The sequence below is a fragment of the Spodoptera frugiperda genome, unplaced genomic scaffold (assembly GCF_023101765.2).
Source record: "Spodoptera frugiperda isolate SF20-4 unplaced genomic scaffold, AGI-APGP_CSIRO_Sfru_2.0 tig00001167_1, whole genome shotgun sequence".
NCBI classification, from domain to species: domain Eukaryota; kingdom Metazoa; phylum Arthropoda; class Insecta; order Lepidoptera; family Noctuidae; genus Spodoptera; species Spodoptera frugiperda.
In genome coordinates this window covers 173,761-245,849 of record NW_026095724.1, presented here as the reverse complement: position 1 = coordinate 245,849, position 72,089 = coordinate 173,761, and the positions used below count along the sequence as shown (strand labels likewise).

The following is a 72,089-nucleotide window of genomic DNA, read 5'->3' as shown; positions in this document are numbered from 1 at the left end:
GCTAACCGCTCAACTTTGGGTGGTTATTGTTTTTAACTAATAGTTATTTGTTTGACTATTGGTCAAGCTAACTATTGATCGAAAAACGCTTTGCTAAGATATTTGACTAATAGTTATTATTTTTAACCATTAGTCCAGTTAACTATGGATCAAAAAACCGGCCCTAAGTCAATGTTAGTGTAATCAATGAGTTAATAGAAGACACAAAGAAAAATTATTTAAGAGAAGAAAAACAATGGGAAAATTAAATAATTGAAATAGGGAAGACAAAATTAATCCCTATATTTGATGTTCCGCATTTAATAAAAGGAATGAGAAATAATTTGCTCACCAAAGATTAGAAATATTATGATTTTGAAGAGGAGGTAAAAAATTTGTTAAATGGGACTATTACAAGTTAACGTAGAAGCTGACAAATCCTATGGAGAGTTAAAATGCCTGCCAAAAATAACAGACGAGCATATTTATGTGGAAAAAATGAGGAAAATGAAAGTGAAATCAGCAGCCCAAATTTTAGCCACACAAAGGCTGCGACTGCGGGACATCTTGTGGCAAGAGGAGAAATTCCAGCAGAATGCCAAAATCTGGTAAAATTTACCAAATTAATAGATAATCTTTTTTATTCCCTAAATTGTAATACATTCCATGTACCTGATGGTCAAAATGTATAAAGTGTGTGTACGAAGAAATAGTTTGCACCATGGTTTGTGGAAGACTGCTATAAAAGTTTTAAATTCAGTAAAATTTGTTAAAAAAAAATTTAAGATAATAACAAAATCCGTTTAATTGAAACAAAAGCACCATCTGTTAAAACTTAATACGCACAATTGAGGGAATACAACAAATATGGATATTATTGTCTCAAACGTATTCATTTGATGCTATGCTAACTCGTAATTTTAACTTGGACCCACTAGATAATTTCTTTGGGAATATCAGAAGTTATGGGGCGAGAAATACGGTACCAGACACAGTGGCATTTGAAGGGGCCTTTAAGTCCCTATTAATAAATAATTTTAACTAGAAAAGACGAAGACAATTGCTTGCGAAATCTAGATTTTTTTTTAAAGAAATGTCGGTTTTGCGCAGTCAACTTCTGATATTCCCAGCCGAATTGATGAGGAGGAGCCACAATTTTCTGAAAACACAGAAGATGAAATTGTGGTACTTTTTATTAATTTAGATACGTCTGTGAATGATGTTGCTCAGGGCAATTATTATGTGTGTGGGTGGGTCCTGAACAGATGTATTAAAAATATTTGCAAAAGCTGCAAAGATTGTAAAAAAAATATGTATGGCGACCCTGAGAGCACATCAAATAAATATACAGGGTGTCCAGTGGCAGATTTCAAACTTTGAACACACATAATTTCTGAACGCAATACGTTAGAGGGCTGCAGAAGACGTGTTTAGAAACGCAAACATTGCGGATTTTTTTGTAACTATGGAAAAGTGGAATGGAGGGCACCGCGCTTTCGCCTTCGAGGCGTACATTTCAAGTGGATTTTCGCTGACTGAAGCTCGCCGTCGATTTAATAATCGTTACGGTATTCGTCGATTACGTGAAGGACCATCGGTTAATCTCATTCAGTCATGGGTAGCAAAGTTCAGGACTACAGGATCAACATTAAATAGACCCAGTTTAGGACCTACACCATCGGTAGCCACGGAAGAAAATATCGAGCGTGTTATGATTTCTGTAATTGAAAATCCCCGATTATCACTGCGTGTTTGTTCATCGATATTGGGAATTCCAAAATCAACTTTACAGATTATAATGCGTAAAAAACTCAAGTTTCATCCTTATAAAATACAAATCGTGCAAGATTTACAAGATTCTGACTTTGAATTAAGAAAAACTTACGCAGAGGTAATGTTGTTAAGATTTCCTACTGCTACGCGAATGAGCAACATATTCTTTAGTGACGAAGTCCACTTTTACATCGGAGGATATGCAAATAAGCAGAATTTCCGTTACTGGGATGTCCACTCTCTCTCTAGTCGTTTCCCTCACTGCTGAGGATTGTGACTCCGTTTGATTTTTTCGACCAGCTGCCACCATCGGTTGCGTTCCGTTGCTTGGTGAAGAGCAGCGCTGATAGGCATCTCAAGCTGTTTGGAGATTTGGTCTGACCACCGATTGGGGCTTCTTCCTCTAGGCCTTTTTCCCTTCACCTTCCTTGTTACTATCAGACGCTCTAGATTGTTACCATCCCTGCGTGCAACGTGGCCAAAGTATTGCATTATGCGTCGCAGGCAGATCGCAGACAGACGCTGTGTCTTCTCCAGCTTCAGCTGTTTCAGTATCGAGACGTTTGTACGGTGGGCTGTCCATGGTATTCTCAGCATGCGGCGCCAACACCACATTTCAAAGGCGTCGATTCTCTTTCTGTCAGCCGCCTTGATTGTCCACGTCTCAACACCGTAGAGGGCAATGGGAAAGACAAGAGTGCGAACGAGGTGTACTTTGATTCGATTTGTGATGTTTCTAATGATGGGATGGGATGGGGGATGTCCACAACCCAAGACAAATGCATCAAGAGCCTTTACATAAGCCTAAAGTAACAGTCTGGTGTGCCATGTCTGCATCTGCAATCGTAGGGCCTTATTTTTTTGAAAATGAACATGGCCAAACTGTAACTGTGAATTCGGACAGATATGCCCAGATGTTAACTGATTTTTTCAGACTAGAACTTCAAAATAGTCCTTCTGTTAACCGAAACACATGGTTTCAGCAGGATGGGGCCACAGCTCATACTGCTAACGTGTCCATGAATGCAGTGCAGCAGTTATTCCCTGAAAAAAACATATCCCGAAACGGTACCATACCGTGGCCACCTAGGTCACCCGATTTAAGCCCATGTGATTTTTTCTTATGGGGATACTTAAAATCCGTGGTTTACAAAACAAATCCGAGCACTGTGACACAACTTAAAGAAAATATTCGAGCCGAAGTAAGCAGAATTCCCCAGTCGCTCTGTAAACGCGTTTTTGAAAACATGCGTGCTAGACTCGAAGAGTGTGTAAGACTCGAAGGTCGACATTTGGAGAACGTAATTTTTAAAAAATGAAATCCGCATTAATAATTTATAAATTAAAATAAACGTGGGTTGTATTAGAGCTTTAGTTTTTTTGTAACAATTTTTCAAACATTGAAATCTGCCACTGGACACCCAGTATAAGGGCCAAAGAGTATAAAAAAAATAAAAAATCTTTAATATATCCATCAAAAGCTATGGAAAAATGTTTTGTTCAAATTCAAAATTTTGTAATAGATATTTTGAAGAAAGATGTTCCTAAAAAGGATTAAAACAAAAAATTAAAATGTTTACCGACATATTTGTGGATTATCCCTTTAATTGTGATAAACACAATATACAGTTTTAGGGAACAGAGAGTAAAGTTCCCTAAGAAAAGGAGGATCCTCCGACCAGGCGAGGTGATCGTGCCTGGCGGGCTTTCTGCCCTACTGTTGTTCGTTGGGATTTTCTATCCGTGTTAATTCGCATGTAAACTTCGTATGTGCGATGCAGGATATTTGTGACGTCATCCGTTGATTTGCTTGTCGATAGTCTATGTGCGACTACTGTCATCTGTCACTTGTCAGAGTGTCGCCACAACACTTCCCCCAAGACCGGAGGTCGAACCTGTTGAGACGGCTGTCGATGCTTAAGATAAGCGGTGCCAGAACCAGTGTAGAATGTCCCTAGTTCCAGTGAGTCTGAACTGTGCCGCTGGATACCCAGTGAGTCGGGTGAGCGGTGCAGGGTGATACTCCGGTGAGTCGGAGTAGTGAGGCTCGCAGTGTCCCACGGTGAGTCGGGGAATAGATGCTGCGAGGGTAGGTGCGTAGTGGCTGGCGTCTGCGTTGACGGGAGGAAGGCGTCCTCAGACCGTGTGCAGAGAGTGCTGTGCCTAGACGCTGATGAGGCCGTAGGGAAGAACCAGGCTGCATATCTTCGATGTAGCGTGTGGTGGTCCCTGATGAGGCCGAGGATGCTGGTTGGCTGCGACTTGATTACCGCTCAGCGGAGAAGTGATGGGTGAGGGAGATGGCGATGAGGATGACGGTGCTGATCTGCTCCGTGAAGGTTGCTTTCAATCACGTCGGGGTCACCACTTTAGGGAACAGAGAGTAAAGTTCCCTAAGAAAAGGAGGATCCTCCGACCAGGCGAGGTGATCGTGCCTGGCGGGCTTTCTGCCCTACTGTTGTTCGTTGGGATTTTCTATCCGTGTTAATTCGCATGTAAACTTCGTATGTGCGATGCAGGATATTTGTGACGTCATCCGTTGATTTGCTTGTCGATAGTCTATGTGCGACTACTGTCATCTGTCACTTGTTAGAGTGTCGCCACACCGTTAAAAAATTATTTTGAAAATACAGTAATTCATGTACTTGTATACAGTTGGTGCCGTTCAATTAACCGTATTTTGTCTGGCAAAATAACATATCATGGTGAGGACGAAATAAAAACAGCGATACAAGCGTATAAAAATAAACACAAATATGGAATAAATAAATAATAATATTAATATTGAAATAATAATATAATAATATAATATAATAATCTACCTCACTCTTGCCTTAATCGGCTGGTTTGAGTGGAGATTCGCAAGAGTGGAGTTGCCTTCAGCTCCACTTGGGGGAAGGACGTATCCCAGTAAGATGCTGGTAGGGGTCTTGACCGTACTTCCGGGATTGCTCTGATAGCCGTGGGATGCCTCCCCTTCCTCAAGCAGCTCAACGGATGTTGCTTCCCTTGTCGCTACATGCTAGCGGCCGTTTTCGGGGGCCCACTATTGAGTTTGCGAGTCACCCCCTGCCTGTTTATCCGTATTTTTCAATATTGGTCAGGGGCAGGGGCCATAGTCCCCATAGTTAACCGGTTAACTATTCCACAGCCACCCACACCCATATCCCTATCATTTCCTTTTACCATATCTCACAATAGTCCTGCATCAACCGGGGATTGTCCTTTGGTGTACTTCCATATTGCAGACAGGGATAATCGCCGGCTGATGTCCCCTTACATTTAGATTAAAATTGTTCAACGGGCCTCTGCGAGTTGGCTTCGGCCCCTCGTACGCCTTCCAAAGGTCCGGGACCCTGTGGTCCCGTGATTATGTAAAGAACATACATAATAATATAATTATTGAACATCAAAGAAACTACATACATTAAATTACAAAAAGCGGCTATACTAAATACGTGTCGTATTGTTAGGAAATTCATGCAGATAGATGAAAATGAAATTTCAGCAGCACCACCACCACCACCGCCCCAAACCACAGAACCCATAGATAACCACAGACCACCAGCAACTACAGAAACCGAATAATATCCTTTATATGTATGTCCTTTACTTGGCGCGCGCCCGTAAAGGACATTAAAACCGGCCTCAGAGCCGAGAGCAAATAAGATTGCCAAAAAAAATAATAATATGTCCGCAAGGCAGCTTGTGGCGAGCTGTTGGGCAGTGGCGACCCCACGGACCTGACTCCCGGGAGAGGCCCTACTTTTTAACTCCGGTTAGTATTCGTGACTATCCGGAGTGGCCTCTCCTACCTCACTCTTGCCTTAATCGGCTGGTTTGAGTGGAGATTCGCAAGAGTGGAGTTGCCTTCAGCTCCACTTGGGGGAAGGACGTATCCCAGTAAGATGCTGGTAGGGGTCTTGACCGTACTTCCGGGATTGCTCTGATAGCCGTGGGATGCCCTCCCTTCCTCAAGCAGCTCAACGTATGTTGCTTCCCTTGTCGCTACATGCTAGCGGCCGTTTCCGGGGGCCCACTATTGAGTTTGCGAGTCACCCCCTGCCTGTTTATCCGTATTTTTCAATATTGGTCAGGGGCAGGGGCCATAGTCCCCATAGTTAACCGGTTAACTATTCCACAGCCACCCACACCCATATCCCTATCATTTCCTTTTACCATATCTCACAATAGTCCTGCATCAACCGGGGATTGTCCTTTGGTGTACTTCCATAGTGCATACAGGGATAATCGCCGGCTGATGTCCCCTTACATTTAGATTAAAATTGTTCAACGGGCCTCTGCGAGTTGGCTTCGGCCCCTCGTACGCCTTCCAAAGGTCCGGGACCCTGTGGTCCCGTGATGAATAAAGAACAAACATAATAATAATAATATCGTTCCGGCTAGCTGTGTGCTTACGGTTGGGTGCTCCCTGTGTCTCTCCGCATTGTTGCCACTGTGGAGAAAGAGTCGATGGCTCGGGACACCATGGTCTTTCATGTCGTAGAAGTGCAGGCCGCATAAGTCGTCATGCCAGCATCAACGACATTATTCGTCGTGCTCTCGCCTCAGCCGGCGTACCAGCCGTATTAGAACCTAATGGTTTGGTACGTGATGATGGCAAGAGACCAGATGGTATGTCGTTGCTGCCTTGGAAGATGGGTAGGCCTTTGGTGTGGGACGCTACGTGTGTAGACATCCTTGCGCCATCTCACCTTCTAAGTACTGCTGCATGCGCTGGTGCGGCTGCTTCGGCGGCAGAGGACCTCAAGCGGCGCAAATATTCTAACTTAGTTGGCAATTATTGTTTTGAGCCGTTTGGGGTCGAAACACTTGGGCCATGGGGTCCTGGTGCACATTCTCTATATAAAGAAATTGCACATAAGCTGTTCGACTCTACGCGTGACTAGAAGGCTGGCTATTTCTTCGGTCAAAAGATAAGCATTGCCATACAACGTGGCAATGCGGCCAGTCTTCTGGGAACGTTCCCCAATGACAGCGATGCGGACGAGTACTTCGACGCCTAACCACACCTAACCACGCCTATTGCCTTTATTTTAGTTTTAAGTTAGTTTTTATTCCTTATTTTTTTGGTATTTTTAAGTTGTAAATAATGTGTTAGTTTAGATTAATAATTATTCCTAGCTACTTAATTTTATGTACATACATTGTGGAAAGCAAAGAAAATATCTTACTTTTATGATCAAACGAAAGATAAACTAAGGTAGGTACTACTTTGTCTATCTGTCTTAATATTGAAATAATATTGTACAGTACAAAATAATTGTCTCTGATTATTACAAAACAATCAAAATCAATTATCTTCTAAAATCCCGTACCATTGTCAAAATTTACAATTCAATGTTAAATAATGTAAGTTTTAACTACATAAATAAATTGTAAAATAAAATTTGTTTTTGTTTTTGTATTCACTCACTTTCTGAAAGTTATGCTTAGATTTCAGCTTCTTACTATTTTACTGTATTTAAGTTGATAAGATTTTACTTAACTTTCTTTCTTAAAATAGTAAGAAGTGTATAATAGTAAGAAGTGCCTGTAGCTATAGGCGCTATATAGCTATGCATATCGTAAGTTTGTGGAGGACGATAATAGATGGCGCTGTTTTTCAGACCAATTGACATTAGCGGTCTTCAAAAGATTCCGCGAGCGGGCCCTCTATACCCGATATATTATTTTACTCTATGGGGTAGACTATGTTGTTACCACAACAGAAAACGAACCTCAGCAGGAGCAGACAGCGGAAGCAGATCTTTTAATAACATGCACAAATGCAAATGGCGAAAAGCTTAAAAGAACTGCTATTGGTCCACATGCAAGATTTAATAGATGGAAAGCAATTACAATAGAAGAATTAAAAGTCTTTATTGGTTTGATTCTACTGATGGGAGTCATTAAATTAAATAGACTGGCTGATTACTGGAGCAAACATTATTTATTAAATTTAAATTTTGGCAAGTACATGTCAAGAAACAGGTTTCTTTTTATTTTAAGAACATTCAATGTGCAAACATTACCAGGGCACCAAAGCATAAACAAAATATTTCCATTAAGTGTCGTGCGTGCATATTATAACGTCAACATTTGACTAAAGTGAACTAGTTCTTTCTCCACACACGAGAAAGAAAATGGAATACGCATTATTCGAATTTGTAGAATCCGACAATATGGAAGCTAATATTTCAAGAAAGCGGTGTCGTATGGAGCTACGTGCTGGATGTAACCCTTTTGATTTAGACGATACGGAGTTTGTTAAAAGGTACCGTCTCACAAAACAGCTGACACATAATATGAGTGATGATTTGAGGCCTTTGATGAAAACTCCTAAAAAATCTACAGACTTATCAGTTGAAACAAAGGTATGTTTTATGACTTAGTCTTATGGTCAACAAATCAGTTACAGTTACTGCTCAAATTCAATAGGTACCTTGACTCATGTTTAAATACACTTTTTTCCGGGTATTGATTGCGTTAGTATTTTATGCCACAAGATCGTACCAACGCCCTACAGGCAGTAGTCTGTGCTATAGCTTAGAACAAAAGTAAGGGAATCATAACTGAACATTTTAAGTAGGCTTCTGCTTTTGAAGACACACTATGCAGTTCAATAGATTTTTAATTTACTCGTATAGTAATTTAAAGAGTTTGATTTACATATTGATAGATGGCGCTGGTCTCAAAATATTCTTTGGTTTGGTTTAAACATAAGTTCCATTTTACTCAGATTTAGTTAAATTGACAACTTCTTTTTTTGCATGTTTAAATATTTAAGGAGTTGAGACAGCTTTTAAATAAACCATTATATTATACGACCTAAGTTTTCATGAATAAGATTATTCAATAAAATAACTATAATGTTTTTTAATGTTTTAAATTTAAATAAAAGGGGAAAAAGGAACGCAACTCGCGTAAGTTTCAAAATAATCTAATGTCAAAATTAGTCCGTTTTTTCTCTTTCCGAGTGAATGGATGCGCTTCGATTTATTTGTGGATTGTTCTTAACGATTTGGCTTGTATGGACACTGACGATTCTGCTTCTGAACATTGACCTGGAAAAGTATTGGATACCGACGACACCGCTTCATCTGATTGACCTTTTGTAAGGCGGGAGGGAGTGTCAGACTCTTACTGACTAAAAACCACCCCGTTCCTTTTCCTGCTTTGAGCCGGAGCCCTAGGGACCTAGAGCAGTGTAGTGTATTGCCTTCACCACTCACCAGGATAATATCACGGGCTTCACTGCACCCAGGAATCAATGAAAACTTATTTAAAGAGTTAGAAAAGAAAGTGAAAAAAATTAAAGCATCAGAAAAGTTATGCATATTACTTTTTGATGAAGTTGCACTTACCCCACACTTTGACTATAATAAAAGGACCGATTATGTGAGTGGTTTTGTTAATAATGACACTACAACGTTGGAAAAAATTACTCAGTAAAGTATTTGAAAAACTGATACTTACTCAGATGCTGCGTCACTTTAACATGAATTCTATCTTTCATGATCAACAATACGGGTTTACCAAAGGACGCTCTACTACTGACGCGGGGGTAGCTCTGATTAAACGGATTTTCGCCTCGTGGGAAGAAGCACAGGACGCTATCGGAATATTTTGTGACCTTTCGAAGGCATTTGACTGTGTTGAGCATGGGACTTTGTTGCTGAAGCTAGAACACTACGGCATTCGAGGGGTATCGCTAAATCTATTGAAGTCATACCTTCAGGATAGGCAACTTAAAGTTCAAATAAACAAAGTAAACTCACATGGGGCTAGCGTATCTATGGGTGTACCTCAGGGATCAATACTAGATCCATTCCTATTTTCGGCATATATAAATGACTTGCCCCATTTATTCAAAAATGAACCTCAAATGGTATTATTTGCTGATGACACATCACTAGTTTTTAAAATAAACAGACGAACAAATAATTATGACGACGTAAATGATGCTCTAATGAAGGTTCAAAATTGGTTTACAGTCAATAACTTAGTCTTAAACGATAAAAAGACAAAATGTATTAGATTTGTTTTGCCAAATGTTAAAAGTAATAAATGTGACATATTATTGAATCGTGAAAAATTAGAATTTGTAAAAGAGACTACTTTCCTGGGAATCACCGTAGACGACAAATTGCAATGGGGTCCTCACATTACATCTCTAGCGGGACGATTAAGCTCTGCAGCTTATGCTGTCTGGAAAATCCGACAATTTACCGACATAGACACGGCAAGACTAGTGTACTACAGTTGCTTCCATAGCATCATGTCGTACGGCATTTTGCTGTGGGGACAGGCTGCTGACATTGAGTCTATTTTTATTTTACAAAAGCGCGCCGTCAGAGCTATCTACAATCTTGGTCGTCGCGAATCTCTCAGGGAAAAGTTTAAGGAGATCAATATTATGACCGTTCCATGTCAATTTATCTATGAAAACATTATGTATGTTAGGAAAAATCTAAACTTGTTTGACAAAGTGTCTGACAGACACAATTATGAAACTAGACATAAGGATAGATTGAGCCAGCCATTCTTTAGATTGTCAAAAATAAGTAAGTCGTTCATGGGATTCGGTGTTAAATGTTATAACAAAATTCCAGAGGAAATAAAACACCTAAATGAAAGACAATTTAAATAATGTATTAAAAAAACGATGTGTAGATTAGCATACTACAAATTGAATGATTATATAGAGGATAAAAATGCTTGGAGGCAGGCTGGTCCAGCTCCACAGGGTAACGAAAAAATAAAGTAATTCCAATAATGTAATAATAAAACCATGTTATTTCAATTTGTTCTGTTAAATTAGATACAATCATTGTAAATGTGAGAGCCCTACTGTAATTAGCTAAAACTGTATAAGACTAGTAGAATGCACTTGTGTCAGCTTGGAGTTGTCATGCTCACTCAAAGGTCTCATTGGCGGTGGCACGGGCATTGGATCGCTCGATTCCCTGCAACATGGTTGAGTTGGGCGGTGCTGGTGTACGTGTCATGTTCGTGAACGGGCGCTGTCAACTGGGACTGGTCAGCTCCAGACTGCATTAAGATTGTTGTCCTCAGGGTTATTTTCTTTTTCTATCACTTTGACTAAATATTAGTTTTACATTGTTCTCACATAGTTGAAGCAATTGTAACAATGTAACCATGAATTGTATTGTGAATCTGATTGGAAAAGAGTAACCTATGGAGTTTCTTGCTCGTTCTTCTCCATAGGAATCTACACTTTGGAACGAGCAAATAGCTTCACTAGAGGACTGACCGACAGACTGACGTTATTAATATTATTATATTTGCTTTGACGTTCAAAAGTGCCTTCCTGGTCTAATTGAAATAAATAATTTTGACTTTGACTTTTGACTTTGAAAATTGCAGACCACGCCCTGGTGTTCATGGTGAGAGGTGTGCAAAAGAACTACAAGCAAACAATTTCATACACATTTTGTGCTAGCACCACACCATCTTTAGAATTGGCTTCACAGATAAAACTTATAGTAAGAACATTGCATGCAATTACAGTTGCAGCAGGGCTAAAAGTTATAGAAACAGTATGTGATCAAGGTGCTACAAATGTAAGTGCAATTAACTGGCTTATTAGAGACACCTTGGAAAAATACCTCCGACAAGAAAAAGTGCAGAAAAATAAAATATTTGAGGTAGACGGAGAAGAAATAATACCACTATATGATCCTCCTCACCTTATTAAAGGAATAAGGAACAATCTTATTAATAAAAAAATAAAATTTAAAGTAGATGGTCAAGAAAATACTGGTAAATAGGATTACATTATAGAACTATATAACCAAAATCCTGCTTACAAAGAGATAAGACTGATGCCTAAACTAACCGACAGACATGTTGTCCCCAATAAAATTGCAAAAATGAAAGTGAAATGTGCCACACAGGTTTTCAGTCGCTCTGTTGCAGCAAATATGGGATATCTTGCAAGTAAGCAACATATTAAAATTAACCAATAATACATATCTTTGACTGGCCTGTTGGTCTAGTGTTTAGTGACCCTGACTGCTACGCCAGAGGGTGTCGATTCCTACCCAGGACAAACTTTGTGTGATGTTTGGGTGTAATTTAAATACAATGTGATAGGCGTGGGACTTCTAACCCGTTAAGGCTGAGTACTACATCTAATTTTATCGACAAAAAAAAAATATGGGTGGTTGAACCCCTAATTGAAAATATTGGAAAATAGTGATTTTTTCGGTAAAAATAATTCACAAATGATTTTTTTTCTCACCAAAACATTATCAAACATATGAAAAAGTAATGAATAAAAAAATAAGAGAGGATTACGAAGAATAAATATCAATATAAATAAAAAACTTGTTTTTATTGATTCTTATGAACATACCCAATATATAATATATATTCCATACGCATTCAAGGAATTTTGTATACTTATTTATCTGAAAAGTTCGCAAGTATTTATAAAATCCCAGAATTCTATTATAGTCCTATTGCTTCAATACCTAAAACAATGTAATAGGTATACCTAAGTTAAGGCCAAAGAGTATTTACACCTTTTACAAGGCATTGCATACTAAAATAATTGGGTAACGAAAATAATAATGCACTATTGCCCTTTTAACTTCATCATATTGAAATTACCGTAGACATAACCTATAAAACTTCATGACTGAATTTCTATTAATTCCGACTTTTTTGAATAAAAATTCTTGCACTGGCGAATTCAGAAGTTGACGCCGAGTTTAATAAGATATTTTTCATTTAAAGACGCAAGAATTTAATCTCAGCTAAATTAATGTATGGGGAGCTGCCATTGTACCTTTTATTATTTTGTTACTTTTTTGTGTGAAATCGGTTTTGTTTTATTAAAAAAATATGTTATATTTCCATAATTTATAATTTATATATATAAAAATTCGTTAGTCTCGCTAAAACTCGAGAACGGCTGAACGGATTTATCTTATCTTGGTCTTGAATTATTCGTGGAGGTCTAGGGAAGGTTTAAAAGGTGAGAAAAATTCGAATAATTGCCGGGAAAATCCTCAAAACAGCATTTTTCTATTTCCCATACAAACGTTTTCTAAATAAAATGGAGAGTCAATTTGTAATTTATTACCGCTGCATAAAGTTCAAATTCGCGTGCACGCGTTGGAGGATCTAATATCGCGTTTTGAAACTCAACAAATATTCGGCGCTGTCACGTTTTGCCTTTCGTTACGATCGTTACTTAATCCTCTAAGTGTACCCCACGATAAACCTATTGTGAAATGCAAACCGATTCCAGTGGTGATGATCTTAGTGATTCAGAAATACTGGATAACTGTGAAAAACATTTAAGTCAGATGACTAACATGGAAATTGTAGCAAGCGGAGGTGATAACGGAAAAGTTGTAAGAAGGGCAGAGAAGAGAAAAGAACGAGATGATACACAGAGTGAAGATGATTTTATTACTGTGTTACGAGGTAAACCAATACATTTATTAAGAAGTAATTCATTGAAAAAAATAATGTCAATAATGACACATCCGAAATAACGTCAAATCATGAAGTTTGTGTTACCTCCAAGGAGAATTTACCGAAACCAATAGCGTTTGCTAAAATACTTCGTAGTGAAAATATTAAAGATATTCTTAGGATAAAATATAAAAGCGCCAATAAAGTACTTATTCAATGCCAGCGAAAAGAGGATGCTCTAAAACTGATTGACTGTAAACAATTCAAAGACATTTCTTTGAATCGGTTTACGATGTCAATTAATATAAGAAATGTCTGTATCGTATGGAATAGTAAAAGGAATCGACCTTGAACTAAGTGAAGAAGAACTTATGAGCATTTTTAAGTCAGGTGTTGATGTTTTATCGGTAAGGAGATTAAAACGATTACCAGAAGGGAAATGGGTCGATTGTGAGTCTGTCAGAATGTTTTAAAAGTAATGTGCTTCCGCAATATATTTATGCCTACGATTGCAGATTTAAAGTTGAAAAATATGTATTTCCTGTAACGCAATGCTCAGGCTGTTGGCGATTTGGCCATATCATTAAATTTTGCCCCACGAAAAAAGTCATATGCCCAAAATGTGGAGGAAGTCATGAAAATTGTGATATAAAAGACTTTCTATGTTTAAACTGCAAGAGAAATCACTTCGTTCTGGATAAAAGTGTCCCATTTATCTAAAAGAAAAATCCATCAGGAATATTATGAGTGAAGAGCAAGTTACATACAGAAGAGCCTTACAAATTTTAAAAGAGAAAAAAGGAGAACAAATATCAAATGAGATCTCACAGGAAACTAATGACAATCAATTTGCAATCGTCACTAACAACGAGAAAGAAACCTATAGTGGTGTACTGACAAGGGCGTTAATACATCAAGAACCAATAACAAATAGAGAAGAAGAACAGAGAGATGATATGAGCATAGACAAACAGCAAAATATCAAAAGTTCAAAACAAAAATCAAATAAACAGAATAAGTATCAAAACCAAAATAAATCACCATTAGAACAACCAATGATTGAAGAAATAGACGATAAGCAGGAAGGAAAAAGAAGTAATAAGCATAGTTCACAATGGTTATATAAACTTGATTGGGCAAAGATATGGATGAAAATAAAGAATATCTGCAAATCTAAACTGAAACTCGAAGAAAAAGCAATGTCATTGTTAAAAAATATTGGAGAAGAACTAAAGAATTTTTTGATCAATATAATATTTGGAGAAGACATTTTAGGACGTTTAAACTTTTTCAATAATGGATAGTTTTCAAAAAGTTTAATAATTTTTATATATGATTAGCTGAGTGTAAATTAGATAATAAGGTACGATGGGGTTGACGTATCCATTTGGATAAAAACCCCTTAAATAATAAAGAAAAAAAAAAGAAACTCAACAAAAGTGAAAGTGAATCGCGAACGCGACAAAATTGCATAGTCTCAAAATACATAGTACATAAATAGTGGTCGGCTTCGAGAAACTCAATTTTAGCTAACTTCAGTTGTTAATCTGTCCGATTATTTTTTTTAATAAGACTATATATAAATCGAAAGATAAATCTTAAGTTTTGCCACAAAATAATTTATATTATAAATATTTGACAACCAACTAATATGTCAATTGTGTCGTCAAATAATAGAGCCAAATCGTCTATCAGGCTGTATTTGCCACCAGAACTCAACATTGTAAAACTCTGGAAAATGTATCAAGAGCAAGTGCAAGACATGCCACAGCTTAAAGTTAAACAATCCTTTTTCCGTGACATTTTTAACAAGAAGTATAATGTTGGATTTGGATCGCCATTAAAGGATACTTGCTCTCGATGTTTTGAGTTGACTAGAAAAATAGAAACTGCTTCTACAAGCCAAGAAAAGGTAACATTTATGACACAAAAACGAATACATACCTTAAAAGCTAAAGCGTTTTATGAATTATTAAAGGTTGAGCCAGAACATACAATTTCGCTCTCCTTCGATTGCCAAAAAAACAATCCACTTCCCAAATTGCCCGATCAAGCGGCTTACTTCAGTAGGCAATTTAATATGTACAACTTTACAGTTGTTATCGGCACCTCCAAATCAGCATTAGATAATGTACGTACATACTATTGGTGTGAAAACGAACACTCAAAATCATCGAACGAAATTGCAAGTGCAGTCTTCCATACACTGACCAATCTAGAAATTCCTGAAAATATTCATAAAATAAGACTATTCGCGGACGGCTGTGGAGGCCAGAATAAGAATACAACTCTTTTGGGCATGTGTTCCAGTTGGTTATTTTCTCATGCACCATCACATGTAAATCAACTTGAAATTATATTTCCCATGGTAGGCCACTCGTTTTTGCCACCGGATCGCATATTTGCAAAGATTGAAAAGGAAACCAAGAAAAAATCCATCATATGCGATCCACTAATTTATGTGAATTTATTCAAGGAACATGCTACTGTTTATCATTTAGGCGATGACGACGTCGAAGTGCGTGACTGGAAGAAAGAAGTTAATAAAACACTAAAAATCCCAGGATCTTGGCATTTCAAGTTCAACCCCTCAAAACGTTTTATGCTGCACAGGGGTCGACAGAATGTTAGCGTGCAAGGAGAAGAAAACTATCGGAGTGAAATTGGACAACCCAAATATGTAACGAAAAGAGGCAAAAAAATCTCTGAAATTACACCAGCAATTTTACAAAGAGGCAATAAAGTAAACCCTAAGAAAATACTTGATGTTGCTAACCTTTTGAAAAAGCACTTCGGTGAAGACTGGAGGACTATCGACAGTTTGAAATATTTTAAAGAAATAGAAGAATATAATGACAATTTTGTAGAACATGAGGATCTGCAGTGTGTCGCTCTGGAAGAAAGCGAAAATTTTATATAATAACATTAGTTCTGTTTTTCTTTTGCATTAAAGTACCTATGTCCTTGTTCTGCCAATCTTGGTGGTTTGTGTCTTTATCCGTTGTGTTTATTAATAAAAAAATATATGTTTGAATAATACGTAAATAGTTTTGTTTATTAATGTATAATCGATAATTTCTCATATCACTATTCATTTCCCTTTTCGAGTTTAAAATACTCAAGCCAGGGTCACTAGCGCCATTTTTTAATACATCCTGTATATTAAGAAAGTGATTGTCAAAATCCGCTACATCCAATGAGCTGAGTAACAAAATCCGTCAGATCCATAATTCAATATCAATATCCGCTACATCCATTTTTTTACCTTTAATTTAGTTGTTTAATTAAAAATCTGAAAATAATTTAGCTTTGACTAGTCATAAAAGCGAATTAAGTAATTTTACTTAAAATGTATAAAATGGTATGTCATTTGTAACTGTAATAGAGAAAAAAAGTCATTTATTGTAAAATTGACCTTTTTGGATCTGGCGGGTTTTGATACTAGACGACACAATTAATCCTGTCGCATTTCAGAGCACGGAAAAAAGTATTATGATATTATATCTATCTTTATGGCTACGTGCGCGAGAACTTTCTTTACTTTGGTGATCCTTTGTGATAGTGACATTCCAAGTAATGTGCTCTTTTTTGTGATAGTGACACTTTACTGCTAAATAAGCGGGAATTTTTTTCACGTTGTTTAATTACAATTTACGATGCCGAGGAGAAGACGACCTGACTTAGGTCGTCTAGTCAATCAAATGTGCAAAGCTACCTCACGTGCTAACCGCACTGATGACCAGAGACAGACAGATCAAGAAAATAGTCGTATTGCTATGTCAGAATTGCGTTCGTTAGTGAGTGAAAATGTAGGAGATAGGCTTAGAATGTAACGAGTTCGTGCACATCAAACACAACAACAGCAAGCTAGACATAATGAAATTGAGCGAATCCGCAGACGCAGTGCTCCTGTGATTCTTGAACGAGCTGCATTCCACTATGATCCGGCAATTGATTAGTGTGCCGACAAATCGGTAACAATTGGGGAAATGAAATAATTTGTAAATATTGTAAGGCGTTTAAATACACTAGTGAATCTACTGGATTATGTTGTGCTGAAGGCAAAGTAAAATTGCCACAATTGGTCCCACCACCAGATCCTTTACGCTCTTTAGTTTCTGGGATTGGAAATGATTCTAAGCACTTCTTGATCAACATTCAGAAATATAACAACTGTTTCCAGATGACATCATTTGGTGCTACACATATTATACAAGACAATTTCATGCCCACTTTCAAGGTATATATCTATACTAATATTATAAAGCTGAAGAGTTTGTTTGTTTGTTTGTTTGAACGCGCTAATCTCCGGAACTACTGGTCCGATTTGAATAATTCTTTTTGTGTTGGGTAGTGCATTTATCGAGGAAGGCTATAGGCTATAAAACATCACGCTATGGCCAATAGGAGCCGAGCAGAGCGAGTGAAACCGCGCGGAAGTAGCTAGTAAGAATATATTTTTATATTATTCAAGTTTGTACTAAAATATATATATCGGAAATAATTAATTGACAAAGTTTTAAAAATTACAGATACAAGGACAAATTTATCACTTACTGGGAACTCTGTTACCACTACCTGATGCAGATTATCAATTTTTACAAAGGAGAATGCTCAAAACAAACCCTTCACGGCGCAAACTATACGTATCTCAGTTTATCAGTATAAATGAGGAATGAAATGCTATATAGGTACCATCATCGAAAACGATGGCTAAATGTTGGAAATTGATATTTATTTTTTAGCATGGATTAATTTTTATCATTGTTTTGATTTATGAAACTTATTACTAAGTTATAAAGAGATATTACTATCTCTTTATTTTATTGAGTTAATACGCTTCGTATACGCCGTGAGCATCCATCACAGATCACCCCCTCATCAATACAGCGTGATATAAGACTTCCAAGTGCGAGCGAGCGAGCGAGCGATATTAACAATGGGTACCTGTACGAGTACAAATGAATCAGCGTTAGCGCTCGAATTGAGCGGATCGCACGAGAGACATTTGCAAACACATTCTGTCTCGCTCACTCTTGTAAGTGCTACGTATCCGCGTCTCATTTTATGCGCGCCAGGGGTTATATTATTTGGGTCACAAAACGTTAGGATCATGCGCAATCCTTCGTTGTACTTCGTTGTGATCTGTGTTTTTTTCTCGTTTACCGTATTTTGACACTCTGATAAGACATTGGCATTATTCTGGACTTCGACTTTGCATGTGATTGGTAGTTGATCAAAATAGACCATTGTTGTTACGTGTGATCGTTCATTGCAACGCGGACGAGTTTGATTTCATGTTTTATCTCAGCGTTTTTTTTAATCTCGCCGAGAATTCGCCGAATATATTCTACGAAACATCGAACCGCCACTAGAGGTATGTACATTTTTATTTAAAAGGATCAGTTAGTATCAGTTTGTCGTATGAAGATAACAATATATACCACCTTTGCACTAAAACTGTCACACTTAACTGTAATACTTTGAAACCGATTGAAATGTGATAATTATTAATGTTTTTTTTGGAATAAGGTCGCCTCTGTCGCTACTTTTGTTTGTACTTATTTTTATTTTTGTATTTATTCGTGTTTTAATTATAAAGCAATTGGTTTAGTTGATTCAGTGTAGAATTGTGTGGTCTTGAAGGTCTCTGTTTATTATTATTGCATCAATGATGGTGCGTTTGTTTTGATGGTTATCAACCTTGCCTGCAACGCCAGCAGTTGCGAATTCGAATCCTGCTAGAAGCATATTTTTATTTTTATGTACATGTCTGTTACAGGTGGCATTTGACGGATCAAGGTCGATTTGCCACGCCTGTTGGCACAGGATCAACGAGGCATTACGTCGTGATTTACTAGTTCCAAGCGACCCTCAAAATGAATTCCCTGTTCCCGGTTTCACTCGTGTGGCTAATACATCACGGCGTTGCATGGTAGACGACTGCAATAACGGTCAGCTCCGTGCCGTTCCGAATAGCATCAAGGTTTTTCTTTTAAGCTACTACCAATTGCACATACCGCAGCTATGTAGAAATACATCAATATGCAAAAACGATAAGAAATAGTTTTACTATACGTATAATATATATATTTTTTCTTTTTTGACTTATTTGTTATAGATACGTAATTTATTGATTCGAATTTTATAATTATTTTTACAGAATGTCCCGTAGAGTGACAGATAAAGACATTGAACAACTTCTGGCGGCTTTAGAAGATGGAAATATTCTGAGGATGACAGTGAAGATGAAGAAACCTTTTTTGAGAATGCAAGAGAAATGATTCGAGAATTGAAGGAGGAGGAGGCAGAGGATCATTAAGATCCTACCTATAGTGATCCACCACTAGTTCATGATCTGCCTGGCCCATCGAGTAAAGTTATTTTTTCATTACCCATGCAAGAAGGTCACGTAGAAGAAGTTAGAAGTTATGTAGAATTTGATAAAAGGAAATCATTTGGAAAAAAGACAGTTTGATGTATGACGAATCAAAATTAATTCACCAACCAAGCACAACAGACTCTGCTATAACAGAACTCGATACACCATATAAATGTTATTTGCACTACTTCACCAGAGTTTCTTCAAAATATTGTTGATGAAACTAATTTATATGCAGTACAAAAAAAAACCCTTCAATATCTTTCAGTATTAGTGTTGGGGAACTAAAAAAATTCAAAGGAATCAATGATATTCTAGTAAACAGATATGTTATGAGCGTGCAATCGTGAAGACTCGAAAACGTCCTAATTGGGACGTATTGCCTTTAGTCTGCGTCACGCATGGCGACGAGTGATACGCTGCGCGCTGCTACAAAATGCCATCGTGTGTATTCAGAAAGTGTACCAATTATGATACCAAAGTTAATAAAACACAAGGCATCTATACCACATGTAAGTACGCAACATACTTCGATTTTTGTTCGATTTATTAATAAATTTCAATTATTTTCCTAATATTTTGATATTTGGAGGTTAGAAAAAAGAAAGAGATAGGAAATACATTTTTTGTCGTGAGGATGACAAGGACGCGTACACTTCGAACATAGAATAAAAAGTGCAGGGGCCGTATTATGAACTTTTAAACATCCATGCAAGTTCCAGGCAATTCACTTCACGCCCGTAAACTGCCTGGCTAAAATTCGTATTATGACATACATTTATTAAGCCGCCTTCTGAATTGTTCACTATGGCTGGTTTGTAATGTTTGCCGGCAGCGTTCGGAAGTATACATATTTTTTTATCGGTAAGTTACGGTTTTCTTTTAGTATTAAAAAATAATAAAATATATTCCCAAAATAGAATATTTCATAAAACAATACGTACAAAACATAGTGAAATATAAATAAAATTATATTGACCTTGGATTACAATTAAAAACGTACTTGTACATTATAATATGAAGTTTTCGAACGCAGCTTAAGCACTTTGCAAATTAATTTAGCGAGAAGCGGGAAAAATTACATTGTATGTGCTGTTTAAATTCTTTAAATCGCGAAAATATGTCGTAAGTACTTTTTAAAATGAATTATTATAATTTCATAGGTAAAATTTACTAATATAATCGTATTAAACGGCTTTTTTAATTCTTATCTACTTATTTAGCTCGACTTCGGAAAGTTTACCAGCAAATCGTCGTCGACGGGTAACATATACCCAGCTAGAAGTGTTGTGGGACTTCCTAAACACTAATAAGGAGGTGGCGTTGGGATATAATAAAAGCGCTCATGCTCGGGAACATTCAAGGAGGATGTGGGAAAATGTTTCCGAGCATTTGAACGCGCAAGGTGAAGGCGCTGTGAAAAGCGGCAAGGAATGGTGTACTGTGAGTAATTATTATTATATTTTCATTTAATTCTAAAGGGTTTTTCAACAAGAACTTTGTTTTTAATTAGAGGAACACCAAGAACGTGGCAGTTTTTAACATTTAACTTTTGGCGGTAATTGTAGTAGGTGCTTTGGCAATTGCTACAATGAATTCAATTACGCTCAAAAATTGCATTAAAATAATTCAAATTCACTATGAAAATGGTCGTTCTGTTAAAGTTACATTTCGTAAAATTCGTAATATTTTCGGGTAACATAATCGTCCTTCTGAAACCGCTATCAAGATTTTGGTCGCGAAATTTGAGTCGACAGGCTCGGTACAAAATGTGCCAACACCAACACGTGTTCGACCGGGTCGTTCAACAGAAAACATCGCTGCCGTGAGCCACAGTGTTGAAGAAGATCAAAAGTTATCAATTTCACGACATTCTCAATAATTGGGGTTATCCAATAGCACAACATCATCAGCATCAACACAATTTATCCTGTAAAGAAATTTTTGAATAAAATATTATTATTATATTATATTATAACATGGCGAATTTTGCGAAAGGATTTGGCTTTGAAGCCTTACAAGATTCAACTGGTGCAGGAATTGAAGCAGACCGACCATTCAAATCGCCGTAGATTTGCTCAGAGCAACCTGCTGGTTTTTCTCAAAAAATCATTTTTTCAGACGAAGTACATTTTCATTTGTCAGGGTATGTCAATAAGCAAAATTGCCGCATTTGGGCTTCTGAAAATTATTGAGAAGCCTTTGTATGGTCAACGTGTCACTGTGTGGTGTGCTATGTGGTCTGGAGGTGTGATTGTAAGGAAAGTGATTAAAAATTTTGATGAAAGATTCAACATGTATCAGCGTGGTCCTGGTGGACATTTGTCAGATATCATTTTTCATTCATAATTGCCAAACTTTTCTCTTTTTAATACAATCAAAATTTTATTCATTTTCCACCAAATTCTTTATTTTATTTTGTTTTAAAAAACAAAGTTCTTGTTGAAATACCCTGTACTTATACATTGAATGAAACTTCTTAATTGATTAATAAAAGACTTTTAATACAAATTAACAAAATAATATGTAGTATATGTAATATGTAATAATAATATGTAGTTGGTTTTTTCTTGCAGTATTGGGTCGACTATAAGTCGAAATTAAAAAGAAGGGCGTCAACAGTCAGACTTTCGCAGACTCAGACTGGTGGCGGGCCTCCAAGTGTCCCTCCTCTCAGCGACATAGAAAAAAAAAATTATATCAATAATGGGTGAGGGTTATGGTAGTGGATTACCTAACGTACAGGTGGACCCTTTTGTAAGTATTAAACAAAATTTATGATATGTTTTGCGATTTTATTAAAATGCATAGTTAATTTAAATATATATGACATTTCAGGCTCCACAAGCCATCACTAGCTCTGCTGCAGCAACAGAAGGGGCTTTGGTTGTCTGGCCTGCGGACTCACCTAATTTAATTGAGAATATATCACGTCAGGAAGAGGTACCATCGCCGGCAGCGGTGCCACCAGTAATACCACAGCAAGAGGGGCTACCAACACAGCCTCCAACAGAGGAGGCTGTGTTGGTAGCTCCTCCTCCTGTGCCACCTCTGGTACAACCTCTTCAAGGGGAAATACCACTCCCTCCCTTAGTACCCCGTGTACGTTCACGCCGGCGACGTGGCATGAGCAAGGAGGAGGCTCGCCGGCAACTCGTACAATTAAGCCAAGAAAGATTGGCAGTAGAAAGAGAAAATGCAGAATCATTAAAACAAATACTTATAGGAATTAATAAAATAGCGGATAAAATGGACAGGTAATACATACATTTATTATACAGTGAAACCTCGTTAAGTGAGACATCTCAAAGAAACATTTGTCTCATTTACAGAGGGTTCCATTAATGGAGGTGAACATAACATAACATAACATAACATAACATAACATTGTGGAGATTTCTCACTTATTCTGGTCCCACTTAACCAAGTTTCACTGTATTTACATTGTATTTATTATTATTAACATTTATTTAAAATTCTCTAAATTTACATTTTTAAATACTACAAAATACAAAATAAAATAATATTTAAAAATATGAAAATAGGAGCCGACCATTAGCGGGAGCATGGTCCAAGCTACCGGGTGGTTAGGGCTCCAGAGACAGAAACCTCCTCACAATACGTGCCGTTTCGAGGAGTACTGCCCTCTGCATCAGGCCCTTGATCCATCCGTCCAACCCCAGCCTCCTAAGGTGATTGTCGAGGCTGTTGGATATTAATCCGTTGGCCGATACGACTATCGGCACAACGATAGCCGAATCCACATTCCACATGTCGACAACCTCGTGAGCCAAATCAAGATATTACATTGTATTTATGGGTTCCCTCTATCTGGCAGAATTTTAATGCTCCGAAATTTGTTTGGCATAACACACTTGGCAGAATCTTCTTTAAACGAATATACAGGGTGTAACAAAATACCCATATACATCAAGAAGCCTTGATGAATACAGGTTGAATAGAATCTCTACACGAAGTTTCAGCTCAAAATACGTTTAAAAAAATTAGTACCAAATACTTGGTATCGCATAGTTCTTGATTTCAAATCATACAAACGTGTCACAACACTACAGGGATCACTTGCTAATATTACGAAACATTTCTTATGTCAATCTGATCGCCTAGTACCTGTCTAGCTAATTTTGAATCGCACGCCGGCGCGATTTGAAAAATTCATAACTTGGTACCATGAAAATATGAGTTTAAAAAACCCTTCCCGTATCATTTGTTATGTTATCTAGAAACCGTGCAATTGATATGTATACCCCCTTTTTGTTACACGTTGTATATGTAAAGAAAAATACTATTTTCTTTAATTTTGAGTTTAGCCGCCTTGGTGCTTGTGATAAAACTACACGAATGAAACCTATTTTATTTTATGAACCTATTTTATTTGTGGTCAATGTGACATTGGGTGTCAAGACTATTTTTCTATTAAAGAAAATGTGGAAGTTATTTTAGTTAAATATTTCTTTTATTAAAATGTAACTCACAATTGTGAAGAAAAGGATGTCTAAGAATAAAAAATATAATAAGCTCTAGAAAATACAATAAAATCTCACAATTACAACAAAATATTATTTGATAAGAATAGAGAATACCATGAATTTAATGTTGGTGATATGGTGTATGTGGAAAATGGCAATAAGCTGAACAGGAAAAAATTAGATCACTTGAGAATTGGTCCTTTTCAGATTATAGAGAAAATATCCAAATCAATATATAGAATTGATACTGGGCACAAGAAAACTGAGTCAAAGGAGATGGCTAAATGACTGACCCAGGCATAATAACAAGAATACGAATTTCACGCTAACCCGTATCATTTAAATATTCACTTATGAATTATTTTGTGTTTAACTAATTCTTATAACTTGGTGAACAAAAATTAACAAAAATAAGTTTCATAATTGATTTTTTTCTGTTGTGGTTTGACATGACAACACGGAAGTAGGTACTGCAAGCTATTATTAGGACATTAGTTTCCCCGAAAATCAAATTGAAATAATTAAACGAACATCAATTTTTAATAACGGTAATATAATGACTTTTTTCTGAAACCAAATTGTAAATGTTTTGATCGACACAAAATATATATTTTGTATAAGATTGCACAATCTTACTATATATTTTGTGTCTGTCCTTGGTTACTTTGTGTTCATTATCTAGTATAAGCAGAATTGTTTACCTATCTACCTCATATATAAATAACTTTCGGCTCAGGTACATCAAAACGCCTTGGTAAAAGTTCACAGCAATGTGTTGTAGTTTGAAGTTTTTGTAACGTTGTTTGACGTAGGAACACTACTTTATTTTCAGGATTGCGCAGATATGCCAAGTTTCTGGACCTTCTTAATTACAAAATATCAATTTTTAATTATGCGGCTTTATTTATTGCTAGGTACCATATTTATACTATATTTATTTGTACGGGTTACGACGTCCATACTTTGGTTTAGCCATGTCCTTTATTTCACGTCACGAAGCTTGTTCCAGTATCTATAATAGAAGATATTTAGTCAAAGGAAATAAAGTAAAGAAGAAAATCTTGAAGATCCGTATATTTATAGATTTTCTTTTCCAAGGGGGGGAGATGTAAAGAAAAATACTATACTATTTTCTTTAATTTTGAGTTTAGCCGCCTTGGTGCTTGTGATAAAACTACACGAATGAAACCTATTTTATTTTATTTTATGAACCTATTTTATTTGTGGTCAATGTGACATTGGGTGTCAAGACTATTTTTCTATTAAAGAAAATGTGGAAGTTATTTTAGTTAAATATTTCTTTTATTAAAATGTAACTCACAATTGTGAAGAAAAGGATGTCTAAGAATAAACAAAAGTATTGATTTTTCATTGTGTCTTGTAAAGATTGTAAAACGCCGCCTTTTCGTAAGCATCGTACATATCATCATAACATCGTAACATCGGGTTCGACGTTGTATAGCCTTTTATTACGTTTAGGTGCTAAGTTTAAATCACAAACTATGTCGGTCAAGCTTGCGGATGGTAGTACTCGTACTAATGTTGTTTTACTAACATGTGTTAATGTAAATTGTATGTCTTTGTGTATACCTATTGAGTTTGTTGTGTTTCCCGATGCTTCAAATAACGAAACGCTATTAGGGATAGATTTCATTACTAAGTCTAAGTCTATTATTATTTTTTTGCCACACTTAGGCAGTTTTAGTTTAGGCCTATATGGTCACTATTTTGTAAACATGCTATGAATATGCCTGGTGGTAGTATATTGTATAGTGTATTGTATTGTGTATTGTGTATTTAATTTATATGCCTGGTGGTAGTAGTGGAGTACATGATAAAAAAAGGATGTTTTTTTAAACTTTACAACATTAGCACGGCGGCGTTCTGCTGATGATTGTGGCCACTTAATATATTTTGCCCTTATTTGAGGCAAATTCAATAAAGTTGCAATTTCTTTAATCACAACTGAAACTGTTGGCTGGGAGATGGAGTGTGAGCCAATATCTCCAATGGGACGTTGGTAAGACCCAGTCGCATAAAAAGATAATGCAACTAAAACCTAAAATGACAAAACAGTTAGTTATGGCTGGATTTGTTTGAATTGGTGTATAATTGTTTAAAGAGTTCCTATAATTTGTAAATATTATTAAGTAAGTGTTAGGATAACGTTAATGTTAAGTTTAATTTTGTGTTCATACAGATATTTGGTTTTTATTTTTAAATTTATAAGTACTGCATTTATCGTATTAGGTGTGCCTGTAAAGATCGATGTATTTAATGTTAAGATAAATAAATATGTAAATAAATATGAATGTTCAACTAAAGATATTAATTAAACATTATTTTATTAATGTAAAATAATACCAAATATGTATATATAAATACATGGCCCTTTTATTCAGTGCACTAGAAAAATAAGCAGCTTGGTACCAACCTTGGTCTCTACAGACAAATCTGTTGATTTTTTTGGCACAGACATATGAGGTTTAAGCTCATTACAAAGATTCCGTACTAAATCCTTGGTAAGCCTATATCTTTTGATAAATTCCCGGTCTTCGATCGAGAATGGATCACATTCTTGGCGTATTTTAACGCCTTTTGACCATTTGGTGCCTAGGTCCCTCCTCGTCACTACTGTCATCACTTTCCAAAAAATCAAAGGATATTAATTCGTCACACATTGCGATATTTAAAACCCAAAACAAAATTAAACAATTCAATTTAAGCGGCAAGTGAGAAGCTTTTATTGAATGGTTTCTAAAGTCATAATTTGACATTTAACATGGCAATGGAAACGTCAAAATAGCGATCATAATACGCGTAAACGCCAGCCAGCCAGCCAAAAGTCGTGCAGAAATCGGTCTGTGTTGTCACGTCACCACTGACTGGCTGGCAGTAGTGTTCATAATACGGCCCCAGATGCGAATATTAGGCAGTAAAGTCATCGTTACCCTAGAGTTCCGTTTCCTTTTTTCATTTTTTTCTTTATTTAATAATTTTGTTTGATATAATTAATTATAAATTAAACATGCATGGGAAAAGAAAATATAAACAGCTTAGCGTTACCATAATATATCACAGATAGTATTAAAATAAAGCTATTTCTATTTTTAATTACCATATTTAACAAATTTCAAGTCAGAATCGTATATATTAGTTTACTGTGTGACAACAACGAGTTTAACTATTTACCGCATTTTCTTCGTTAAGGTTTCCAACCAATGAGGTCCGGCTTCAAGAATGGATTGCAATTGTTCGTAAGCAAAGAAATGAATCGGATTGGATGCCTTCAAAAAGCAGTAGAATTTGTAGCAATCACTTCAAGGTTACTGATAGATATACCAAGAACAAAGGTCGAACACTTCTCAAAAAGAATGCTGTTCCTGTTATAGAGGTAATTAAAAGTGTAAAAAATGAGTATTTCGTAGCCACTACCCGACGATTTGCCCTAGTTGAAATTGTTTTGGCATTCTAAATAAAACTATAAACATTATTCAACTTTCAGTATAATTACAACTCGCTACTAGTTTCCCTTTATTTATAACGTCGCATGTATTTAACTTTTTTCTAGCCTATTTTGTGTCCCACTGCTTGGTAAAGGCCTCCCCTTCTTTCTTGGAAACCTCTCTGTTTTGTGAGATTTCGGGCAATGCGTGCACCGCGGAAATGGTTAGATCATCACACCACCTGCGCCGCGGTCGACCTCAACGCGACGACGGCGACGGGATGTATTTAACTTATTTTATTTAATTTCCCAGGAACACATAAATATAAATATTCAGAACTCCCCGACAAGTCTCGACAATGTCAGCATACCGGATATGGAAGATATTTTTGAAACACCCAGAAAAGCGGCACTTAAAAAATACGTATGTGAATTAACATTTAAGAAAAAACTGTTACAGAAAAAAAACAAAGTACTTGTTCAACAAAATAAAAGACTGAAGAAACGAGTTGCCACCGTAGCCGTGATAATGAGAGATTTAAAGACATATGATTACATTTCAAAAGAACAGTTTTCACAACTTAATTTAAAGACTGAAGTCCTAGATTTAATAAATAGAATATATTTAAAGAAAAAATCAAGGAAGTCATATCGCGCAAAGTATCCCCCGGCGCTCAGAAAGTTCGCACTTACTCTTAATTTTTATTCATCTGCCGCTTACAAATACGTAAGAAGTGTATTTGATACTACTTTGCCACATCCACGTATATTGGTCAAGTGGTATGAAAACACTTCTTGTTCGCCAGGGTTCACGCATCAAGCCTTTGATATTTTGGAAAAGAAGAGTGCTTTATCAGGTAATCGTCTATTATGTACCCTTGTAGCAGATGAAATGGCGCTTAGGCATCAAACGATTTGGACTGGTAAAAAAACTGACGGTCTTGTTGATTTCGGCATTGATTTTAGCCCTAGCAATGACATTGCTACTCAGGTGTACGTTTTCATTTTAGTTGGTCTTAACGAAAGCTGGAAGTTGCCAGTAGGTTACTTTTTTATAAAAAATCTATCAGCAGACACACGGGCAAATTTAATTAATACTTGCATAAGTAAATGTTACGATGCAGGCTAATGTTGTAGCGGTCACATTTGATCGATGTCCAACTAACTTAGCTGCGGCTGAACTTTTAGGCTGTGATTTAAAAACGCCAAATAATTTAAAAACTACGTTTTTACATCCTGATTGTGGCATTGAAGTTGCTGTATTTTTAGACCCATGCCATATGATAAAATTAGTACGCCACACCTTCGAAGCAAAAAAAGTTATATTTGGGAATAATAATAAAGAAATACGATGGAGCTTGATTGTTACTTTAAATCAATTTCAAACCAGTCAAAGATTAAATTTTGCTAATAAACTCTCGCAAAAGCATATAAGCTTTCGAAACGAAATAATGAAAGTCAAGTTAGCCACACAGCTATTAATTAAGTAGAAGTATAGCCCGTGCTTTAGAACTTTGTGATCAATTAGTAGTATCATCAAAAATTAAGAATACAGAACCAACCGTAGAGTTTATTTCAATCTTCAATGATTTATTTGATATTTTTAATTCCAGGTCATCAGGAAAATATGATTAAAAAAAACCCATAAATTCAAATAATTCTACGCAAATTTTAAGTTTTTTAGAGAAGGCCAAGGAATATATTTTATCATTATGGCGGCATGGCCGGCATTTGCCGCATCTCAGCCGCGGCACGCGCGGCTTTTGGTTGCCGGCGGCAGTTTGCTTGCGGCTTCGATACGGAGTGGTAGTGTTGTCGTATCATTTCATAGAAGTAAATAACGAAATGACAGAATTTAACTGGAATGATAGTGCAGTACTTTTATTAATAGAAAAGTATCAAGAAAATGAACCATTGTGGAAACCAAGGCATATGGATTTCAAGAATCGCAACAAAAGAAATGATGCTATTAGGGATATTGCTTCTGTGTTCAACATTAGCGATGTGTCAACTCGGTTTGCCAAACCGAATCGCTATCGGATTCGCGGATTCGCTCACAAAATAAAATTAAAAATCGGCGTACCCATAATGCTCCTTAGAAATTTAAGCCCACCAAAACTTTGCAACGGTACTAGATTAAAAGTAAAAAATTTACAACGAAATCTGATAGAAGCAGAGATTTTAACAGGGTGCGGAAAAGGTGATAGTGTTTTTATTCTTCGGATTCCTCTCATTCCTAACAATTTTCCGTTTAGTTTTAAACGAATTCAGTTTCCAGTGAGCCTATGTTTCGCCATGACAATTAATAAAGCTCAAGGTCAGACTCTAAAAGTTGTGGGTGTAGATCTACTCGTAAGTATCAGCTGTTTTTCGCACGGTCAATTGTATGTGGCTCTGTCCCGTGTTAGCAATCCCAGCAGCCTGTATGCTTTCACCCCCGATGGCCATACGTCTAATATTGTATATAGAGAAGCATTACAGTAAAGTAGGTTTTTTAGCTACCCAAAATGACTGTGATTATGATCCAAAATAAAAATAAGTATTTATTTAAAAAAACGCTGCTCATAGTCACTATTCCACGCGAACGAAGTCGCGGGCACAGCTAGTTGAAAATATATTTTTGTAACAAAAATAGTGTGAACCACTATTATCAGGACATTTAATATTAACATGTTTGCCGTCAATACTACCAACACAATTAAGAAAATTCCATATTTCTCTATAACCGATTTCCGACTGCCTCCAGATGTCTTCTGAAGGTGCAGGCATGTATATTGGTTGCAGTATCTCCCATGTGGCTTTACATACTTCTTTTACTATATTCGAAACTGTACTGGTTCCGAGTCGATAAGAGAATCCTATACTTTGGTACGAATCACCAGTCGTCCACGAATCACCACGTCACAGTGACGGCTGAACCTGCGTTTGGACCTGTAGTAGACATTAATTGGCCGCAAGCAGATCCTGAAATTGGGTCGTTTCAGTTGACTGTGGAAAGTGTTCCAAATACATGTTTATCTGAAATATCTGGGTATCGCATTGTAGAGCTTAGGCATGTTATTGAGTGGGTCTCCCTTATGGAAAGATACCGAAATATCTGTGAATCATCACAAATTGAATTTGTTCATGAAATACATGATGGATTTCGAAGTGTATTAACATTCAAGTGCAGCATGTGTGGAAAAGCTTGGGAACACTGCACCGAGAGCTAAGACAAAATAAATACTACATTTGTGTGGGCAACTGTGACTTCTGGTAGTTACTACACTCAAGCAGCTGATGTAACAAGTCTGATGGAAATTCCAATAATGTCACCTAATAAATTTCGACGAATTGAAAAAAAAATAGGCAATGTTTGGTTAGAACATTTGACAGAGGAAATTAAGATTGCTGGTGAACAAGAAAGATCATATGTCTTCTGATAGTGTTCCATTTGTAACTGTTTATGTAGATGGAGGATGGTTGAAGAGATCCTAAGGGGCATAACTTTGATTCGTCATCTGAACTAAACACAGAGCCCAGGAACACATTTAAAAAAATACATAAAGCGGAAGAAACAGAGTATAGTACGACAGCAATCGTCAACACGCAAACGATTGTTTATTCCACGAGAAAAATCCAAACCAGACAAGAACTATGGACCTGAAGCAAGTGATCATATTGATATTGATGAAGCACAACTGAGAATATGGTGTGAAGGACGGTTAGCAGAATTCCAAAGATATTGCTTTCATTGAAATGTTTACAGTAGGGCAGAATGAAAATGATTTAAATACTACTCATAGGCGTGACCGTCTGACTGCAAGTCAATTTGGAATGGTAATGTTATCAGAAATGTGCTTGTGTAATTTCTGTATTTTATAGACCACCTATGCAGATAATGCATTTTTATTATATTCACAACACAATTATTTTACCTTTTACAGGTTTGCAAACGCCGTATTACAACACCAAGTCACAATCATGTCAAGGATATTCTATATAAAAAGAATACATATTTGTACAACAGATATGTTATATGGACAGCAAAATGAAAATGTGGCAAAAAGTATGTTTATGCAACAGTATAATAAAACTGTAAGGCCCTCAGGTCTTTTCATTGATGAAGAATTTGGTTGTTTAGCTGGCAGTCCAGATGGTAAGCTTTTCTTTATCAATATCTGGGTATCGCATTGTAGAGCTTAGGCATGTTATTGAGTGGGTCTTCCTTATGGAAAGATACCGAAATATCTGTGAATCATCACAAATTGAATTTGTTCATGAAATACATGATGGATTTCGAAGTGTATTAACATTCAAGTGCAGCATGTGTGGAAAAGCTTGGGAACACTACACCAAAAGCTAAGACAAATACTGCATTTGTGTGGGCAACTGTGACTTCTGGTAGCTACTACACTCAAGCAGCTGATATAACAAGTCTGATGGATATTCCAACAATGTCACCTAATAAATTTCGACGAATTTAAAACAAAATTAGGCAATGTTTGGTTAGAACATTTGACAGAGGAAATTAAGATTGCTGGTGAACAAGAAAGATCATATGTCTTCTGATAGTGTTCCATTTGTTTCAAAATTACAACATACCATTCAAACGGCCTCAAAATCATCGTTATGTATTTAAGCAGATTCTGACTGCGAAAATAAAAATCTGCAAAATGAAAAAGAAATTGCGGAAAGCAACAGAAGAAGTAAAAGCTGTTAAAAAACTGATTAGCAATCCTGCCGCACTCGATGTTCTTGAAAACTGCTCAAGCACTGCAAAGCTATTAATGGAAATATAATAGCGGGAAAATAAAAATAAAAAAACAAAAAGGAAGACGTTTTACCTTACAGGAAAAAAATGTGGCATTGTCAATTTTAAAGCAAAGTCCAAAGGGATACCGATTTTTCCGCAAATTGTTTATTTTGCCTGCTCCACAAACCCTTGTTAATCTCATCCAACAAAGTAATTTACGGCCTGGACTAAACAGAAACATTTTTTCCCAATTGCAGAAGAAAACAGAGGCTATGAAACTGGAAGACAAATTGTGCCTTCTTATTTTTGCCGAAATTTCGTTAAAGGCTAATGTAAACTTTAATAACAAATAAGATATATGTAGTTACAGGGTTTGTTGATAATGGGCAGCATAGAAAACCGGAGTTCGCTGATCACGCCCAAGTTTTCATGGTGCTTGGTCTAGTAAAAAATTACAAGCAGCCAGTATCATATACTTTTGCTGCAAGCGCTACTAAAGGACCGGAATTGGCGAAACAAATGAAAGAAATTGTCACAGAGTTGTAAGAAGCTGGGTTAATTGTAGTGGCAACAGTATGTGACCAGGGAACAAATAACAGACAAGCCATTAAACTTTTGATAAATGAAACTAGGGGGGTTTGTTTAAGAAGAGGAGAAACAGCAAAAGAAAACATTATTCTGATAAATAACCAAGAGATTGTTTCTCTATATGACCCCCCCACACCTGCTTAAATGTATGAGAAATAACCTCATAACAAAAAAATTTAATTGTACCATAGATGGCGTGACTAAAACCGCAAAGTGGTCTCATTTACAAATGTTGGCTAAAGAGAACCCTGGTTACAAGGGAATACGATTAATTCCAAAATTAACGGACGATCATATTAACCCAGAAAAAATTAACAAAATGAAAGTTAAATATGCTGCACAAATTTTCAGTCGTACTGTGGCGTCTAATATGGGATACCTTGCAGGTAATATTTATGTATTTTATTTTACTCTGTATTCTGTATATTACTTTTACTCTGTAAAGTGTAGAAAAATTAATCCCAACAACTTTTTAAGGCGACAAGCAAGATTATTATTTTTTAAATGCCCTATTGTCTGAATAGATAGGCCTTATCGCTACCTGCAATGGACAGAGGCCTCAATACATGCCTCAGAATTTTAGCATATGGGTTTCGTCACGATTTCTTTTTTGTATAGAAGTAGCGACGTCCACCAAGTAACTTTTCACATATTCGTTTTGATTAGAGGTAGATGAGCTACTTTGGACGAAATTGACAAACAGACAAAAATATTGGTATAATACAGACCGACCAACTTATCTCTGAACTAAGTGGACCCTAGACACTGATAATCGAGACATTTCAACATGGCGACTGCGTAAGTCCAAATTATGCCATTTCAGAAATAAGTTAGTAGGTCTGTAATCATGATGTTTTTTGCTACACAGTTAATTCATACAATTCATAAATACATTTTTTTTTCATATAACGGGATTATTCCACCATAGTGCAAGGAGACTGCGGATCTGCTGCTCTTCATGGACAAAATATTTGACTCTGTCAACGGAAGTTATAAAAAAAATTATTATGCCAAGCCGTTACTTGGACCTGCAACACCAAACTGTCAACATCAAACATAATACATCATAAAACTTGGAGTGAAGGCAAAAAAGTTTTTAGCTCAATGAAATTTGTAACTTCCGCTGGCAAAGTAGAAACTGTTCCAACTGTCGATAATTGGGTGTGGACACTAGACGGAATTGCAGTTCTTCTTAAAAAACTGCAAAATGATTTTAAAATAACATCGGTATGGTTGCGGCGGCACCTTAAAGAAGAAACAATTTAAGATATAACTGGATAGTTTTTACTCATGCTTTGGATATTAGAGAATATTTAGTGTGCTTATTGTTTTTTTTTACTACTTTTCACTTAAAATGAATTTTGCTTACATATAAAATTCAAATTCGTAATCCGAATTCTAATAATTAAAAGTTGATTTGTTTAGGAATTACAAAAAAATCTATCCTCAATTTTTATATCAAGCTTCGGTTAAATTAAATAGTAATTCACATGTCACAAATATCAGGTAATAACATCATTTATTATAAAATATATGTAACTAATACATTTTTAGAATTTACTGATTATATAGATATAGAAACAGGGGTGCTAAGTGGAAAGCAGGCTAGTACGTCACATAACTTCATAACGGGAGTGCAAGAAGATTTTATTACAGGATCAAAAGAAGATGTAGTGCGTGTCATTCAAGTTGAATCCACAAAACCCGTTTCACCCACTTTCAAGAATGCACAAAGCACACTTAAAACTAAAAAACTGTGCTTAACTGAAACAAAGAAAAAGAGCATTAACAAAATAAGTGCTTCAATAATTAAAAGTAAAAATCAAAAAAATAAATGAAGATGCTATAACTTCTTTACTATAAGACATCTTATAGTCAAAATGAGTTCAACAAGGTAAACATGAGAAACAAAAGGAAGAAGATGAGTGCTATAGGAGAAATTTCTATGACCAAAGCATACTCATATAGAGGTACTCGCAGACAGTACGACTTTTCTAATATTAGAGAAATGAATCCACACCTCTGTCATTATTGGTTAGGGATCAATGCTGAACAATTTTATCAATTGTTATCACATGTACCACAGCTGGCACTAGAAACTCCTTGGCCTAGTGTGGCTTTAAGTATAATATTGGTTAAACTTAGAACTGGTGACAGCAATGAACGCTTATCAACAACACTTCGACTTCCTAGAAGCACTTTAGAAAGATATATGTCCAAAGCAAGACATTGTTTAGTTAATACATTTGTACCCTTATATTTAGGACTTGGTCACATGTCAATACAAGATGTGGCTGCTAGAAATAAAATCATTCCAGAGGGTTTATTTGGAAACCCAGATATGCCAGCTTCTACCAAGCCAGCAATTGTTATTATGTGATGGTTCTTACATCTATGTGCAAAGTAGTAGTAATTATTCATACCAAAAACAAACATACAGCTTACATAAACATATTAATTTGGTAAAACCATTTTTATTTGTCTTCTGTGATGGATTCATATTACAGTCACTTGGTCCAGCAACTAAAAGTGATTCGGACATTATGTCCTCTGAATTTCGCAATGAAACCAGTGTATTAAGAAATTATTTTAGGCCTGGGGATGTGTTTATTTTAGATAGGGGCTTCAGAGATGTAATTGACGAATTGCATAGCCATGGCTATAAAACATATATGCCTGAGTCACTTTTGGAAGGTAAAAATCAATTGACCACAGAACAGGCAAATCGATCAAGATGTGTTACAATGTGTCGATGGGTGGTTGAAGTTGTGAATGGTCGAATAAAACGCGATTTTAAATTATTTCGCCAAGAATACTTCAACCGCGCATCGACACACCTTATGTTAGATTTTAACATTGCATGTGCACTTTTAAATAAGTTCCATGCACCAATTGCGGACCGGCTTGATGCTCAACAGTTCTTAGAATTAGCTAAAACTAGATTAAATACAATAAATCATTTGGGTGCGTACATACAAAATGAAAATATTAATAGAAGGAGAGCCATTTTCCTAACCATAGACGCTGAGCATCCACATTTGGACACATTTCCAAGACTAACATTATATGATCTGATGACAGTAGCTCTAGGTTCCTACCAGTTGAAACAAGCTCGGTCGTACTATGGGGAACATGTCCGTAGAAACGGAAAATATGAAATAGAGTTAGCGAACGACATTGAGGATGACTTGCCATTAATACTGGGAATGGACAAGTATTTAGTAAGGGGACAAATTAAATCACGTAATGTTAACAGTACTAAGGAGGAGGCGGGACGCGTGAGGGAACGAACTTCCTCACGCCCCAGCCGACGCGAAAGACACTCCGGGCGTCGGGGATCGCGTGACGATCTCCGGCCACCGTAAGTGCGGGTCTGCGGACGGCGAGCAAGGGTAGCTCGCCGCCCGACCAGAACCAGACCCGTGCGTGCGGCGCGTTGCGTTCCGCGCGCGCCTCAAAGAGCCATCAGACCACCACAGATGGGGCCCAGTAGGGCTGATGCTTAATCCGGAGCTGCGGACTACCTAGCGGGTTTACCGGGGCTCCGGCTCGACAAGCAGGAGTAGGAACGGGGTGGTTTTTAGTCAGTAAGAGTCTGACACTCCCTCTCGCTTTGCCCTGGCGAGATTCATTGGATGATTTCCGCGCTGAAAAAAAAAAATAAAAAAAAAATGTTAGCAGTAAAGTGTACTACGCATACATTTTAGTTAATAGAGCTACAAGTAACTCATTAGCTGATATTGCTGGCTATTATTGCAATTGTTTGGTGGGTAATCGAACCGTAGGATGCTGCGCACACGTAATGACCATTTTGTGGTATCTTAGTTGGGCTCGATTTCGAACAGTTGAGCCGCCGGCTCCGTTTTTAGACGACATATTTTATGAATGATCATGACCAATAAAACTATTTTATTCTTATATTCAAACATTATTATTTCCTATTCCCTTTATCTACAAACCATACATTTAGTAGGTAGGTATAACCTACCTATCATTGTACCTAATATTATTTAGTCAGGATTATTCACTGGTTTGATGGTACTGTTTTCTGTTGTTCTGTAGAGAATTCAAATCATTTTGTTGTAAGTAGGTACTGCTTTTTGGTAGAAGGTTAGCTGTAAAACTAACCTCAAAACTTAAATAGAAAATCAAAGAAAATAAAAACCCCACAAAATAAATAGATCATTTTTATTTCCTTGGAAAATATGACATCTCCCCTCTTTTATCTCCAATTTTTGCTATCATACAACTTATTTTTATGCGCAACGGCTGTCCATAGAAATATGGGCATTCTCCTTTATATCTAACACAAAAGCATCATCTGCCACAATGACATGTGGAATTTGTTTGTTCCTTCCGGGTAACGGGTAAGGTTCAGGCAAATTTAATTTTCCTTGTTGAAGATTAGCATAGAAACCAGTATTTTTGAAAACACCACCATCCGATATTCTTCCTTTACAACCGACATCTACGTACGTAAACTTATAATTTGCATCAACCAGTGCTAAAAGCACAATGCTGAAATGACCTTTGTAATTGAAAAAGTCGCTTCCAGTATTACTTGGAGCTGGAATAACAACGTGTTTGCCATCCATAGCCCCAATGCAATGAGGGAAATTCCAAAGATGGTCAAATTGGCGCTCTAAGATCATCCATTCTTCTAAAGTGTTAGGCATCAGAAAAAGGAAATTTTATTACTATTTCAGGTATCACAAGATATTATTATCCAGAATGACACAGTAAATGAAGATCAAGAGTCTCTTCATGAAAGGGCAGTCGAAAAGTTTAAGGCTCCGAAGAACTCGCTTAAACGCCGTATTGTCGATGAAGACCCGAGAATCGCCCATGCTTTGTCCATTATGAATAACGTAAACAAGCAGATGGAAGCAAAAAAACCTGATGACGAAGACATTTTTGCTGCAGCCGTCGCAACGAAATTAAGGAAAATTAGAGATGAGCGAACCAAGATTTTAGTACAAAGGGATATAGATAATTTATTGTATGACGCTATTATTGGTACTGGAAAATATGTTACAACTCCAATGCCTTCACCGTATTCAGATTCGTCAAATTGTCAGAGTCAAGGACCGGCTTCAAGTTTTCAGGTCCGCGATAATGATTATTCAGATCTTTTACGTCAGAATGATGGCGAAACAATATCTTGGCATGAAATGTAATGCAATAAAAGTGACTAAAATAAAATGGTATATTATTTTTATTTTCTTACCTTAATATTTTCTTTCAACACGCTTATCAACGCCTTACAAGTCTCAGGTACAATCCGAGCAATAAGCTCTTTTGAAACTTTAAATAAGAACATTAAACTTGCAAAAGAATCTCCAGTAGCAAGATATCTTATGGTTAGATCAGTACCAAAATTTAATTCTTATCACATATCGCACCTTCGGTGCAACAAAGTCACAAATAGCCAAATCTGCAAAATCGAACTAAGTATGCCAAACTGTTTCTGAATCATGCCTTTACTTGGGGCAACAAAAACATCCGCGGAGGTATCTCAAAATTCTACTAGATGGCGCGAGTGCCTTTGTGGTTATTGGCGGTTTTTCCATGCGCTTTGGGCCGACAACGCTTCATTGGACAGTAGTGCCCCCGCGCCCGCGAGTGTTTGACGTACGTTGGAGCTACAGCCACACAAAGGTATTTATGACCTTTTTTATTCTCACTTATTGGAGCGACAAAAACGTATTTGTTTTTAAGACCTCATTTTTGTTAAATATATTACAAAACTTTTGGAGCTACAAAGGCATTTTCTCATAAAGCGTTTTTGTAGATCCAAAGTTTTGATATATTTACTACATAATTGGAACTACAAAGTCACTAACTAAAAAGTGTTTTTATAGGTCCATTAATGGAATTTTTTCAACTAATCTGCTGGATTTACAAAGTCTTAAACTATGAAAGTGCTATATAGGTTCAAAATTAGTATTAAGAATGTGATAACAAAAAGACTTATGACTTTTTAATTCCAGTTTTTGTATCATAGGTACCCGCTGTTTAGTTCATAAACAAAATTGTGACTTTGTTACCCCATAATCATTTACTTATTCATTTTTTTTGTCAAAGTTGCACCTAAATGTATGATAATCAATATTGTTTTTATTTAAATGCTGCTTCGATGATGACAGCGATAGTCAACAATGTTATTTTCTAAAAGACTGTATGACGATCTCGTCGGCGAAACTAGTATCCCACCCAAAACATAAATGTGAAAGGATGCCAAGTTCGATAATATTGGAATGCTTCGCCTATAAAAGAAGTGAGATCTAAATAAGTACCAAGTTCCATACACAGACCTCAGTTAAAAATGATATAACAAGTTGGCAAGTTTTCACACACTTTGTTATAAACCTACTAAACGCAATGAGTCAAGTATATAATTTTCTATTAAAACTTGCCAAGTTATATCATTTTTAACTGAGGTCTGTGTATGGAACTTGGTACTTATTTAGATCTCACTTCTTTTATAGGCGAAGCATTCCAATATTATCGAACTTGGCATCCTTTCACATTTATGTTTTGGGTGGGATTTCATTTATTTTTGTAAGGTTTATTTTCTTTTTTTCTTATTTTACTTTACTTTGACTAAATACAAACCTTCGTAACGAATTTTAGGTCGGTACGACCATTGGAAGATGAATGATGAATTTACACCTTCATTATTTTTAAAACCGACTCACACTTGGCCATTTTCAGATTTTTTCCTTTACCTTGACCTAAAGACCTACCTTCATGCCAAATTTCAAGTCAATACGACTATTGGAAGTGGTCTAGGTTTTTGATGAGTGAGTGAGTGAGTCAGTCAGTGAGTGTATAGTAAAAATAGCGATTTTCTGACGTCAATATCTCAAGATCTACAATAGGTACATTAATGAAATTTTGTATTTTAGATAAGTAAGTAGATCTCGATAGATACTAGAAATTTCATATGCGTGGAAAAAATAGATTTTGAGTTATAGGTGGGTCGAACTTGGCCCGAAATGGTTCGTGTAATATAACCCACGGCCGGTGTGTCGGTTTTTTTGCTCGAACTTGGCGGACACACTGCCGTGTGTCTAGATAGCGTCAATAAATTTTCAACTTAATGCTCCAGAACATAAGGTTGAAAATCCATTGACGCTCGACGTCGGGGACCTAATCATTTTCTTCTTAAATTTTAGTTAATCAAATTCATGAACCTTTCGTTATTGCTCTTCTGTTGTTTCTCAGTTCAGGCCTTTGCATAATAAAAAATAAATAAATAGAAATATAAATAAAAAAATATAATAATAATAGTATAAAATAACAATAATTGTAAATCTGATTTATTAATATTTTTATTTCAGAGAGCAATGGGTTCCCGAAGTAAAAAAATTCTTTCTATGGTTCCCATTCCCGACAATAATTTAAAGAAAAACAATACATTCGTTGAAAACTGGTTAGCGAACTGTCATCCGGAAGATCAGGACAATGATCATGATTCCAAGTTAGAATCCTCTCGTTTTTCCGTAAATAATATCACCAGTACTTCCTGCGAAGCAAAAAATGAACTGTCAGCTACTGACAGGAGCACAGTATGTGATAATGCCGTGGATACAGTAATTCAAGAAGTAAATGCTGATTTAATTTTACTAAATACCGTAACAGAGAATGTCACATCGAAAGATATTGAAAACGCAGTCATTACTACAGATAGCAAAACATTTAACCTTTCTGATGATGAAGAAATAGTTTCATCCAATGTTGTTATCGCAGATGTAGTGCCAGAAACCACATTAGCAAAAAGTATGCTAAGGCCAGATACTGTCTCGAATGAAATGAACTCAGATAACAATGAAGATTTTTCCGCAAGTGATGGATCTGAATATGAACCACCGCAAAAAAAGGCACAAAAAAAGTTTTTCAGCCAATTCGTAGAACATCCAGTTCTAGCAGTGATTCCTCTACCTCTAGCAGTGGTTCTTCCAGCTCAAGTACCGGATCATCTAGCTCAAGTTCATCTAGCTCTGGCAGTCGTTCCAAGCACTCTAAATCTACATCTCGCTCCAAACATCCTTCTAATGTGTCAATTGTACATCATAATGCAGCTTCTGAGAATATTCAACCAAGCATTGAACAAGCAAGTATTGTAACAAAGGCTAAAAAAAGAACCAGAAACCCAAGTCAGTGGCAAAAGAACCAGAGAAAGCAATTAAAAAACACTGGTCAAGCATACACATCATCTAGAGGTAACTAGTAATAAGTGGTATTACTAATAATGAAATATCTTTTTAATTTTTATTCTATTATATAGAATCTTAGTCCTTCCGACAACACAGACAGATGTGTTGCTGGTGAGTTTGTTCTTCGCCTATTCTTTTCATCAGCTATAACACCTAGGAACTGGCGAAAGGGGGCGCTTTGGTGGCTGTCTAATGTAATTATTGACTTTCAAAAAGTGCTGATCTTCAGCCTAGTTTGAATAAACGTATTTTCTTTCTTTCTTTTTTCAGGTAAATCCATGCCGCAAAAAAGTATTCGACCACCTTGTACGAGTACCTGCCGATTGTCTTGTTCAAATAAGTTCACCACAGAAGATAGGGATGTAATATTTAAGACATACTGGGGCCTTAATTCTTTTCAAAGACAGCGTGACTTCCTTGCTTCTTGTGTAAAGCAAGTTGAACCTGAATTCCGTACCATCAAGATTCGAAAAGGTGGCGACGTGAATAGAAAATGTAGAAAACCAAACACATCGTACTTTCTAGTAAATAGAGGTAGTGAAATAAGGGTTTGTAAAACGTTCCTATTGAATACATTGGCTATAAGTAATAAACCACTACGCACTGTAACTGAAAATAAATTTGCAAGCACAAGTGTAATTCCAACGGATAAACGCGGTAAGCACGGAAAACAGTCAAAGTTGGATGCTGAAACAATACAATCTGTACGTGACCACATTAATTCAATTCCTAGAATGGAAAGCCATTACATCAGAGCTAATTCATCAAGAGAGTATATAGATGGAGGTTTGACTGTAGCCGAACTTCACCGTAACTATAGTCAAAAACGTATAGCTGACAACAAGGCACCAGCAAATTACGACGCATACCATCGGATTTTCAATACCGAATTTAATATCAGCTTTTTTATTCCGCGTAAAGACCAATGTGACGTGTGTGAGGCCTTTAAGAATGCTGTAGATAAAGAACCGTTGATGTCCAGCTATAAACTACATCAAGAGGAAAAGAGTCTTAGTAGAATAGAAAAAAACAAGATATAGACGAGTGTAAAAAGCCTGATAGCAATAGCATTGTGGCTATATTTGATCTTCAAGCCGTATTGCCTTGTCCTATAGGTCAATCGTCGGCATTTTTTTATAAAAGTAAACTTAATTGCTATAATTTCACAGTATCAGATATTAAGATTAATAAAACATTCTGCTTCTTTTGGCATGAGGGTCTGGGTAAACGAGGAGCCAATGAAATAGGTTCTTGTTTGTACAATTTTTTAAAAGAATGTTCTTCGACTAAACCAAATTCAGACATAACTTTTTTCTCGGATAACTGTTGTGGCCAACAAAAAAACAAATTTATTCTTAGTTTGTATTATTATGCCGTTTCAACCTTGCCAATTAAATCCATTACACACAAGTTTCTAATTCGTGGACACACGCAGAACGAAGCTGATAGCGTCCACTCTGTAATAGAGAAAAATATTCGTCGAGCAAAAAAATCAGGGCCAATTTACACCCCAGATCAATATGTGGCTCTAATTCGTAATGCTAAAAAAACCGGTAACAGTTTTACTGTTAATGAAATGAGTTTTGATAGTTTCTACGATTTAAAGTTACTTTCTAACGATATTAACTTGAACACGGGCAAGAATATTGACGGCGAAACAATCAGGATTTCTGATGTCAAAGTCGTGAAATTCATTAAAGATTCTGATACCTATTTGTACAAAACCACGTATAAAAGTGAACGTTGGAAAGAAGCTAAAATTAAAATTAGTCGTGCAGGCAAAAAAAATATCTCAGATATTCAATTGTGTGCGGCATACAGCTCTAAGTTACCAATTGCGAACAATAAAAAGCAAGATATTCAACAACTAATAACTGCTAATATAGTTCCAAAATATTATGAAAACACATTTAATAGTTTATTTGAATAATAACATCTTTTTGATATTTATATTATAATAAAAAATATAAATAACTTTTAATAATAGGAACGAACAATGTTCTTAATAGTATTCATTTATTGTTAATTATTTCTTAATAAGTATCGTTTGCTGTCTACTGTAATGACAACAAAAAGTAATGTTGATTTTGACCTACCTTTTTTGATAAAAAGCTTTCTATTGTTTTTATTTTTCTAAGAATTTTATTGTTTATAATTTTGAAGAGTATTATGAAACCATTAAGACTTATTATGAGACTGCTCGTGAATTCCTTAGTGTAAAAGACTGTTTATTATGTAAGTCTGCATTTTATACAATTTGATTGTAACTCAAAGTATGAAAATGATGCCAATTAATGTTGTAGTTATAAGAATTTAATTGTTTTTCGTTACCTTTTTGTTAGTAGTTGATTTTTAGAGAGGAAAATATAGAATTATGTTTGATTATGACACTTTATTTCATTTAAAACCCTATGTAAAAAACCTTGCTTAAGTCATAAAACTAAATAACTTCTGGTGCAACAAAGTCACAATTCAGGACACTTTTTATTGTTATGTGTTTTATTAGGATTTTTTGGTAATGAAATATAAGATTTTTATGAAAAACTATAGCCAACTAAATAAACATTTTATTTTATAAATATTTTGAACCTACTACAAATAGTAATCCAGAAATGAGGCATTACATGCGAAAAATATATTAAAAGTCTTCTCCTGTAAAATTACAAAATGGGTTGTTGTGACTTTGTTGCACCGAAGGTGCGATATGTTTATTTTGTTTGCTGCTTTTGGGCATTTTTTAAATTGTGTTTTCTTGCATGGTGTGGGTCTTGTTTTTTACGCTTGATTTAACAACTTTGTTCTAGCCTGGACAATGCGATCGGTGTAGACGCATACTAGCACTCGTTCCTAAATTCAGTGCTACTTCCGACGTCAGTGATGCTACAAGCAATGAAGAAGAAGAAGTAAATAGTCGCGACTCATCTCCTGCTCCATCTATAAATTCATCGTTAGAAAGATTAGATTTCAATAGTCCAGATCCATCTAGTAATGATTCCTATATAGAAAACTCAGACGAAAATTCTCTATCGATTCTACATCCAAACTTGGACTCCATAGATTTTCAAAGTCACGAAATTGTAGCCGAAATCGGCGAAGATCCACCACCTCTCACACCAGTTCTTTCAACCGTATTTCCTTCCGATACGCAATGCAATTATAATGCTATACCATCTATCGCATCACTACCCTCTTTACCTGCATCAACACGTGTCCAAAGAAAACGCAGAGGTCCTGTAGTTGCTGCTAATAGGGTAAAAAGACGAAACATACAGAAGTTCAAACTTTCTTTTCAATGGACTAAGAGAAGGTTTCAACATGCAGCTGAAATATCTGAGCAAAGCTTCAAAGAAACTGTCCCATCTAATTGGTCGGCGTTAGACTATTTCTATCGATTTTTCCCTGAAGACCTTATTGTTGATATAGCAAACAACACTAATTTATATAGCGTACAAGAGACTGGAAAGTCAATCAAAGCAACAAAAGAGGACATAATTGACTTTTTGGCTATCAATATATTGATGGGAGTGGTTGTTATGCCGTCTTACAAGGACTATTGGAAGGCCAGTTATCGTTACGGTAAAATTTCAGATGTTGCCTATCAAAAGGTTTCAGCAAATAAGGCGGTATTTACATTTTGCTGATAACACACACGCTGACGAATCCGATCGTTACTACAAACTACGTCCTCTCCTTGAGCGAGTAAGAGCCCAATGTTTGTCTATTGAAGAGGAGAATGCCTTCAGTGTAGATGAAATGATCATTCCTTACAAAGGCAAAAAAGCGGGTTCTCGACGGCAGTATAATCCAAACAAACCATGCAAATGGGGTTTTAAAAATTTGGTACGGGCAGGTGTCTCTGGAATCGTATACGATTTTATGTTGTATGCAGGCGACGATACCTTTAGGGGCATCCAGTTCGAACCTGAAGAGGAAAATCTCGGCACTGGAGCTAAAACGGTGTTGGCGCTATGTAAAACCATAAAAAATCGACCTTGCGTCGTTTACTTCGACAATTGGTTTACGTCTTTAGAACTCATATATTTGTTAAGGCATAATTATGGCATATTTAGTTTAGGCACTGCCAGAAAAAATAGGCTTCGAGAAGCCAATGACTTATTGTTGTCAGACAAAGCTTTGCAGAAAAAAGGACGGGGGGCTTACTGTCAAGCAACTTGCAATAAAAATAAAATTGCTATCGTAAAGTGGTTTGACAATAAGCCCGTTACCTTGGTTAGCTCATATGTCGATGCTTATCCCATCGAAAAAGTGAAGAGATTCCATAAGGAATCTAAAGGACGCATAGACGTACCTTGCCCACAAATAGTGAGACACTACAATAGGCACATGGGTGGAGTCGATCTAGCTGACATGCTTATTGCTTTATATCGGACCAACATGAAGAAGACACATCGTTGGTATTTGAACATATTTTCGCAATTGTTAGATTTTTGTATCAACAACGGTTGGCTTCTTCGCCGCCGCCATTACCGTTCAAAAAGCATAAAAAGAAAAGATGATCATCTCAAGCATTTCCGTTATGAGGTATATGCGGGTCTTATAAAAAGCAACAGACAAATGGCGAAATCTTCAGTCCAGGATTCAGTGGCTGAGGAGAATGAAATAAAGAAACCAGCCACTGAACGGCCCATAGATGCCATAAGATATGATGCTGTAGATCACTGGCCGGAACACACCGAGTATCAGAGGTGCAAATATTGCAAAAAGGGGCAAGCGTGTACTCGTTGTACCAAGTGCAATGTCCATCTTTGTTACGTGGCTAAAAGAAATTGTTTTGTAGCTTATCATAAGCACTGATGTCATTAATGTTATTATTTTATTATACTTTGAAAACATATTTTGTTGTTTTATTGTTTTGATCAAGTTATGTCAAAAGTGCATTTTGTATATTATACTATACGCTCCTTACTCATACAATTTGCTAACGCAGGGAGCAATGTATAGTATAATATACGCTCATTATCTCAGATTATCGGCTAATTAGATTTTTTATTCCATTTTTCCTACCTTTCATTTAGGTCTAATAATCATAATCAGGTATTATTTTGATGTTTTATTTCGCTGAAATGTCATGCGACCCTAAGGGTTAAGGTGATTGCAAGCCTTATTGAAACAGGGACACATTTTCTGTAGTTGGTATCTTGCTTAGCAATAAAAGGACTAGTTACATTAACCAGCAACTCAAAATCTTCGCAAGATATACGTGTGAAGTTTTTAAATCCACTCAATGGATCTATTTTTATTTCTTCTAGAAATTTATTCGTTTCTTCATTCCGTCGCTGTAGTAACGGCCTCACCCAACATCGCGGTTTCTTCCTTCGTTTCTTTTTAAGGAGACTACATAGTAAAACACATGCTGCAGCATAAAGCTCTACGTTTTCCTGCCCGTTCATATTAATTATTGAACTGTCTCGGCAGAAACTCTGCTCAGTGAACATGTTCGCGCACAAGTGTGCTGAACTGTGCGCCTTACCAGTGGAGACGGAAGCCAAATGCGACACCAGCTTAGTACCTGCACTGTTGGAGTTTTGCACAAAATGTTTGCAAGCAAATGTGCTGCACACTATTTTGGTGGAATCGCACCTTTACAAAAGTGGAAAAAATGTAATTGGAACATGGACAGATTTATAAAAGCCACATGTTTGCCGTCAATACTACCAACACAATTAGGAAAATTTTATATTTCTCTATAACCGATTTCTGACTGCCTCCAGGTGTCTTCTGAAGGTGCAGGCATGTATATTGGTTGCAGTATCTCCCATGTGACTTTACATACTTCTTTTACTATATTCGAAACTGTACTGGTTCCGAGTCGATAAGAGAATCCTATACTTTGGTACGAATCACCAGTCGTCCACGAATCACCACGTCACAGTGACGGCTGAACCTGCCTTTGGATCTGTAGTAGACATTAATTGGCCGCAAGCAGATCCTGAAATTGAGTCGTTTCAGTTGACTGTGGAAAGTGTTCCAAATACATGTTTATCTGAAATATCTGGGTATCGCATTGTAGAGCTTAGGCATGTTATTGAGTGGGTCTCCCTTATGGAAAGATACCGAAATATCTGTGAATCATCACAAATTGAATTTGTTCATGAAATACATGATGGATTTCGAAGTGTATTAACATTCAAGTGCAGCATGTGTGGAAAAGCTTGGGAACACTGCACCGAGAGCTAAGATAAAATAAATACTACATTTGTGTGGGCAACTGTGACTTCTGGTAGCTACTACACTCAAGCAGCTGATATAACAAGTCTGATGGATATTCCAACAATGTCACCTAATAAATTTCGACGAATTGAAAAAAAAATAAGCAATGTTTGGTTAGAACATTTGACAGAGGAAATTAAGATTGCTGGTGAACAAGAAAGATCATAGAGGGGTATAGTAGCAAAGGCGACTATCTCCATGTTTTCCCGAATTATAACTAATAGCGCCATCTAGTTGTTGGGATTCAAAGCCGTCGATTTGTCCAATTGTCACTTTCAAATACGTCTATAACCAATAGAAATTTATGGTTAAAAACTGGTGAATGAAACAAACTTGTCTATGTCCTCTGGAGATTGTCACTTTTGTTTTGACAGATTCAAATTTTCACAAGTCAATCAGTTTGAAGTTATCGGTTAACGTGCAAAAGTGAAAAAAATAATAAAATGGAGCTAAATGCTTGTGAAGTGCCTCCAAACCAAGCTAGAAAAAAGTTAAGAGACCCTAGAAAGTGGAAAAGAACAATCCAGAAGACAGGAAGGTTTATTTATGTACTATTTTTTAAACTTTGTTGTCTGTTATTTTGCAATGCTATTTTTCACTTTCAATACATTCAAAATTTTATTGTTTTGTTTGCAGATACTCACCAAAACAACAACCAAAGCTAGCTTGTGATCATAATAGCAAAGCTTATGAGTGTAAATCATTAAATCACCAGGACATACAACAGTTTCACGACAATTTTTATGCAAAGAAAAATAAGGCTTTTTAAGACGCCTTTATTTTAAAATACTGCGTTACCTCACCAATACAAAGAAGACGAGCCACTAAATGCAGCAGAGCTCCAAAGCTTTTTCAAGTTAAATGTTTTGTTCGTAAAATGTACTAAGCGTTTGGTTCCTGTTTGTCAGAAGAGTTTCCTAGAAATACTGGGTATCACAAGAGCTCGATTGAACTATGTCACAAAAGAGTTTCATGAGCAAGGGCAGGTGCCCATAGAAAAACGTGGTGGAAAACATCGCAGTCACCAATTCGTTGAAAAAAAGGCTGCTGTAGTAGTAATTCTTTAAAATGTGTTGAATCTCATTACTGTCGATCTCAGACAAAGAGGCATTATCTCCCAAGTGAATTGACAATAAATAAATTATACAAAATGTATAACGAAAGTTGTGCGCCATTGAATTAAAAGTTAAGGGAAGCTATTTCCGTTCAATATTTAATACAAAATTTAATTTGGGATTCAAGTCCCAAGAGTGGATGTTTGCTCAACTTGCACAGAACTTGCTGAAAAAATTAAAAAATGTACTGATGGAAATTTAAAACAAACTTACATGGCACAAAAGAGAATACACACATTGAAATATAAAGAATTTTACAAGTTATTAAAAGATGAAAGAAAGTCCTGAAGTTTTGATTATGAGTTTTGATTGCCAAAAAAAACAAGCTCTTCCAAAAGTTTATGACCAAGCTGCATATTACAGCAGGCAGCTTTACTTTGAAAATTTTACTATTGTGCAAGGGCCATCCACTACAAAATTAAACAAGGCCAATGTTTTTATTTACACGTGGACAGAAAATCAGTTTTCTAAAAATGCAAATCTAATTGCATCAGCTGTTTTTCATCGCCTTCAAAATACACACTTTGATGAGAAGATCACTACATTACGCCTAGTAGCAGATGGATGTGGAGGCCAGAATAAAAACTCTATCATGATTGGAATGCTATTAAAATGGTTTTCACAAGCTCCTGCTTCTTTGAAGAAAATATAAATTATTTTCCCTATTGTGGGTCATTCTTTTTTACCACCAGATAGAGTATTTGGTAATGCTGAGAAGAGAATAAAGAAAATGGAAACCTTTTTATTTCCGGAAGAATATGAAGAAGTTCTAGGAGAATTTGGTACAGTTATAAGAGTTATAGATCAGTGTCTTGTTAATGATTGGAAAGATGCAATAAAAGATGTACTTCTTCTGCCTGGAAAATGGCATTTCAAAATTTCCACAACAAAAATGTTTTTATTCAGAAAAACTAATCAAGGTAAGGTGGTTATCACTGGCGAAGAAAATTATAGGACCCATCTGAATCAGAATAATTACCGCAGCATCTATAAAAAAACGGGCAGTGTGGCAATGTTTCAGCCGTGCTTGATACAACCATATTCAGTAAACGTTAATTTACTGAAAATAAGAGACGTCAATAATTTAATGAAGAAGCATTTCGGTGAAAATTGGCAGAATGACGAGAATCTAAAATTTTACACAGATTTTGTTAACAATACCCGACAGAATGGCAGTGATGAAAATTCTCAGGAAGAAGAATATTGTAATGAGCTTATAGAAAGAAGCACCATTAATTTTTAAACATAAAAATATAACAATGTTTTTCTTTAAAAAGTTAACGTTTTTTTTTTATTGATTTGTTTAAAACACTATAATACGTTACATGATTATAGGCATACAGTTACATAATTGTAATAAGGTAATTACATAAGCAAAAAATAAAAATATTTTGTTAATTTCTAATAATGCCTTTTATTGAAACAGAATCACCAATATCCATTACAGATTAAAGCAAAGTGAACAAAATCCATATATGATTACAACAAACATAGCAATGTCTACTTGGGAGAAACAAACATAACGATCTCCAAATGACAATGCCAGATCCTGCCCCACTTAATTTCATCAATGTACAAGAAATGTAAATTAATCAATATTATGCAATGAAAATAAGACCCTTGGTTACTTAATTATTATTCTGATAAAGTTGCGGATAAAAATTGGAAATAAAAAGAATTTAAAAAACCCAAGGCCTACTTCCTGTATTTATCGCGATCATCTGCGTTTCTTAGTACGCTTGCAAAAGGAACACAAAGAGTCATTCAATAAAAAAAGGATTTATTAATGTAATATGTACGGATTTTAATATGAATTTGGTATAAATACATACTGTTAGTTAATTTATTTTTTTATAATATATATTATAATGAATGCATATTCTAATTATTATTTCGTGTTTGAACGTTAGTGGTTTGATGTAACGAAACGTCTTTGGCGTGCGTGTGTCAGTTACGTCCAAAAAGTCATTATTTGACATTCGCTCTGTCTGTTCTGTTTACATTGTTGTTTCGTTATGACTATGAATTAAAGTAGGATTACTAAAGGTGATATTGGTGATGAAATTCCTTCCTTTCATAGCTAAACCCCCTATTGTTGCATTGTAATAATATAAAGCACTTAATTTAATTATTTCTACCATTATAACTGCAATGTATCTAAACTGGTACCTAACCTAAATGTAATATTTTGTTCTTAGATTTATATATAAACCGCAAGCTCTAAAGGCTTTTAATCATGTTTTTAGTTATCACTAATAGAGCAGCAATTGAATGCTACATTTGGCATGCCTGTACAATATATTTTTTGGTGGGGCAAAGTTCTATAGAGATTCTGGCATTGTCATTTGTAACCTCATTTATTCTGTAACCACCGCGTGAATCTAGCCCTAACTTGCTTGAAATCTTTTCCTAACACTACACTATTAAAGACAAAATATAAACACTTCAAAAACATTTGTAACTTTTAAGATACAAGTTTTTCACGTTTTTCTTAAAATCTGTAAAAGTGGAGATGGTCACCTTTGCTTCTATACCCCTATGTCTTCTGATAGTGTTCCATTTGTTACTGTTTATGTAGATGGAGGATGGTTGAAGAGATCCTAAGGGGCATAACTTTGATTCGTCATCTGAACTAAACACAGAGCCCAGGAACACATTTAAAAAAATACATAAAGCGGAAGAAACAGAGTCGAGTACGACAGCAATCGTCAACACGCCAACGATTGTTTATTCCACGAGAAAAATCCAAACCAGACAAGAACTATGGACCTGAAGCAAGTGATCATATTGATATTGATGAAGCACAACTGAGAATATGGTGTGAAGGACGGTTAGCAGAATTCCAAAGATATTGCTTTCATTGAAATGTTTACAGTAGGGCAGAATGAAAATGATTTAAATACTACTCATAGGCGTGACCGTCTGACTGCAAGTCAATTTGGAATGGTAATGTTATCAGAAATGAGCTTGTGTAATTTCTATATTTTATAGACCACCTATGCAGATAATGCATTTTTATTATATTCACAACACAATTATTTTACCTTTTACAGGTTTGCAAACGCCGTATTACAACACCAAGTCACAATCATGTCAAGGATATTCTATATAAAAAGAATATTTGTACAACAGATATGTTATATGGATAGCAAAATGAAAATGTGGCAAAAAGAAAACTGTAAGGCCCTCAGGTCTTTTCATTGATGAAGAATTTGGTTGTTTAGCTGGCACTCCAGATAAGCTTTTCTTTATCAATATACATGTATTTTATATGTATAAATTAGATCTTACTAGCTTCAGCCCGGTAATATTAGTAGGATAGGTAAGATCCAACTTATTGATAACTTTGATAGATATGGAAAATTAAAACAGTTATAAGCACGAGGGACCAAGGATTACGATTACGATAGGCAATAGGCGTGTCGACACAGAGCGGGCAGCCTCGCGAGGTATTTGCCGCGCGAGGAAACTCTCCCCGAACGAGCGCGGCAGCCTCGGTATCATCGCGAGGCTGCTGCGCGCGGCAAGCCCAAGCCATTTGTTCGTTCGTTCTGTTGAGAGTTAAGACATCATGGCACCACACGTACGTGTTGCGGTGGCAGCTGTTGCTTTTATACTTATAAATAGGATTATAAAAAAGAGAAGACAAAAAAAAACTTAAACGAAGACAATATTGGATCCAGACATTATACAAAAACAGATTATATAATGGAAACGGATGTTATGGAAACGAACTGTACCAAGAATTGATTGATGATGGAGTGGAGAAAAATTTTGCGAGGCACGAAACAAAATACACGTGCATCCAGAGTGCGCGCGGCAAATGACTGAGGCGCCTTTGAGCAAAACAAAAAGCCGACACTCGGTTGCTTGGCCGCTCGGTCGCTCGCCCGCGGCGGTACACGCGATTTCCTCCGCCGAGTCACGTCTACATAGACCGAGCGGCCTCGCGCGGCAAATGCCTCGCGAGGCTGCTCGCTCTGCGTAGACCCGCCTAATTACATTCTACAAATTTGTTATAGGTGTAATTGAAAATGAGAGAGCCATATTTTTTTTTATTTACTTCATAATTTCCATTAATTTCAGTCTATATAATATTTTTTCTTGTGGGATATTGTTTTTTAACATCCACATCAAAAGTTACAATATATACTAATAATTGTAATTTTCTTTCGCAGCAGCTGTGTAGCGGTAGTTTCCAGGCAAGAATGAAGAAGGAAGAGTGAAAACAACACGACTAATGTTTATTTTTTACTTTACTATTATAGTAGTGTGTTTAGAATCTACATTATCAATGTTTACAGTCATTATTTTTTTTTGATAGTCACCGACAACTATTATACTAGCGTTGACTTGGCCGAGGCTCTATTACAACGTTCTACGCACTTGATTGGCACAGTCCGAAAAAATCGGAAAGGTTTACCCATGAATGTCATAGGAGAAAAGTTGAAGAAGGGGGAGATGGTTGCTATGGAAAATTACAGCGGGGTTTTGGTCTTCAAATGGAAAGATAAACGAGACGTCCTTGGATTGTCTACCAGACATAAAGTGGGATTCGTCACTGTAACAAGCAAACGAAACAAAAATAAATCAGCTTTGAAACCTACAGCAATTGCAGACTACAATAAGCACAAAAGTTCAATTGATCTTTCCGATCAACTGGGTAGTTACTCTAACCCATCACGCCGTAACATTCGTCGGTTTCAAAAACTTGCAATAGAATTGTTACTGAACACCACTGTCATAAATGCTTACCTTGTCTATATGACACATAAAAGAATTAATTCCAAACGCTATACCATTACAAAATTCAGGGAACAGTTATGCACCCAGTTACTAGGTTTATGTCAGGAACGCTCCAGTAGTGCAGAGATATGCGAACCAAGGGAGCATAAGTTCGGGAAAAATCCTGTAGTTGACCATCGTAATCAAATTGTGCGTCGTAAGTGCATACATTGTTACGAACAACTAAGATTGCAAGGTAAAACAAGTGTTGACGCCAAGAGACAAACTAAAAAAACTAACACCGTCTGCCTTACTTGCCCAACGAATCCCAGCGTTTGCGCCTCGTGTTTTGCGACTATTCATACAAAAAAGTAATTTTTAGGACATTATAATTATTTTTTGTTATAAAAACTTCAATAAATACATGAATATTCATATTATGATGTTTTTTTTTACATCACTTTCAAGTCTCATAGCAACTCAATTATTGGTCCTATTGACTTGCTTCTTTTTTTAATTTTTAGCTAAGCTTTATGTACACGCCCGAGAAGTATCACATTTTCCATAACAGCACGCCAGTAGTTGTAAAAATTATTTGAATTTGGGAGGTCAGGGCGGATCCCACGGCGTCTTGAAAGATTTTTTTTTTGGACCCACGTCCTCTTGTAATAATTTTAACTATTTGACTCACGGCGTTCACAATTAGCAAATTTGGGACCCGCCGGCGACCTCCATGGCCTCCTGAACTTAAAAAGCTTTATATATTGTCGCCAGGGAGACTGTTAATGAAATTGCCAGTGAATTGGCGCATCTGGCTGGTAGGAAGTTGGGTATCCTCTCGAAGGTGAGACGGTACTTCACACCGAAACAACTGCTGAGCCTGTACCAAGCGCAGGTTCGGTCATGTATGGAGTACTTTTCTCACCTTTGGGTCGGCTCGGCCAAATACCAGCTGGATGCGCTCGAACACATTGAAAGGCGTGCCAAGAAGCTCATCAACGATGATGCGCTTGTGGAGGCCCGGCTTCAAAGCCTTGAACACAGGCGCAAGGTCGCAAGCCTTTCCGTTTTTTACCGGGTACATTTCGGAGAGTGTGCGGGGGAATTGCACAACTTGATTCCCCTAGTCCTTTTCATCATCGAACCACAAGACAATCGGCGAGGCGTCACCGCTTCATGGTAGATATCCCACCCACTCGCACGAAGCGCTTCGCTTCAAGCTTCCTTGTGCGAACTGCTAGGGAGTGGAACTCCTTGCCGGAGTCTGTGTTTCCTGATGGGTATAACTTGGGTGTCTTCAAGGCCCGAGTGAATAGGTTGCTTATGGGCAGGCGTGCTCCACCGTAGGCCGCATCATCACTTACCATCAGGTGAGATTAATGGTTGTAAGGTCTTTATTTACCATTAATCACAAACTTTACACAATAACTAGATATGAACATTAGAAAATAACAATAGTTTTGGGAAGAAGAGGCGTGGGACATAGATATATTCGCTAACGACGCGTAAGCGGCGCGAGATCGTACACTACTGGCCTGTGCGCGGGGCGCGGGCGGCGAGGCAGCGCGGCGGCGCGGCGGCGCCGACCGAGTACGAAGCACAGCGGAAAACCACGAGCGCGCTGTTGGCGCGAGTATTGTTTTAGTGGCGCGAAATTCAAACGGTCGCGGCGCGAATATTCAAACGGCCGTGGCGCGGACGTTCGCCTTATATCCTCCCCCTCTAACCCAGGCGTTGCGTCCCCGAAGCCGGGTTAGCCTTACGAGGTCTCCCCTCTTACGCTTCTCCTGAATGGGATCTTGGATGGGACCAACGAACGGTGTTAACAAAGAAACGTGATACCTCCCTAGCGAGACGCCGTCACTTATACGCTCCAAAGCGTATGTCGTGCTACCTATCACCTCCTGAATGCGATACGGTCCATCCCGGCGGGGAATGAACTTCGGAGTCTGCCCCTTGATCGTATCGTTAGAGCCCTGAGTCTTAAGCAGTACGAGATCCCCTACCTTATAGTCTGGCGCTGGGCGACGACTCTCATCGGCGTACTTCTTCTGAGCTTCCTGGGCTTTCTCGTGCACATCCCGTGCATCGAGTAGCACGGCTGAAAGCTTCCTAAGGAACGGGGTAATAGACAAGACCACATTATCGTTCTCGACGATGGCGCGCATCTCAGACAACACGTCGGCGGGAGCGCGTATCTCACGCCCGAAGTTGAGAAAAGCGGGGGAATGCCCCGTGCTCGCAGTGAACGCAGAGTTCATGGCGAACCGAATAGCGGGAAGATGACTATCCCAGGAATCATGATCCTTACCAACCAGTATAGCAAGCTGTGGCTTAAGGTCGCGGTTCTTTCGTTCGACAGGGTTGGACTCCGGGTGGTAAAACGACGTCAGGGCCTGCTTGATGCCCATGACGTGACACGTCTGCTGCATCACTTCGCTCACAAACTGCACGCCGTTGTCGCTGATGAGTCTTCTGGGCGTCCCATAACGCAGGTACACCTCGTTCACCAGTGTTTTGGCGCACTCTTCGCTAGTGGCGGATGAAAGGGCAAATAACTCAACCCACCTTGTACAGGTGTCTTCCACTATGAGGATCCATTTGTTACCGGAGGGTGTCTCCGGTAATGGCCCGAACAGATCTACAGCGAACACTTCGAAGCGGCGTGACATAGCTGGAACTTGCAGCAGGCCGGCGGGTTTTCGCGTGTCCACTTTGTATCGTTGACACGCTGCACAGTTTTTGACGTACTGAGTAACGTAAGCCCGCATCCCGGGCCAGTAATACTTACCTGCGAGACGATGCAAAGTTCGCTCCACCCCGAAATGGCCGGCTGTGGGAGCGTCGTGGTACTCGGCTAGCACGTCCTTGCGCTCATGTTCCGGTACCACCAAGCTGGCGTCATCATCTTCTTCGTTGTCGGGACCATAACGGTACAACACGCCGTCGACTACTACATACCCTTTATCTGCCCAGGACCTCCCCCTAAAGGGATCGTCGGATTCCAACGCCTCGACGATCTTGCGAATCTCCGGGTCCTTCATCTGGCCGTCTCTGACGTCCCTAGGGCTGCGCGAGGGTAGGTCAACCACGGCGAGGCGCAAGTCGCACTCAGTCCCCTCAATATCCTCCGTCGCGCATACAGGACGTGACAGCGTGTCTGCGATCACGTTTGCCTTACCAGGAGTGTACTCGATCTTCAGGTTATATTCCTGAAGACTGAGCGCCCACCGGGCCAGGCGGCCGCTTGGTGACTTCAAACTCATGAGCCACCTAAGCGGCTGGTGATCGGACTTAACTGTCACATCGGCGCCGTCAATATACCCCTAAATTTCGACACCGCCCATACTACAGCCAGTGCCTCTCTCTCCGTCGTATTATAATTCTTTTCAGCGGCTGTGAGGAGGCGACTGGCGTACTCGACGGGTCGCTCATCGGTCCCCTCCCCCTGGAGTAGAGCCGCTCCAAGCGCGTAGCCGCTGCTGTCGGTTCTAAGGACGAATGGTTTCGTCCCGTCAGCCTGACGGAGAATAGGAGCCGATGTTAGGAGGGACTTGATGGTCTTTTAGGGAACAGAGAGTAAAGTTCCCTAAGAAAGGCGAGGTGATCAGCCTGGCGGGCTTTCTGCCCAACTGTTGTTCGTTGGGATTTTCTATCCGTGTTATTTCGCATGTAAACTTCGTATGTGCGATGCAGGATATTTGTGACGTCATCCGTTGATTTGCTCGTCGATAGTCTATGTGCGACTTCTGTCATCTGTCACTTGTTACTTGTCAATGTGTCGCCACATCACTCCCCCCCAAGACTGGAGGTCGATCCTGTTGAGACGGCTGTCGATTTGAGATGAGCGGTGCAGGTGTAGAATGTTCCTAAGGACGAGTGAGTCGGAACTGTGCCGCTGAATGCCCAGTGAGTCGGGTGAGCGGTGCAGTTTCGTCCCGTACTGACGGAGAATAGGACGCCGATGTTATCTTCGAGGCGACTGATGGTCTCGAGCGTTCTGCTGTTCGGGGCCCCACTCCCAGGTGCTCCCTTTCTTCAGCAGAGAAGTCAAAGGCGTTCTGCTGTTCGGCACTCCCACCTCGGCATAACCCGGTATGAAGCGCCTGAACCAGCTCGAGGTTTGCAGGAAACACTTCAGCTGCCTCACGTTCTGAGGGGGCGGCATGCCAGTTATAGCAGACGTCTTTTCTGGGTCCATGCGAATACCACCTGGTACGATGACATGACCTAGAAACTTCACGGCATCTCGGGCGAAGTGGCTCTTCTCTCGGTTCACCCGCAGGTTAAACATAGCAAGGCGGTCGAACACGGTTTCCAGGTCTGCGAGGTGCCTTTCGAACGAGTCTTCAGACAGCACCAACAGATCGTCCAGATATGCGAGCAAGGTTATACCTGGTAAGTTGGATTTGAACCGGTCGATCAATCTCTGGAAGGTTGCCCCTGAATTCCGGAGGCCCATGGGCATGCGCTTGAACCTGAAGGTGCCCAGCGGTGTCGTGAACGAGGTAAAGTCCCTATGATCAGGGTCAACGCTCACCTGAAAATATCCGGAACGCAGGTCCAGTGTAGACATGTACTTGGAGGTTTTCGCCGCATGGAGCACATCTTCGATCCTGGGAAGTGGGTATCGGTCAGGCTCCGTGACCGCGTTGAGCTTGCGGTAGTCCACGCAAAGCCTGTAGCTCCCATCCTTCTTCTTCACCAGGACGACGTTGGAGGCCCATGGTGACTCGCACTCCTCGATAACGTCGGCGCTGAGTAGCTTTTGCAGCTCCTTTTCTAAGGCTTCTTTCTTGGACGGCGACAACCTGTATGGTGGGGAGGCAAGGGGTTCCTGATTCTCTCTTACCTTAATTTTATGACAGGCAAAATCCGTGGGAGGTCCATCCGCAGCAAACTGGTTCGCTCTGCTACGCAGAAATGCGTTGAGCGCGTTCCTGTGCTCTGGTGGTAAGTTCGTTCCCTCGGCGTCGCGCAAGGCGACGTCGGAGATATCTGCCTGCATCAGTTCTGTGCTATTTAGACTAAAAGATTGCACGAGAGGAAAAATCTGCTCAGGGTTATCAGCAAAGAACCATGACTCCTGTGACAAGTCTAATGTAACCCCAGCCTTAGTAATAAAATCGCGACCTAACAATGTTCGAGTACTCTCACCTGGAAATACTATGAACTCAGTATCGATTTGCCTTCCCTCTAAAATTACGGGTACTGTCGCCGTGAGGACTGTTTTCGTTTGGCGGGAACCAATCGCGAGTCCTATGGTTCGCTCCGCCTCGTGAAATTGTACCCCAACCGATGTTAAGATAGAGTACAACAAGGAACCGGCAACGCAGCACGTAGCCCCCGTGTCGAGTATTGCGGCACCTACCCTATTCGCGATAGTGACCGATACCATAGCGTGTGACGGCGTCGCCGCGTGAGCTTCGCGTAAGTCGTTCTCGCCGTTCACCATATTAAAATCGCATCGCGTCGCGGGTAACTGTTTTCCGCTACAATTTTCACATTTAGACTTTACAACACCGGGTTGGCCACATCCGTAACAACGCAAATTATTAGGCCCACTACTAGAAAGCGCACTAGTTGGTTGTGGTTTATTATTTTTATTTTGGAAATTGCGACAATCTGTTAAAACGTGACCATAAAATTTGCAAAACGAACATCGAACGCGTTTATCACGTTTCAAATTCTCGTTCGAGTTTGGAGTGAGTTTCGCGACACTAGTACCGTTCGAACTCGTGGTAACGCTGCGTTCGCGCTCGCTCGACTCGGGTTCGCGAGCTCGGTCGCGCGGTGCGTCTTGCGATCTCGACAAGTTTTGACTTGTCGATTTCGACGTAGAAACGATCGGGTTCGCGGCGTACGTACGAAGATTTAATTCGACAATAGAATCTTCTATGGCCCTCACCTTTTCTAACATAATATCAATATCGTTGACATCATTTCTAGGTAAACGTTTCCTCACGCGTCGGTGCAAAAGGCCGTAAATAATATCTAGTTGTATACACATAGGCACCGCGTACGGTAGTTTTGTAAACAACGATCGCACTTTGCACACAAACACTTCTGCACGTTCAGAGTCTTTCTGGTCCGTGTCGACGATCTCTCGTAGGACTTTGTATGGCGGCAGCTGCATCCCGTACATGGCACGCAAGCGCGCCACGGCGTCCGGCCAGGCGTGCACGTTAGCGCGCGCGCCGCGCCACCACACGGCCGCGTCGCCCTCCAGCAGAATCGGCAGGCCGCGCAGCGCGTGCTCATCGCTGACGCCCGCGCACTCCTTGTACACCTGCACCGCATCGATGAACGCCTCCAGTACCTCCGCGTCGCGCGACTTCCCGTCGAAACGTGCAGTGCACTTGGCGAAGTTGCCTGTGACCGCGGACGGGTAGACGCTGGGCGGACGGGAGTCGGGCGTTGGCGTCGAAGTCGGTGGTTTCCCGGAGCCGTTGAAAGCCCTCAGGGTTTCGACTAGGGTTCTGTTGGTCTCCGCCTGCATTCTCACGAAGGACTCCATGAAACCGGCTAAGACGGTCTCGGTGGTCGCGCTCGTCGAAGCGCCGCCGGCGCGTCCATGCGCCCCGGCGGGGACGGGGGCGGGGGCGCTTGCAGCGCTCTGCTCCGCCTGGTCGTAGTATTCGGGCTCACTCGCGTCGTCACTCATAATATCTTCGCGAGATATAACTTTCGCGTTTCTTAGTTCCATGGCAACAGTTCTTCACGTAACTTAACTTAACTTTTCACGATTTGAAATAGGTAGGCATCTATCGCGGCATTCGCGACAAAGTTCTCGTGAATTCGAAGCCACGAGTTGGGCAGCCACTGTAATGGTTGTAAGGTCTTTATTTACCATTAATCACAAACTTTACACAATAACTAGATATGAACATTAGAAATAACAATAGTTTTGGGAAGAAGAGGCGTGGGACATAGATATATTCGCTAACGACGCGTAAGCGGCGCGAGATCGTACACTACTGGCCTGTGCGCGGGGCGCGGGCGGCGAGGCAGCGCGGCGGCGGCGGCGGCGCCGACCGAGTACGAAGCACAGCGGAAAACCACGAGCGCGCTGTTGGCGCGAGTATTGTTTTAGTGGCGCGAAATTCAAACGGTCGCGGCGCGAATATTCAAACGGCCGTGGCGCGGACGTTCGCCTTAATACAAAATTCATAGAAAAGTAACGTTTTTGACATTTCGATAAAAGTATTGAATTTGACTAGTAGTATAATACCCAATTGATAAAATGCATGTTAAACGTTGGATGGCTCTAGCATATGTACCTCGAGATTATAGATCAGATGGCTGGTTATATATTGAATCAGAAAATGAGCCTGAAAAGAAAATTACTCAATTTAATTATGTAGCGAGAATATCATCCGTCGCGTCGTTTACGTGCTGTGTTATAACGAGAATATCATCCGACGCGTCGGTTCCGCGCTTCGCGCGCTAACGCAAGCCGCGGCGTTCCCACCGCTCCTCACGTCGCCAGTCGGCCCTACACGCCCGTAGTGAAAGCACATGCGCGCGCGACTGCGTCGCGCGGCGCCCTACCTTGTACCTAGATTATTGTTTGAACTATATTACCGCTGTCTGTGTGTTACCTAATTGTGATTGTCACTAACTGTGTAATTATAATATAATAAACTTTTGTACATCCATTACAAAAATTGCGCCCAACTCGTGGCTCGTGCTCGAAGTACCTACGCGAGTGCGAACGTATTCCACGCTCTGTTGAAGTCTGTTGTGTACCTACTGTACCGAGGCTGTAACCGTCGTGTCTCGAGAAGATGCCGAAAACACGCGGACAGACGGCCATCGAGAACCGCAGTAGCGATAGTGACGAAGAGTTCACGGATACGCGAGTGGCGGGAACCGCCGCGGACGACAACATGGCGGCGGCGTCACCTACCACAACGGACCAACGCGATACGAATATGATCACAATGACGGAAGACCAGCTATCTAGGATCCTGGCCAGCGTGATGAGGGGGTCGACTCAACCTCCTGCTGCAGGAGTGCACGCGGTGCACACTGCGCAGAGCAACTTTACCCGGTGCACGGCTCGGTTCGATGGAGCCGCCTGCAACGCCGACGTCGTGGAAGCGTTCATCGAGAGCGTGCTCGTATACAAGGAGTGCGCAGGCGTCTCAGATGACCACGCGTTACGAGGACTGCCGATGCTGCTGACCGGAGATGCCGCCGTGTGGTGGCGAGGAGTGCGACCTACGGTGGAGAGCTGGGACGACGCGTTACGCCGGCTGCGCTTCATGTACGGCGCGGCGCGCCCAGCCCACAGGGTTTTACGCGACATATTCGCAACAGAACAACAAAGTGAAAGTGCCGACGTATATATTTCGCGTGTGCGTGCTAACATTTCGCGGTTACCATATCCTTTACCAGAACAAATGCAACTCGATATAGTGTATGGCCTGTTACACCGTAGAATCCGCAAACGTGTTCCGCGTGATAGCGTAAGTAGTGTCGACTGTCTACTTGAGAGAGCTAGGTACGTAGAGGAGACGCTGGGCGAAACGAACCAACCTAGTACATCGTCTAACAATAATACCGCGAACACGAATTTACGTAATAAAGATAACCCTTCAACCTCGACCGGTAAAAATATTAACCCGCAAACGGCTACGTTGAAAAATGTTAACCCTCAAACGACTACGTCCGACTCTAGTTCGAACATAGATAGTAGTAGCGCGACTTCTAAACGTGTTAGACCACGCTGTGCACGCTGCAAACGTTTCGGACACACGATGGACGAGTGTAAGTCGAAAGGTAATGAGTTAGCTTGTTATGGTTGCGGTCGTGAAGGCGTTATTCGGTCGAAATGTCCCACTTGTAAAGGCAAGTGCAAGGAAGATGCACCAGCCGCGGCCGCCGACGAGAAGGTAAGTTTCCAAAGTGCTTATACACACGACTCCTCCACGTCGCAGCCGACGATAAATATTGAAGTGGCTTCGTTATTAGGTGTCGCTGTGCTTGATACCGGCGCTACCGAAAGCTTAGCTAGCCCCGGTTTGTATGCTATTTTGTTAAAGAACGGGACTAGTTTTACATCGGCCCGCCGCACGATAGGGTTGGCCGACGGGACCCAACATACACGTGACGTGTTGTTGTGCGATACGAATGTTGTAGTACGGGGACGTATTGTACCTACAACATTTATTGTTATACCAGGGGCGGAGAATAGGACGCTTCTCGGACAAGATTTTATTACGAAATCTGGTATTTTGCTTGACCTTCAACGTGGTTGTTGGTACTTTTCAGATTCCACAAAGGTGAAGGTACCCTTTGTGCGCTCTTACAGTCTTATGTCCACCAGTGACGCAGAGCTGATGCAGGTTAACACCACCGGCCTGGCACTGAGAGAAAACGAGGGATCTAAGCTGTCACCTGCTCAGAGGACGCAGCTCAACCAGCTTATAATATCTAAGGCTGCGCGCTTCGCCACCGAGGGACCAGCTACATCTTACGCTACTCACCACATTCGAGTAGGCGAGAGGCAGGAGCCTACCGCCTCACCACCCTACCGGATGTCGGCAGGTAAGAAGCAGCTGCTGGACGGTGAGCTCGAGAAGCTGCTGCGAGCAGACGTTATAGAGGAGTGTGAGTCGCCGTGGGCCGCGAACGTAGTGTTGGTGAAGAAGAAAGACGGTGGCGTCCGGTTATGTGTGGATTACCGCAAGCTCAATGCTGTGACGGAGCCTGACCGGTACCCACTGCCGCGCATAGAAGACGTTCTTCATGCCGCGAAGACCACCGCCTACATGTCAACGCTCGACCTTCATTCTGGCTATTTCCAGGTAAGTGTCGCGGAAGAGGACCGTGACAAGACCGCGTTTGTTACGCCCTCTGGTACCTACAGGTTTAAGAGAATGCCCATGGGATTGCGCAACTCCGGTGCCACGTTCCAGAGACTGATCGACCGGTTCCGGTCGAACCTGGTTGTACCAGCGCGGACACTCGAGACCAGTGACGGCGCTGTGACGTCCTCAGACCCCCGAGGTTGTGGTAGATCGGTAAGTATCCTAGGCTACCTAGATGACCTGATTGTTCTGTCGCCCACATTTGAAGAACACCTCGAGGATCTGGAGGCAGTCTTCGATAGGCTGGATAAATTTAATCTGCGTGTTAACCGCAAGAAAAGTTGTTTTGCCTGTGATTCGGTGCGTTTCCTGGGTCACATTATTGTACCCGGTGGTTTGCAGGTGGACCCGGAGAAGACCTCAGCCATAGCTGACATGCCTGCCCCGAAGAACGAGAGGCAGCTTAAAGGTTTCTTAGCTACGTCAAGCTGGTTCCGGCGATTTGTGCCGAATTATGCCGCTGTCGCGAAGCCTTTAACTGACCTTCTCAAGAAGAATAGCTCATGGAGGTGGCATGAGGAGCAGCAGGCTGCGTTCGAGCATATCAAGAGACTCCTGGTCACCGCGCCCATACTCCGTCAAGCCGACGAAAGTAAGCCCTTCTCTCTTAATACCGACAGTAGTAGTTACTGTCTCGGAGCAGTTCTGATGCAGGGGAGGGCCCTGACGAGAGGCCTGTGGAGTACGCCAGTCGGTTGCTGTTACCAGCTGAGCGCAACTATACCACCACGGAAAGGGAGGCACTAGCTGTGGTCTGGGCGGTGACTAAATTCAGGGGCTACATCGAAGGATCAGAGGTCATCGTCAAGTCCGATCATCAACCCTTACGCTGGTTGATGAGTTTGAAGTCCCCCAGTGGCCGTTTGGCAAGGTGGGCATTGACCCTTCAGGCTTATAACTTACAGATCCAGTATACCCCCGGTAAGGTGAACGTGATTGCAGACGCGCTAAGCCGCCCCGCCTGTTGTGAAAAGGACCCAGGTGGATGCGAGGTATGCTTAGTAACTGTAGATATACCGCACAGGGCACCTACCGACGTACGTGACAACCAACTCAAGGACCCCGAGCTGAAGACGATCGTAGAGGATCTGGAGGACTCCGATCCGTCTAGGGGGAGGGGCTGGTCAGAACGAGGTTATCTGATGTCTGATGGAGTGTTGTACCGGTGTGCACCCGAGGCTGACGACGCTGACTCCGCTTGTCTCGTGGTACCGAGTCATGAAAGAGAGGGCATCCTTGCTGACTTCCATGACGCTCCCACCGCAGGTCATTTCGGTGTTGAGAGAACCCTGCAGCGCATCAGAGCTCGCTACTTTTGGGTAGGTATGAGAACCTTCGTTGCTGACTATGTTAGACGTTGTGCTGCTTGTCAGCGTTATAAAGCAGACAACAAGAAGCCTGCAGGACTACTGCAGACGCCTGCTGCGACTCGCCGGTTCGAGGTCGTGTCAGTAGATTTGTTTGGACCTTTGCCGAAGACGGCTAAAGGTAACCGTTGGATTCTTATTATAGAGGACGTGTGTACTCACTGGGTTGAGTTATTTGCGTTGGAGACCGCCACCAGCGTAGAGTGCGCTGAGATTTTAATCGGCGAAGTCTTCTTGAGGTTTGGAGTCCCGCGTAGGATGGTCAGCGACAACGGAGTTCAGTTCGTAGCTGAGGTGATGCAACAGGCATGTCACGTGATGGGTATCAAACAGTCTTTGACGCCGTTGTACCACCCGGAAAGCAACCCCGTTGAACGCAAGAACCGGGACCTCAAACCCCAGTTGGCAATTCTGGTGGGGAAGGACCACGCCTCTTGGGATCGCCATCTCGCAGCTATAAGGTTTGCGATGAATTCAGCCGTGACAGCGAGTACGGGATCTTCCCCGGCTTTTCTTACCTTCGGAAGGGAGCTGCGCGCACCGTCTGACGTCGTAGCTGACATGAAAGCCATCGTGGATAATGATAATTTTGTACCGAGTATTACGCCTTACCTTCGTAGGTTGTCGACAGCGCTTCTAGATGCCAGGGATGTCCATGAGCAGGCCCAGTCCATCAGGAAGAAGTATGCTGATGAAGGTAGACGTACGCCTCCGGATTATAAGGTAGGTGACCTTGTCCTCCTAAAGACGCAGAGTATGAACGACGCAGGCCGTGGACAAACCGCGAAGTTCATCCCTAGGAGAGACGGCCCGTATCGTATTCGGGAAGTGGTAAGTCCCACCACTTATGTTATCGAGGGACTTACGCGAGCTGAACACATTGGACGGTACCATGTGTCACACTTAACGCCATTCGTCGGCGACATCGTGTCTCCGGTTCGTGAGAAGCGCAAGCGTGGTCGACCCCGTAAATTAGATGCTAGTCCGAACGCGAGGGCGCTATGTCCGAACTAGAGGGGAGTGTGTAGCGAGAATATCATCCGTCGCGTCGTTTACGTGCTGTGTTATAACGAGAATATCATCCGACGCGTCGGTTCCGCGCTTCGCGCGCTAACGCAAGCCGCGGCGTTCCCACCGCTCCTCACGTCGCCAGTCGGCCCTACACGCCCGTAGTGAAAGCACATGCGCGCGCGACTGCGTCGCGCGGCGCCCTACCTTGTACCTAGATTATTGTTTGAACTATATTACCGCTGTCTGTGTGTTACCTAATTGTGATTGTCACTAACTGTGTAATTATAATATAATAAACTTTTGTACATCCATTACAATTATTATTTTGTTCGTACTTGGTTAGATGAAAATGCTTATTTCTCAAACAAATGGTCATTTTTTGATGTGTGTCATAAAACAAATAATGCCATCGAATCATGGAACTCGCGTTTTAACAGATTGGTAAAACCTAAACCAAACATTGCAATGTTTTTGGATACTTTACGTAAAGATTCCAATTATTTTTTAACTCTTTATAATAAAAATCAGTATATTTCAGTTATAAGTCCTGAGAGAATAAAACTTCAAAAAAGAATCGAAGACATCGTAAGCCAATTGAATCGTGGCGCAATTAATATACAACTTTGTATTGAAAAATTACGAAATTAGTTGCTGGTAATATTGTATACATAATACATATATAACTGATTATTTTATTCCTAAAAGGTAACGACTGTGATTTTGATTGTGATTAAAGCCAAATATCTATTTTTATAATTCTCGTAAGTTTATTTTTTAACCTGTTATATATAAATTAGAAGTAAGCATTTTGTTATTGTTGTGACTTGATTTATTATTGTTGATTTGTTAGTTGTATATAAAAGTTTAGTCACTTTTATACGTTATTTTCGGCGACATTCAGGTTTAATTCCCATTGCCTTCATATGTGATCAAGGATCTACATTTAGATAAGGAATAAATATTTTAAGAAAAGAAACTCAAAGAAAAAGAATCTTAAATGGTGAACATGATGGTAAGTTTCATATTATTGAGTGTATTTTTTTTTTTTGTAAATAAACTGTAATTAACTAGCCAATAATTATATCTTTTTTACAGATGGTACAATCGACATTGATAATCACCAGTTGAGCATTATTTTTGACCCACCCCACTTGTTAAAGGGAATACGTAATAATTTGTTAACCAAAGATATGGTATTTAAGGGAAAAATTGCATCCTGGAAGGATATTATAACTGTGTACAACATGGATTGCCAGCTTGGACACACAAGAATGAACAAAAAATTTACTGACCAACATATTCATGCAGAAAAAATGAAAGTAAAGGTGGCTGCCCAAGTTTTGAGTGCACAAACAAGTGCTATGCTCAAATATACATTTTTGTTTGGTGAGTTTCTAGTTTATTTTTTGTAATGTTAAAGCTATTATTATTACTATTGATTCTAACATTACAAAAGTCAAAATTCGATACAAAAGTCAAAAGGCCTCCATCTTGAGAACAAGTTAAAAGAGAAACACATAAATTTTCATCGACAAAAAATGAAAGTAAAATTAGCCAGTCAACTTTTCAGTAATAGCGTAGCAGATGCACTCCAAGTTTGTGAAAAATATAATGTTGAATTCAAAAATGTGGCGGCTACAATTACTTTTATCCGTTTAATAAACAACATCTTTGACATTCTCAACTCACGAAACATACGTCAGTTTGAGTACAAAAAACCCTTATTTGAAAATAATATTTTGAAAACAAACTGAGTATTTAGAATATGCTAAACATTACATAATGTTTATAGTAGCTCCTGATGAAGAGAAGCTTGTTATCACCACGAATCGTAAAACTGGTTTTATGGGCCTTTTAACATGCATTAATAGTACACTTTTCTTGTAGTTTTAGTTTCTTGCCTAGTTGAAAAAGAAAAGGTCCTTAAATATTTAACTATGTACAAATTTTCGCAGGATCATTTGGAACTATTTTTTGGGGTATTAAGAGCTCATGGAAGGGCCAATAATAATCCAACATCACGTCAGTTTAAATCAGCTTACAAAAAAACCCTGATAAATACAGAACTGAAAGAGGGTTTCAGAGGAAATTGTATTCCTTTAGAGGATATTTCCATTTTAAAAGAATCCTCTGTAAACAAAATAAATATTACTACAGAACGTTATCGAATTTTGCAAAATGACTTGATCGAGGCATCATTGGATGACGAACCCATGCCTGATGATTTGTTAACAATAAATCATCAGAATTTGATGAGCAGTTAAATACAACGACAGGTGATTATTTGCGCCGTCAAATAGTTGCATATATTTCTGGGTTTATTGTCAATTATTTACATTCCAAAATCAAATGTGAGAGCTGCCTTCATGAATTATATGCTGATAATTACGACGATGATGACCTTTATTTGATAAAACTAAAAATAAAGATGGTCTTACTATCCCGTCCAAAGATGTCATAAATATATGTATACGAACCGAATGCAGCATCCGTTGTGTTAAATCGCAATCTTTGAATTCTCCTAATTTCCGTAAACATAAATTTATAACGAATACACTAAAATCCCTTATTGGAGAAAATTATTTTGAAAAATCGGTGAATCATATGTTCGATCAATCACCGACTGATAATCATATTATTCTTCTGACCAAAGCTATAGCTGAAAAATATATAGATATTCGTTTTAAGTATTTTGCAACCGTAGAAAACGATAGAGCAACGAATCGACAATAACTAACCAAAGCAGTTATTTTTGGAGGAAATTGAATTTTGCAAATAAATTTTTTTCGTTATAATTTTTGTGTATTATTTATTACGCCGCTGAAATTTGTTTTACCTACTTTTTTTTCAAAACATACTGGCTTTGTAAACCATCTTGATAAGTCTTTTTAACAAAATAAGTCATTTAAATTAGCACTTTTTAACGAGCTAATGCGAACATAAATAATGTAGGGAACGGCTGATTTTTTTTCGCGATTTCAAGTTTGGTCCCATAGAAAAAGTTGTTCAAAATGATGAGTACAATGACCCCTTTTTGGGTTTAGTGTAAACAAAAAATAATGTTGAATAAGAGAAAATCTAATAATCTTCATTCGTCATTCATCAGAAACCTTTTTTATTTTCATGTATGTTGGATGCGAGCGAATAGACTGGCAGTTGTTGACTCAACACGTGATATGCAGGAATTGGCTTCGGATAACATGCAGGATTTGGCTTCAAATAACAATGCAGCAGCTCCACCTGATGTTCAAGTGGCCCACCTTAGCCGCCACCATTACCACCTTTTCAAAGTGGGCCACTTCAAAGGGAAAGTAATACCTACTGTATTATTACGTAATTACAAGCGAGCTGTTATATCATCTACACACTGCTTATTTCAACAATGCAGGAACAGATTATTACATTTGGTTCCACGATTCCTTAAAAGGATATTATTGCAGGAGCATAATTTCTATGTTCCTCGCAGCTGTACAGTGTGTGAAACACATTTGTATAGTGATCAGTGGCATTTATTGCCTCAAATAAATAGGACAAATAATGCATTTAGTGCTCTTCATATAGAAGACATAATTAATCTTTTGAAATCAAAAGAGATTTTATTGAATTTTGAAAATGTGTCAGAAATGCCGAATCATTTGTGCCATTATTGGACTGCTCTTACAGTACCACAGTTTTTAATCTTATTTTAATTTTTTACCTCGTCTAAATGTTAAACAACCTAAACGTGCTTTAGAAATTTATTTGATAAAACTTAGAACAGGTGATAGTAATAGACGCTTGTCAACTCTTTTTAATATACCCAGGACCACATTGGAACTAATTATGAAAAAAGTTAGGTTGTGTCTAAATGAGGATTTTGTACCCAATAATATTGGTGTAAACCATATAAATCATAATGAAATAGCCAACAGAAACTTGAGAGTTCCGCAAGCATTATTGGGTGGTCCTGAAGAGCCTGTAACTGGAGATAGGCCTGCAATTACAATTTTTGATGGGACTTACATATACTTGCAGAAAAGTACAAACTATATGTTTCAAAAAAAGACATATAGTTTGCACAAATATGACAATTTGATAAAACCATTTATGATAGTGTCTTGTGATGGTCACATAATTGATGCTGTAGGGCCCTATGCTGCCACCCAAACTGATGCTGACATAGTGACTAGTTTGTTTGCAAATGAAAATGGACAGTTCCGGGGACTTTTAAGGAAAATGACATTTTTGTTTTAGATAGGGTTTAGAGATGCCATCCCTTTACTGGAAAATTGTAATTACAGAATATTTAAACCTGAATCATTAGATGAAGGAGCAAGTCAACTCACATTTTCACTAGCTAATAAAAGCCGTAAAGTGACACTATGCAGGTGGGTTGTGGAAGTCGTGAACGGAAGGTTTAAGAGAGATTTTAAACTGTTCAGACAAAGATATTTTAACAATGCTTCAACACATTTAATTAAATTAAAATCAGCTAACAGGAATCTGTATTTTGCATCAATGATTGCCAGCAATACCACACTGTGTCTATGTTTATAGTTATAATAAAACGAGCCACTGTTACTTGGAGGCACGATTTCAACGTGCTTACCATCAGTGGCACCTAAACAGTGTGGGAAGTTCCACTTCTTCTCGAATTCTCTCGCTATATTAATCTTCAATCTTGTTCCGTTTTGGGAAACTGTAACAAAATGAGTACGTGATTAGTATTATTTTAGTATCATAATATTTCTTCTATTCTACAGGCGACCGCCAGTAACGACTCAACGAGCAACGAACAGGTCACACCGACCCCAACCGTTCTGACAGCGATCGAGATACACCAACACTGAACTATTCGGACAGCGAACGAGACACACCGACCCCGAACCGTCCAGACAGCGAACGAGCTACACCAATCACGAGTCGCAGTCGGCCAAGACCAGGAAGAAAAACATTAACCGAAGACGTCCTTAAGTACGTAAATTATCATAAACGGCCCAAACTCCCCGACAATCGTTTTGAGGTTTTTGGAAAAAATGTTGGGATGAAACTACAAGAGTTACCAAAAGAACAGAGAATCTTAGCAGAAAAAAATATTAACGAAACTCTGTTCTTGGCTGAAATGGGAAGTTTAACTATGTCACACACTGTAAAAAAAAATTATGACTTTCCCAACACTGGTTTTTCCAGTCAGCCACACACACAACCCCTTTTCACTCAGCTACACACTCAAAACCTTTACACTCGGCCACAAACTCAAATCCTTTTCACTCAGCCAAACACTCAAAACCTTTCCACTCAGCCACAAACTCAAATCCTTTTCACTCAGCCAAACACTCAAAACCTTTCCACTCGGCCACACACTGAAAAGCAATATGCCTTACAAGCTAACCAACACCGCTTTCAAGAACATGCTGTAGTCCACTATGAATCCTCAAGTTTATCATCAATGGAATCTACATCACCATTACAGCCTGATCAGGATAACACAATTGCTACCTATTTAAGTAATTTTAATGATGATTTGTAAAATGTGACGACACCTAAATAGCATTATTGGTTGTGATACGTCGAGTAAGTTTAATTAATAAATAATTTCATGATTACAGTATTTTTTTTATGTCTCATGCTTACCTTTAAGTACTCTTTCCGTAGAACCTCGTACAAAGCATCACAGGTTTCAGGAATGATTAAAGGAGTTGAAATTTGCTCCGAAAGATTGGCATAATTACTTGAGGATGAATGAAGAAACATTTAATCTGCTGGCTTTAGTTACCCCGTTATAAAGAAACACGACATTGTAATGCGAGAAGCAATAAGTCCTCATGAAAGATTATCTGCTACACTGCGATTTTTAGCAACAGGACGTTCCTACGAATGTATGAAGTTTACTACAATAATATCACTGCAAGCTCTTAGGGCTCCTTAGGACACAGGAAATGACTGCGTTTGAGAAACAATTACTTGAGATGTGGAATTCTACTAACCATCTTGCTTTTGATGAAGACATGGCATTTTTCAATTCATTCCTCCCTGCAGTTAGAAGCCTAGACTTTGAAAAAAAAAAAAATTTTTTTCGGAGTCAGGTTCTACAATTACTTGATAAATGATAAATGATAAATGATGATAAATGATATTTATTTTGCAAATAGGTTATAAAATAACACTTTTACACGTCAATCTCTTAAATAACTAGATGAGGCCGGCATTTCCTATCTGACTACTCTGAGAAGAAATGCCGAAACAAACTCAGAGGTCATAGTCTCTTTTAAAGTCCAGACAAAATCAATTAAAGATGTCGGAGAAAGATGTCGGAGAACCGTGCAAGTTGATTCTGTAGTGGTCTTTTGAGGAAAGAACCACAGCAGTTTGAGCGGACCTGTTCAGATGGCAGCACGCATGTGTCAGTTTACAATCAGCTCAGCTGACGGCTGTTGCTGAATGATCCGACGAACAACACCAACCAAAAGAACATTTGGGTAGGCCACACAAATGCTCAAACTGTCAGAATATAATTTACTAAAAATAAAATGACTAGCAAAAGTCTCACACGGTCCTCAAACTAACAATTTTAAAAGGAAATATAAAAATATAAAAGGAAAAAAAATATATAAAACAATGTCAAATTATGTTAATGTCAAATTGTATAAAAAATGTAACTATATGTTACAAACATGTCAGCAAGACCTGTGTGGACATTATAGCAGTTCATTCCCAAGCCTGACTA

The 72,089-nt window shown here is 38.8% G+C and overlaps 6 protein-coding genes, 1 long non-coding RNA gene and 1 pseudogene across 7 annotated transcripts in view; 6 read left to right on the top strand and 2 right to left on the bottom strand.

Moving 5' to 3' along the window:
* LOC126912991 (putative nuclease HARBI1) overlaps positions 1-685 on the bottom strand; it is a 4,419-nt gene extending 3,734 nt beyond the window's left edge. Inside the window, exon 1 of the mRNA XM_050707626.1 lies at positions 1-685. This exon is cut by the window's left edge and continues 774 nt beyond it. The gene's annotated coding sequence lies outside the window, so the exon portion shown is untranslated.
* A 16,038-nt stretch (positions 686-16,723) lies between these two features.
* On the top strand, positions 16,724-23,726 carry LOC118264441 (uncharacterized). Its single transcript, XR_007707612.1, has 2 exons — positions 16,724-22,342; positions 22,424-23,726. It is a non-coding gene; the product is annotated as an uncharacterized LOC118264441 (long non-coding RNA).
* Positions 23,727-29,812: 6,086 nt separating this feature from the next.
* LOC126912990 (uncharacterized) lies at positions 29,813-34,734 on the top strand (annotated as a pseudogene).
* A 519-nt stretch (positions 34,735-35,253) lies between these two features.
* LOC126912994 (uncharacterized) lies at positions 35,254-37,518 on the top strand. Its single transcript, XM_050707636.1, has 2 exons — positions 35,254-36,084; positions 36,510-37,518. The coding sequence occupies exons 1-2, from the start codon at positions 35,384-35,386 to the stop codon at positions 36,727-36,729; spliced, it is 921 nt and encodes a 306-aa protein (XP_050563593.1). The 5' UTR covers positions 35,254-35,383; the 3' UTR covers positions 36,730-37,518.
* Positions 37,170-40,709, top strand: LOC126912989 (uncharacterized). Its single transcript, XM_050707624.1, has 2 exons — positions 37,170-37,207; positions 37,507-40,709. Exons 1-2 carry the CDS (start codon positions 37,170-37,172, stop codon positions 38,015-38,017), a joined length of 549 nt encoding a protein of 182 aa, XP_050563581.1. The 3' UTR covers positions 38,018-40,709.
* LOC126912988 (uncharacterized protein DDB_G0271670-like) lies at positions 40,190-43,119 on the top strand. Its single transcript, XM_050707623.1, has 3 exons — positions 40,190-40,622; positions 40,706-41,065; positions 41,330-43,119. Exons 1-3 carry the CDS (start codon positions 40,190-40,192, stop codon positions 42,097-42,099), a joined length of 1,563 nt encoding a protein of 520 aa, XP_050563580.1. The 3' UTR covers positions 42,100-43,119.
* Positions 43,120-57,097: 13,978 nt separating this feature from the next.
* On the bottom strand, positions 57,098-59,836 carry LOC126912987 (uncharacterized). The gene has a single exon (XM_050707622.1). It carries the CDS (start codon positions 59,834-59,836, stop codon positions 57,098-57,100), a length of 2,739 nt encoding a protein of 912 aa, XP_050563579.1.
* Positions 59,837-70,139: 10,303 nt separating this feature from the next.
* Positions 70,140-71,896, top strand: LOC126912986 (uncharacterized; the record flags this gene model as incomplete). The annotated part of the gene is made up of 1 exon (XM_050707621.1): positions 70,140-71,896. A coding segment is annotated over one exon (753 nt), but the record flags the coding sequence as incomplete, so codon positions are not given.
* Positions 71,897-72,089: the final 193 nt, after the last annotated feature.

What these genes read in the sequence shown, in the direction of transcription:
- LOC126912989 (XM_050707624.1), top strand. Translation starts at nt 37,170, where the DNA reads ATGACATGTGGAATTTGTTTGTTCCTTCCGGGTAACGG. An exon ending in TTGTTCCTTCCGGGTAACGG is followed by an intron (nt 37,208 to 37,506) that starts GTAAGGTTCAGG and finishes ATTCTTCTAAAG; the next exon opens with TGTTAGGCATCAGAAAAAGG.
- LOC126912987 (XM_050707622.1), bottom strand. Translation starts at nt 59,836, where the DNA reads ATGGAACTAAGAAACGCGAAAGTTATATCTCGCGAAGATATTATGAGT.
- LOC126912994 (XM_050707636.1), top strand. Translation starts at nt 35,384, where the DNA reads ATGTCCTCTGAATTTCGCAATGAAACCAGTGTATTAAGAAATTATTTT. An exon ending in AGGGGACAAATTAAATCACG is followed by an intron (nt 36,085 to 36,509) that starts TAATGTTAACAG and finishes AAAATAAAAAAA; the next exon opens with AAATGTTAGCAGTAAAGTGT.
- LOC126912988 (XM_050707623.1), top strand. Translation starts at nt 40,190, where the DNA reads ATGGGTTCCCGAAGTAAAAAAATTCTTTCTATGGTTCCCATTCCCGAC. An exon ending in AGAAACCACATTAGCAAAAA is followed by an intron (nt 40,623 to 40,705) that starts GTATGCTAAGGC and finishes GGATCTGAATAT; the next exon opens with GAACCACCGCAAAAAAAGGC. An exon ending in AGCATACACATCATCTAGAG is followed by an intron (nt 41,066 to 41,329) that starts GTAACTAGTAAT and finishes TTCTTTTTTCAG; the next exon opens with GTAAATCCATGCCGCAAAAA.